The sequence below is a fragment of the Jaculus jaculus genome, chromosome 18 (genome assembly GCF_020740685.1).
Source record: "Jaculus jaculus isolate mJacJac1 chromosome 18, mJacJac1.mat.Y.cur, whole genome shotgun sequence".
NCBI classification, from domain to species: Eukaryota; Metazoa; Chordata; class Mammalia; order Rodentia; family Dipodidae; genus Jaculus; species Jaculus jaculus.
This window is the reverse complement of record NC_059119.1, coordinates 15,961,725-16,032,462: the sequence shown is the minus strand read 5'-3', so window position 1 is coordinate 16,032,462 and position 70,738 is coordinate 15,961,725. Positions and strand designations below refer to the sequence as shown.

General features: G+C 47.3%; 2 protein-coding genes, 2 non-coding genes and 1 pseudogene across 7 annotated transcripts in view; 2 read left to right on the top strand and 3 right to left on the bottom strand.

Moving 5' to 3' along the window:
* Positions 1 to 17,922: 17,922 nt before the first annotated feature.
* Dusp29 (dual specificity phosphatase 29) lies at positions 17,923 to 52,678 on the top strand. The gene is made up of 4 exons (XM_004657957.2): positions 17,923 to 18,107; positions 25,127 to 25,360; positions 39,153 to 39,373; positions 52,449 to 52,678. The coding sequence occupies exons 2-4, from the start codon at positions 25,161 to 25,163 to the stop codon at positions 52,676 to 52,678; spliced, it is 651 nt and encodes a 216-aa protein (XP_004658014.2). The 5' UTR covers positions 17,923 to 18,107; positions 25,127 to 25,160.
* LOC123455923 lies at positions 28,986 to 29,092 on the bottom strand. The gene has a single exon (XR_006634220.1). It is a non-coding gene; the product is annotated as a U6 spliceosomal RNA (small nuclear RNA).
* LOC123455881 lies at positions 37,856 to 37,957 on the bottom strand. Its single transcript, XR_006634188.1, has one exon. It is a non-coding gene; the product is annotated as a U6 spliceosomal RNA (small nuclear RNA).
* Positions 52,679 to 55,583: 2,905 nt separating the features above from the next.
* Positions 55,584 to 56,076, top strand: LOC101608501 (annotated as a pseudogene).
* Positions 56,077 to 59,730: 3,654 nt separating this feature from the next.
* Positions 59,731 to 70,738, bottom strand: part of Kat6b (lysine acetyltransferase 6B) — a 214,720-nt gene continuing 203,712 nt past the window's right edge. For all 4 annotated transcript variants that reach the window (XM_045137158.1, XM_045137157.1, XM_045137159.1 and 1 more), the window contains exons 16-17: positions 66,888 to 67,179; positions 59,731 to 63,893 (exon numbers count right to left, since the gene is read on the bottom strand). In XM_045137158.1, the coding sequence (XP_044993093.1) occupies positions 61,345 to 63,893; positions 66,888 to 67,179 (2,841 nt within the window). In that variant the 3' untranslated portion in view covers positions 59,731 to 61,344. The remainder of the gene's footprint in view (positions 63,894 to 66,887; positions 67,180 to 70,738) is intronic.

Here is a 70,738-nt window from a genome sequence, read left to right as displayed (position 1 = left end):
ATCAAAGTCAAGAGTGACAGCTCCACAACAGATGAGAGCTGGCTGGCTGCCTGCAAACTCCCCGGCAGGCCACAGAACCTTCCAGAGGCATCAGACCAGGGGCTTCGGGATCTGCGGACCACAGGGGCTGAGGGAAAAGGGAAGGGCTGTGATCATGTGAGAAGTGTCCTGCTGGAAGAGGGGGACCTGGCCGGAGCAGGAGGGTGAAAGGAAGCCCTCCACCCACGGTCCCATCAGCTCAGTCACGTGTCCTGCTCTCGGGATCTAGACCTGAGCTATAGGGAGAGCAGCAGTGGTGTGGGGTGGGGAGGGCTGTTCTAAATTGAGATGGGCTGCAAATTTAAAATGCAAACTTCAAAGACAGGACAGAAACAACAGTGATGCCAAGTATTACACTAATAATTTTTCACATCGATTACATGTTGAAACGATAAGATTTGGAATGCATTCAGTTAAATAAAAGGGATTGTTCAAATTAACTTCACCTGTTTCTTTTTACGCTTTTCAAATGTGGCTGCTAAAAAGTTAAAAATTACAGATATGGCTTACATTATATTTCTGTTGGACAGTACAGGTCTAAGGGATCAAAAATAAAATGGGGGGCTGGAGAGATGGCTTAGCAGTTAAGGTACTTGCCTGCGAAGCTAAGGACCCAAGTTTGATTCCCTAGTACTCATGTAAGCCAGATGTACATGGTGATGCACACATCTTCAGTTTGTTTACAGGGTGGCTAGAGGCCCTGCCATGCCCATTCTCTCTCCCTGATAAATAGATAGCTAAATAGATAGATATAGAGAGAGATAGAAAATATTTTTAAAAATAAAATGAAAATTAAATTAAAGAATACATAGTCATTGGAAATTGAAGTTAATCCAAATGATGTAAATGAACCTGAAAATCTTAACTTTCTTTTTGGAAAATTTTATCAAATCTTATAAAATACTGTTACAAAAACAAAATGATGTACAAGTCTAGTGGCCAATGTAAAGAAAGGGCATTATGGGCTGGAGGGATGGCTTCGTGGTTAAGGTGTTTGCCTGCAAAGCCAAAGGACCTAGGTTTGATTCCTCAGGACTCACGTTAGCCAGATGCACAAGGGGGCACATGCGTCTGAAATTTGTTTGCAGTGGCTGGAGGCCTTGGAGTGCCCTCTCTCTCTCTCTCTCTGTCAAATAAATAAATAAAAATTAAAAATATTTTTTAAAAAGGGCATTACGAGTAATTCTATATCTACTATATATGCAGTAAAGAATATGAAGCTTGGGCTTCATGTTGGCATTTGGCAAAGCCAAAGAACCCAGATTCAATTCCCCAGGACCCACATAAGCACAGGGTGGCGCATGCACCCTGGAGTTTGTTTGCAGTGGCTGGAGGCCCTGGCACACCCATTCTTTCTCTTTCTCTCTCTCTTAAAATAAGTAAATAAAAATTAAAAAAAAAAAAAAAAGAATGAGACTGGCATCAGGTATGGTAGCACATGCCTTTGATTCCAGCCCTTGGGAGGCCATGAGTTTGAGGCCACCCTGAGATTATATAGTGAATTTCACATCAAATCAAAACATCAACAAAAAAGAATACTATTAAGCCAGGCATTGTGGTGCATACCTATGGGATGTTGAGGCAGGAGGATCACATGTTCAAGGTCAGACTGAACTACATAGTGAAACTCTATTTGAAAAACAAACAACCAAGCAAGCAAGCAGTGGGGTTGAGGAGACTTGGTTCCAAAGCCTGCTCGCCCACTGTCAATTCCTCAGACACCCATGTAAAGCTGGAGGGCAGCAGCAAAAGACACTGTTGCATGTATGCATGGACACACACATGCAAATAAAGACAGGCTGGAGAGATGGCTCAGCAGTTAAGGCACTTGCCTGCAATGCCTAACATCCCGAGTTTGATTCCCCAGTAACCACATAAGGCCAGATGCACTAAATGGCGCACGTGTCTGCAGTCCATTTGCAGCAACCGGAGGCCCTGGTGTGCCTATTCTCCCTGTCTCTCTTCCCTCTCTCTCTCTCTCTTTGCTTGCAAATAAATTTAAAAAAAAAAATTTAAGCTAGGTGTGGGCTGGAGAGATGGCTTAGCAGTTAAGCACTTGCCTATGAAGCCTAAGGACCTCGGTTCGAGGCTCAATTCCCCAGGACCCACATTAGCCAGATGCACAAGGAGGCGCATGTGTCTGGAGTTCATTTGCAGTGGCTGGAAGCCCTGGCGCTCCCATTCTGTCTTTCTCTCTATGTGTCTTTTTCTCTCTCTCTCTGACTATTGCTTTCAAATAAATAAAAACAAACAAACAAAAATTTTAAAGAAGACTGTAATACATGCACACACACACATACACACGTATATGTTATAAATTGTTGATTATACCAGAACATTCCACAGCTGTTGTGGGAAGTGTGGGAATTTCAGGCTCATTCTAGAATTAGTTGTGAGGCACCTCCACAGTTCAAATTATTCCAAGGACACTGGACACTGCCCATCCACCTTCCTGGAATTTACACTGTCACCTTTTGTTCTGGGGACACTGAACAAGAGAAGGGCAAAAGCTTTTGTGTCCTGCACGGTGTTTACCACAGAAGTGGGTAGAGTTACAGGCTGTGCCTGGCCAGTGCCGACGGCCACGTCCCAAGAGAACAAGGCGCCCACTCATGCTGCTTCCGTGTACACTGACAGCCGCAAATGTGCACCCTCATGATGTGCAGGGGTTTTTGGGTTTTGTTTATTTTTATTTTTATTTATTTATTTTTGTTGTTTATTTTTATTTATTTGAGAGTGACAGACAGGGAGAGAAAGAGGGAGAGAGAGAGAGAGAGAGAGAATGGGCGCGCCAGGGCCTCCAGCCACTGCAAACGAACTCCAGACATGTGCATCCCCTTGTGGATCTGGCTAACACAGGTCCTGGGGAATCGAGCCTCGAACCGGGGTCCTTAGGCTTCACAGGCAAGCACTTAACTGCTAAGCCATCTCTCCAGCCCTATTTTTATTTTTATTTTTTTGAGACAAGGTTTCATGTAGCCCAGGATGACCTCAAACTACATAGCTGAGGATGATCTTGAACTTCTGACCCCTTTGCTTCTACTGGGATGACCAGTGTGTGCCACCACACCCAGGTTTTTTGTTGTTGTTGTTTATTTTTATTTATTTATTTGAGAGCGACAGAGAAAGAAAGAGGCGGAGGTGGGGGAGAGAATGGGTACACCAGGGCTTCCAGCAAATGAACTCCCGACGCATACACCCCCTTGTGCTCATGGTTAATGTGGGTCCTGGGGCATCGAGCCTCAAACCGGGGTCCTTAGGCTTCACACGCAAGCGCTTAACCGCTAAGCCATCTCTCCAGCCCCACACCCAGGTTTTTTTGGAGGGTGGTGGTGGTAGGACCTCACTCTAGCCCAGGCTGACCTCAAATTCACTATGCAGTCTCAAGCTAGCCTTGAACTCATAGTGATCTCCTACCTTGGTCTCCTAAATGCTGGGATTAAAAGCATGCACCACCATGCCCAGCCATACCTAGCTCTACGAAGTGCTGAGGCTTCATGCATAGTAGGGAAACACTAAACTATAGCTCAGCTCTTGATGGACAGTTTTATTAACAAATGCATAGAGTTGTGTAACCACCACCACAGATAAGGCACAAAACAGTCTAGCACCTCCTGGAACTCTTCTTCTTCTTCTTATTTTTAAGAAATATTTATTAGTTAGGCTGGAAAGATGGCTTAGCAGTTAAGGTGCTTGACTGCAAAGCCTAAAGACCCAGGTTCGATTCCCCAGGACCCACGTAAGCCAGATGCACAAGGTGGCACATGCTTCTGAAGTTTGTTTGCAGTGGCTGGAGGCCCTGGTGCACCCATTCTCTCTCTCTCTTTCTCCATCTCTCTGCATCTTTCTCATCTCTCTCAAATAAATGAATAAAAATAAAATATTTTTTAAAATATTTATTACTTATTTGAGAGAGAGAGAGACAGAATGAGTGCATCAGGGTCTCCAGCCACTGCAAACAAAATCCAAGAGCATGTGCCACCTTGTGCATCTGGCTTACGTGGGTCCTGAGGAATCGAACCTAGGTTTTTCAGCTTCTCAGGAAAGTGCCTTAACCACTAAGCAATCTCTCCAGCCCCTTCTGGAATTCTTACTAGCACTCCAGTATTGTCAGTTTCTTTTTATAATTTTGGTTTCAATCTTTCTATAATGTGTGCAAACTGTGTGTGTGTATCCGTGCGTGCGTGTGTGTGTGTGTGCGTGTGTGTGTGTGTGTGTGTGTGTGTGTGTGTGTGATATGCGTGGATTGCCGTAACTATGAAAGCAAGGCTAGGGAGATGGCTCAGGGGTCAGAGGTGCTTGCTTGCAGAGCCTGCCAGCCAGCTTCTACTCGTCAGTGCTAGTGTGGCGCTGGCAGTGCGTGCATCTAGAGTTCATTTGGGGTGGCAGGAGACCCTGGTGTGCCCATGTTCATTCCTTCTCTTTCTGCCTGTTCAGAAATAAGTTTAAAAACGAGGGCTGGAGAGATGGCTTAGTGGTTAAGCGCTTGCCTGTGAAGCCTAAGGACCCCGGTTCGAGGCTCGGTTCCCCAGGTCCCACGTTAGCCAGATGCACAAGGGGGCGCACGCATCTGGAGTTCGTTTGCAGAGGCTGGAAGCCCTGGCGCGCCCATTCTCTCTCTCTCCCTCTATCTGTCTTTCTCTCTGTGTCTGTCGCTCTCAAATACATAAATAAATAAAAAATATTAAAAAAAAAAAGAATGCAAACTTATGAAAAGGCTTTCTGGTTCCAGATTCTACAGACAATCTTGTGTAGGAAGGTTAAAAACAACAACAACAAAAACCTCCCCTCTTGGATATATTACTAATAAAATGGCTTGTTGACTTTTTTTTTTTAATGAGAACGAGAAGGTTCTAGGATTAGGCTGCCTGGATAATTGAGAGCAAGGAGGAGAGGTGCGGCTCTGCACAGTATCAAGGGAAGATGAAGGGCGGAGAGGCTCCTGAGGTATAGATGGTAGAGGGAGATTACAAAGAGAATAGAAAAGGGCTGTGACGACCGTACAAGGTGAGAAAAACCACGAATATGGAAGGTACAGGGGACGCGTCCAAACAGAAAAATTCCCTGGTGATGGGTCTTGGACAATAATTTTCAGAGAATGGGGAAGCTATACAGTGAATGTGGGTTTAACTCCTGCTCTGCGCTGTTGTCCCCTTTGAGCCACCCACGGCTGGTGGCGGCAGAGGGTGGTGTCATTAACTTGATGTGAGGGCTCAGGAGCGGGACTGGAGAGGGTGTCATCAAGGACGAAGAGGCCCAAAGTCACAGTGGGACTCAGTTGTCGTGACACACATTCTCTCAGAGGCTGGGGAGACCCTGGACAGCCTGTAGAACAAGGGTCTCGTTTTAATTATTTTTTGTTTGTTTGTTTTTTGTTCTTTCTTGAGGTAGGGTCTCACTCTAGCCCAGGCTGACCTGAAATTCACTATGGAGTCTCAGGCTAACCTTGAACTCACAGCCATCCTCCTACCTCTGCCTCCCGAGTGCTGGGATTAAAGGCGTGCACCACCACGCTGGCTTTATTATTATTTTTCTCTCCCATCCCAGCAATATTACAGACAAATGATACCTCTAGGAGAGTAGAGCCCATCCAGCAATTGAGCTCCAGCTGTGTAGGCAGGGAGCCCTTTGCACCCAGGTCAGGCGACACTGGGCCTCTACACACATTCAGTTGTCACGGGACCCTAAAGCCTCTGGATCTTCTGGGCCTGGAAAAGTCTGGGGCCAGATGGCAAACCTTAAGTGACATATGGTCACAAACTTAAGTGGTCAAAAACACCTAACCCAAATTGATGTTACAGCCCTGTAGGCTAGAAGTCTGACATGGGTCTCACTGGGTACTATAGCTTTTTTATATATTAAAAGTATTTATTTCAAGCCAGTTGTGGTGGCACACACCTTTAACCCCAGTACTTGGGAGGCAGAGGTAGGAGGATCACCGTGAGTTCGAGGCCACCCTGAGACTCCATAGTGAATTCCAGGTCAGCCTGGACTGAAGTGAAACCCTACCTCCAAAAACCAAAATAAATAAATAAATAAAATATATATATTTATTTATTTGAGAGAGACAGAGATTTGGGCATACCAGGGCCACCAGCCACAGCAAACAAACTCCAAACACATGCACCACCTTATGCATCTGGCTTACATGGGTCCTGAGGAATTGAGCCTGGGTCTTTAGAGTGCACAGGCAAGTGCCTTAGCTGTTAAGCTATCTCCCCAGCCCTCCTGTTCCACTTTTAAGAACCTTTGTGATAATAGTGGATCCACATGGAAAAGCAGTAGCCTTAACTCCACCTGGAAATTTAATTCCTTTTGCCATGTCACGCAATATACTCACAGGTATCAGAGGCTGAGTGAGATTCATTGAAGGCAGAGCCTTATCCTGCCTCTTACATCTTGCTATTGAGCCTAAATGGAACTCTAATTCAGAAAAGTTGCTGGAAACAACTATGTCTTCCAGTCTCTGAGATCAGAGAACAAGTGGGATGAAAAAGAGGATCCGCGGGTAAAGAGTTTGCTAACAACAGTTAGTGGGTGGGAGAAGAAGTGGTGGTATTCATCTTAAAAACTGTATCAGGGGCTGGAGACATGGCTTAGCAGTTAAGGCATTTGCCTGTGAAGCCCAAGGATCCAGGTTCCACTTTCTAGAATCTACATAAAAGCCACATGCATATGGTGGCAAATGTCTGGAGTTTGTTTGCAGTGGCTAGAGGCCCTGGCACTCCCATTCTCTCTCTCTCATAAATAAATAAAAATAAACTGTATCAGTTAAGGTCCCATGGAGCTATGTGAAAGGAAGGGCCGTTACAGAACTCACTGTGGCACACAACCCTGGGGGTGTCTTGTCAAAACTTGAGATGAACTGGATACCTGCAGGCTTGGCTGATGGGTTTCATGGCTTGCTCTCATCCTCACAGGTTGGAGTTTTTTTAATCCACATCAGCAGCTCCAGAGGGATCTACCTATGGCTCTAGTTCCGCCTTTAGAGTTACGCAGAAAACAGCCCTGGGTCTTACAAGCTGGCCCTTCCACTAGTAGAAGATGGACCAGGTGTCCCCGGCCAACACCCCCACTCTTCCGATCCACTGTCCCCAGGGTTTCCTAGAGCCCCTCACTGTATATGGTGTGGATTTTCATGCTTCTCTAACCTTGTTCTGTTTGGAGCATATTTTATGTTTAATATTTTATTTTTAGTTATTTATCAGAGACAGAGGGGGGAGAGAGAGAGAGAGAGAGAGAATGGGCACGCCAGGGCCTCCAGCCACTGCAAACGGACTCCAGATACGTGCACCACCATGTGCATCTGGCTTACCTAGGACCTGGAGAATCAAACCGGGGTTCTCAGGCTTTGCAGGCATGAGCCTTAACTGCTAAGCCGTCTCTCCCGTCCTGGAGCATCTTTTAGCGTATGAAGGACTGGACAGCGGGGGGAGGAGTTCACCATTCCTCTTGTCAATATCATGTACGGTCTATTCTAAACAGAGGTGAAAACTTACGAACCCTTTGCATGAGCACTTTTCTCATCATTGTGTTCAAATACCTGACAAGAAGTGACTTTGGGGGAGGGGGGAGTGACTCTGGCTTACAGTTTGAGGGGCTACGGTCCATCGAGGCAGGGGAGGCATGGCAGTAGGAGGGTCCACGGCGGATTTGGAAGCAGACAGCGCCACCTCAGAAAGCCCTGGCTATAATCCTCAAGACCTGTCCCCCAACAACCCAGGTCCTCCAGTGAGTCCCACCTCTTAAAAAGATTACACAGTTTCTCAAAAAAATGCCAGCAGCTAGGGATCAAGAGTTCAAATATGGGCTGTAGGGATGGCTTAGCAGTTAAGATGATAGCCTGCAAAGCCAAAGAACTCAGGTTCAATTCCCCAGGACCCACCTAAGCCAGATGCACAAGATGGCATATGCTTCTGGAAGTTCGTTTGCTGTGGCTAGAGGCCCTTAAGCAGGCCTTCCTTCCTTTCTCCTTTCTTTCTTTCCTTCCTTCTTTCCTGCTTGCTCCCTCTCTCTCTCCTTCCTCTCTTTCTCTAAAATAAATAAATATAAATAAACAATATACAAACCCTCTCCCTGGCACCTTCTCTCTTTCCAGCTCTCCTGCTTCTGAGGTACATGCAACCCCAGCTTTCTTTCCCATCTACCCCTTCTCTTTAAAGACAAAAAAAAAAAAAAAAAAGTGTTAAACACATGAGCCTGTCAGGGTCATTTTACATTCAAATCAGAATAATCCTCTTAAATTCTCTTGGCTTTCTTGACTTGAATTCCTCTTCAATGGAAATGATTATTTCTTTTCTTTTTGGTTTTTTGAGGTAGGGTAGGGTCTCACTCTGGCCCAGGCTGACCTGGAATTCACTATGGAGTCTCAGGGTGGCCTCGAACTCACGGCAATCCTCCTACCTTGGCTTCCCGAGTGCTGGGATTAAAGACGTGCACCACCATGCCGGACAGGACTATTTCTTTTATCTATCTACTTACCTATCATCTAGTTAGCTCTCATGTCTTTAGGTATTTGCTTGATAGATAAAACTGATTGTTTTGAGAAAGGGTCCTAATCACCATGTAGGCCAGGTTGACCTTGAATTTATGGCAATCCTCTTGTGTCATAAGTGCTGAGATGACAGATGTGTGCCACCACATCTGGTTTAGACACTTGATTTTCTCACCCACTGCTGACCTCACATCTTCAGAGGCCTCTCTTGACTTCTCCACCCTTGGCTAAGGCTGGGACTACTACTTTGCCCTCAAGGCTCTATTCAAAGAAGAGATCTTTGGGGCTGGAGAGATGGCTTAGCGGTTAAGAGCTTGCCTGTGAAGCCTAAAGAACCAGGTTTGATTCCTCAGGACCCACGTAAATCAGATCCACGTAGTAGTGCATGTGTCTGGAGTTCGTTTGCAGTGGCTGGAGGCCCTGGAGTACCCATTCTCTCTCTATCTATCTGCCTCTCTCTCTGTGCCTGTCACTTTCAAATAAATAAATATATAAACAAAAAATTAAAAAGAAAAAGAAAAACCAAAGAAGAAATCTTTATCTATACTCTGTCAAGTCTCTGATTTGGTTGTTTCTCGGGGTGGTTGCACCAAGGCCCTTTAACCCGTTATATGGATTCTAACACTGGTTAGTAGGAACATTCGGCCCTGACTGTGAACTGAGATTCTGTCTTCATTCTACCAAGAAGTCAGTAGATGCCAAGTTGGTTCAGAAGCTTCACAACGAATAGTACTTGTATAAATTATCTCTATAAACAATGTAGCAGTAACTGGGTAGGCTGTGGGAAGGTCATTGTTTGCAGAACAAAGTTGCAGAGGATGGTATCAGTACCCAACACAGGCTGACTACATGGACTGAAGGGTATGGCACCCCAGCGCCTGTTTCTCTGCCCCTTCACACACTGAAGTATGTCCCAAAGAGGGATGGCAAGGATGGGTAAGAATGAAAAGCCATGCCGTTCACTGTGACAAGCAAACCCTGATTCTATTAGAAAAGTAGAGGGTACTGAGTGTGGCCTTCCCTCGATGTTGAAGAAATGGGCTACCCTGGTGAAGCGGTGGTGGTGGTGAGGAATCCTAAAGCAAAGAGAGACTGGAGCAGGAAGTTGAGAAAGGGAGAGAGGCAAGAAGAGAAAAAAACTTGGTAATGCTGGATTGAATTTTTTAAAATTTAAATAAATTAATTTATTTGCAAGCAGAGAGAGAGAGAGAGAGAGAGAGAGAGAGAGAGAGAGAGAGAGGCGGAGGGAGGGAGGGAGAGAGGGAGGGAGGGAGATTGGGCATGCCAGGGTCTCCAGCCACTGCAAATGAACTCCAGATGCATGCGCACCTTGTGCATCTGGCTTAGGTGGGTACTGGAGAATCGAACCTGGGTCCTTTGGCTTTGCAGGCAAATGTCTTAAATGCTAAGCCATCTCTCCAGCCCTGGAATTTTTTAAAATTAAATTTATTTATTTACTTATTTTGAGAGAAAGAAAGAGGCAGAGAGAGAGAGAGAGAAAATGGGTATTTCAGGGCCTCTGGCCACTGCAAATGAACTCTAGACGCATGCATCACCTTGTGCATCTGGCTCATGTAGGTTTTGAGGAATTGAACCTGGGTCCTTAGGCCTTGCAGGCAAGCACCTTAACTGCTAAGCCTTCTCTCCAGCCCATGAGTTGGGAATATTTTTGGTATACTAACAGCATCTAGAATGTTTTCAGCATTACCACGAGCCAGGCACTGCACTGAGTCCTTTCCGTACTTGATTTCGCCCTATTCTCATAATAAGGAAAGGATCGTGACCATTTTCCTTGCTGAAGCCCTGAAAGTTTGGGAACTTAGTGGGGATCTCAGGAAGAAGCATCACACACTGTTTTCCCAGGCTTAGAGCCCTTCTGAGTTTCATTTCTGTCTTGGCATGACATGACATCCATTCCTTCCACCCCATCCCCAGGTAACTCCACAAGACTAAAAGAGATCTCTGAGCTCGGTGCCTCCGTGTCAGTAGACAATCCTCTGTCCCAGCCATTGTGAGACAGAGCCCAGGGCAGGGCCCACAGACACCTGGCCTCTCCCATCCCAAGGAAACAAAGCTGGGATAGTCCAGTCTGTCGCCACCCTGGCGGCCACAAGTCCTGCATCTGTGGCTGGCCCAAGGACAAGCATGTGGGCTCCAGGTACAGGACTTCCTAAGTCAAGGGTTTCAGGTCACACTGGTGAATCATTCTGCAAACAAATGCCACAGGTCTCCTCTCAGACTGGACCGTATGCAAGGTCAGCGTCAGCAGATCTGACCCTAAAAATAGGTCCTCTGAGCCATTCGGGGAGCTGGGTGTGCGGCTGCCACAAGCCCCACGGACCTGCGCCTCTTGACCCAGCCAAGCCCCCAGCACACTCAGGTAAGGCCCTTGGGTGGAAAGGCTGGTATCTCTTGGGTTCAGCCAAGTGTTCTGTGGGGGACATAGGCGTGGTGAATGGAAGCCTCTTTTTCACCATATGCGGAGCTGTGAACAGCCCCACGTCCTCCTAATGTGAAAGGCTTTCTGCTTCTGAGCATTTTCTTTACTGTCTTCCCTCTAAATTGCATGGCCTAAACTCAACGACCATTTCTGTGGAAAACAGGATGGGTTAAAGCGAGGCTTTGGATATGCGGTTGGGGACTTTGTACTCCAACAAGATTCCTGTGTCATCTGTCCGGCTGAGGGGGAACAATTTCAGTTGGGCAGCAGGAGAAATCAAGGCATTGGAGTGCCACAGCTCACAAATAGGGCAACACAAATTACAAATCGTTATTTAAGCCCACAGGGATGAGACACCCCCCCCCCCGTCCCCGTGCGAAACAGGGACTCTGAAGTTTCTCTAAGTCTCATGGGGACCATGGGGTTGAGGATAACGCTGCCGTGACAGAGATGGAGAGACAGAGCCACGAACCTTGTCAATCAAGACGCACCATGTGAGGTAGAAAGGTGGAGGTGGATCACATCTCAAACCAGGCTTTCCCAGTAAACCCCAGTGGAAAAGCTAGAACATTCCCAGGGTTAGGGAAACCCCAAAGTTTATGAGGAAAAGGGGGCATGATTGAAAAGGCCACTAGCCCATGAGGGTCCCTGATATTGATGCTTTCTCTGTTGCCTTGACATCTGTCCCCGTGGCCCCTCCTTGACCTATCAACAAACTGCAGGACTCTGACGTTCACAAGCAACACTTGACAGGCTTCTGAGCAAAGGCTTGGGTCCGCACCCAAGGTGAGAAGTGGGAGGTCCAAGGAGAGTTAGGGGAAGGCCCTGAACGCTCCTTAGGATGAGATGTGGGCATGGATAAGTCAGAAGCCCTGACCTGAGGACATTTCAGTCCTGGAGTGACACCTAGGTTGGAAGGGAATATGGGTTCTGTGTGATAGTGGAATTCCTGTGGCTTTTGTCAATCCCATGGCAGATAAGGTGCAGAGGGGAGGTAGTGACCATTATCAGGAACATTATCTGTTCATACGGTTGGAATATCAGGTTTCTGGCTTGGGTCCCCATCATAGTTCACTGGCTAGCTTGGTGTCATTTTTTTTTTTTTCAAGGTAGGGGTCTCACTGTAGCCCAGTCTGACCTGCAATTCATTATGTAGTCTCAGGGTGGCCTTGAACTCATAACAATCTGCTTCCCCACTGCTGGGATTAAAGGTTTACGCCACCACGCCTGGCCTGGTGTCTTTCTTAATCTCTCCGACTCTCAGTTTTCACTAGTAACATGGGAACAGTTATTCCTCACCTAGGAGGTTTACAGGGTAGATATTTACAGGGCACACATTAAAAGGAACCATATGTATTTTCATTTTCTGGGTCAGGCCAGAGCCATGATTTCTCTGAGAACGTTTGTGGCAGGTTTACAAGGTGGTAGCCTCATCCCCAAGCCTTGCCAAGGCCCAGGGCCTGCCCAGTGTGGAATGTGAGGGACAAGGCTGAGTGGGGAATCAGGGTCTGGATGGGAAGTGGATGGGCCCACAGAGAGGGCTGCACTCTTACAGTCTGAGACCTCCTTCACTCCTCTTTAAACAAGGAAGGATTGTTCTGAGGTGACACTCTGTGGGAAATGATTCTTGAGTTATCCTCCTGGGAAACTGCCTGAAGCATTTCCTCACTGTCTTCAGAGGAGGCTCAGGCCCAGCTGCTGGGCGTCAAGGTCCTTGTCTCTCTTGCCAGAACTCCCTCTCCGTGGAGGGGGATGTCCATCCTGCCTGGCTCACTGGGCTGAGAAGAAAGGCTAATGCAGGCCTACAGTCTCCTCACATTTCTTAGGGGCCCACCTCTGCCAAACCAAGATTGGGAAAATCAATTAGGAGCTCATAAATTACCACCCTGAAGCACTCTGAACCATTTGAAGTTAATCAAACAAGTTCATGACACCAACACCATCGGAGAAATAATATTAAATTTCCTTTTAAATGAAGGCCTTTTTGTTTTTGTAATAAAAAGGATTTTATATTAATTCATATAATTGCCTCCTGTTAACATACTTGCCAGAACCCAAAAGAAAAAAAATCTGTTAAACTTGGATTATATCTGATACATTAAGAATTAAATTATAGCAGCAAAACAAATTCCCATGTTTTCATGTCCAAGTTTTAGTTTTTTTTTAAAGTTCTACAACCTTTCTTTTCTGGTTAGGATCATGTTGGTAAATTTAAAATGCATAAATATAAGCAATGGCTTGTAGCAAATTAAAAATATGTATATATTTATATGCAAACACTGCTGCCAAATTCCACCCCAGCACCACACCCAGCAGTAGGTGTTATTTTACTAATAGGGTCCTTTCCCCAACCACAGTAGGGTTCTTACTCTCCCCCTTCTCTCAAAGCACCTTCCAGGTCCAACTTGGGTGGCAATGAAAGGAAGAAATGTGGTATACATGCATGTAAACGCAGACTTTCCCAACAGTCCCAGTGAGTTAGGAACATAAATGGGCACAGATACAATTCTGTACTTTTGAAGGAAGGGCAGGAAATAAAAAAAGAAGATACGGGCATGGTGGGGCATGCCTTTAATTCCAGCACTCGGGAGGCAGAGGTAGGAGGATCGCCGTGAGTTTGAGGCCACCCTGAGACTCCATAGTGAATTTCAGGTCAGCCTGGGCTAGAGTGAGACTCTACCTCGAAAAACCAAAAAAAAAAAAAAAAAAAAAAAAAAAAAAGAAGAAGAAGAAGAGGAAGAAGCCAGGTATGGTGGTGCATGCCTTTAACCCCAGCACTGGAGAGCTGGAGAGGCAGAGGTAAGAGGATGGTCGTGAGTTCAAGGTCACCCTGAGACTACATAGTGAATTCCAAGTCAACTTGGGCTAGAGCAAGACCCTAACTCAAAGAAACAAAACAAAACAAAGAAAGATTCGATTATAAACTTTTCTGCTAGATCCAAAACTTCGGGAGGGCAGAGACCTCTGTGGTCCAGTATGTCTGACTTCTGCCCAGTGCCCTGTCATGCTGGCCCGGCCCGGCCCTACAGTGTTGGACACGGGGACCCTTGAGTGAAGCTTTGGGAACAGGGCCCCAACTTGTGAGGTTGAGGCAAGGAGGAAATAATACTGCTTCTCATCCCCAAGGGTGACTCCAGAGTGGCACTGCTGCCGGCTGACTTAGGCTAAACCAAGACCAGGCAGAGGAGAAGTCAAGGTCTCTGGCTGTTACTGAGGCTAGGGGAAGGAGAGAGCTACTTCTGTACTTGGAGGGGGCAAGAGTTTCCCCCAAGGGTATGTTTACCCTGAAACCTCAGAACCCGGTGCTGACACACAACCTCTTTGGAGGCCCTGTACTTAGTAGGCTTTCTTTTTCCTAAAGAAACTGTGTATGCTTAGGGCCCATACAGGCTGCTTGCCCAAAAAGAACAGGAGTTTCCTGACATAAACAAGGCCTGGCTGCTACCCTAAAAGGCCTACAGGACACAAAGCTGCCTTTGGCACCCCTTAACAGGGAGGTAGTCAGAGCTTCGAGAGAGAAATGAAGACCACAGGCCTCACCTGAGGGCCACCTTTCTGGCCTTGGCCCATAGGTTTAGGGTTGGTATCTTCTGCACGCAGAAATGTTTGGAAACAGAAACAGAATGTTCACAGAATCTTGGATTATTTTACCCTTGATATGCTCAAGTAATGTATACGTATCACAGACACTCTATAAAAGGTGGTTATAAAGAAGAAAAAGAGGGCTGGAGAGATGGTGTAGCAGTTAAGGCGTTTGCCTGTGAACCTAAGGACCCAGCTTCAACTCCTGAGGACTCACATAAGCCAGATGCACAGGGTGGTGCATGCGTCTGGAATTCATTTGCAATGGCTAGAGGCCCTGGAGTGTCCATTCTCTATCTGCCTCTTTCTCTCTCTCTCTCTCTCAAATAACTAACTACACAAATAAATATTTTTTTTTAAATTTTTTTTATTTGAGAGTGACAGACATAGAGAGAAATACAGATAGAGGGAGAGAGACAGAATGGGCGCGCCAGGGCTTCCAGCCTCTGCAAACGAACTGCAGACGTGTGCGCCCCTTGTGCATCTGGCTAACGTGGGACCTGGGAAACCGAGCCTCGAACCAGGGTCCTTAGGCTTCACAGGCAAGCGCTTAACCGCTAAGCCATCTCTCCAGCCCAAATAAATATTTTTAAAAGGGGGGGGCTGGAGATATGGCTCAGCAGTTAAGGCTTGCCTGCAAAGCCTAATGACCCACGTTTGATTCTCCAGTACCCAAACAAAACCAGATGCACAAAGTAGTGCACGTGTCTGGAGTTCGTTTGCAGTGGTTGGAAGGCCTGGGATACCCATTATCTTCCTCTCTCTCCTTGAAAATAAATAAATGAACATAATTTTTTTTATGTCCTAATATATGGTCTATTTTTTTCAAATATTTTTTGTTTATTTTTATTTATTTGACAGTGACAAAGAGAGAAAGAGGCAGATAGGGAGAGAAGAGAGAGAATGGGCGTGCCAGGGCCTCCAGCCACTGTAAACAAACTCCAGATGCATGTGCCCCCTTGTGCATCTGGCTAATGTGGGACCTGGGGAATCGAGCCTCGAACCGGGATCTTTAGGCTTCACAGGCAAGCGCTTAACTGCTAAGCCATCTCTCCAGCCCATATGGTCTATTTTAGAGAATGTTCCATGTGCTGCTGAAAAGAATGTATATTCTGCAGCCTTTGGATGAAATGTCCTATATATATCTGTTAAGTCCATTCCTTCTATGACCTCATTTAGTCCAGTTGCCTCTCTATTTTTTCCCGGGATGACCTGTCAATTGATGAGAGTGGGGTGTTAAAGTCACCCACCACTACTGTGTTTGGTGTTATCTGTGACCTTAGTTCTAATAGTGTTTGTTTGACGAATTTGGGAGCCCCCATGTTAGGTGCATATATGTTTAGGATTGTAATGTCCTCCTGTTGGAGTGTGCCCTTAATCATTATAAAGTGACCTTCCTTATCTTTCTTGACTAACGTTGGACTAAAGTCTACCCTGTCTGATATTAGGATAGCAACCCCTGCTTGTTTTCTAGGCCCATTTGCTTGAGTCACTGTCTTCCAACCTTTCACCCTAAGATAATGTCTATCCTTTGTAGAAAGGTGAGTTTGTTGGAGACAACAAATTGTATGATCCTGCTTTTTAACCCAGTCTGCAAACCTATGTCATAATTTTTTTTTTAAAGAGCAGACATAGCTTTATCACCCTACAACAAGCATATAGCCAGTGCTATTTGGAGTCATGTACAAGAATGGGATCCTACCACGCCTGCTCCATCACAACTTCCTGGCCTCTCCTCTCCACTGGCGCAGGCATCTCTTCTTTGATTTCCAACAGCCATCACAAATGTGGTAGCCGTGTCTAACAGATTAGCCATAAGTTTAAGGGAACAGTTAGAGGCTAACCCAGCTGTAAGACACTGCCAAGCTGACATGAGTAACCCCCGTTCTCTAACCCATGGCTGCTTTTCTCCTGGAAGCCCCTTACTTGGTAGTCTTTGGCCCCAAGCCCTTCCATCCACTACCCACCAAGAGCCCTCTCATGTCGCTTCTGGAATATTTTGGGAAACTCAACACTAATTCTCTCTCTCCCTCTTCTCAGTTTAGCTTTGAGGCAGGGTCTCACATAGCCTAGGCTGACACAGAACTCACTCTATAGCCTGTACTAGGATTTAGGTGAGAGCCACGACTCCTGGACACTTTGTTTTAATACACTGAGTACTTTGCTTCTCTTTGACTTATTCCATTATTATCTGAGGGATGCTGAGGAGTTATCAAAAGGACCCCTGGGCTGGACAGATAGCTTAGCATTTAAGGCGCTTGCCTGAAAAGTCAAAGAACCCAGGTTCGATTCCCCAGGACCCGCGTAAGCCAGATGTACAAGGTGGCGCATGTGTCTGGAGTCCATAGCGGCCCAAGGCTCTGGTGTGCCCACTCTATCTCACTCTATCTGCCTCTTTCTCTCTCCTCACTCTCTCTCTCTCTCTCTGGAATAAATAAAATAAAATACTGGGCTGGAGAGATAGCTTAGCAGTTTAAGCACTTGCCTGTGAACCTAAAAGGACCCAGGTTCGATTTCCCAGTACTCACATCAGCCAGCTGCACAAGGTGGTACATGCATCTAGAGTTTGTGTGCAGTGGCCACAGGCCCTGGTGTACCCATTCTCTCTCTCTCTAATAAATAAATAAAAATAAAATAAAATTTAAAGTGTTTTAAAAGGATTCTTAATGAGGCTGGAGAGATGGCTTAGTGGTTAAGATGCTTGCCTGTGAAGCCTAACGACCCAGATTTTACTCTATACACACACACACACACACACACACACACACACACACACACACGCAAAGAGAAGAAAAAACTGGCCCATTTAGAGTAACAGACATAATGGTGCATTGCTTATAATCCTAACACCAGAAGCAACAGGGTTGCTAAAAGTTCAAGCCAGTCTGGTCTACATAGCGAATTCCAAGCTAACCAGGACTACATAGCAAGACTGCCTTAAAAACAAAACAAAACCTTGCTTACAAAAAGCAAAAACCTGGCATGCTATTTAGCTTCTCGTAAAAAATAGCAGAAAATCTGGACTTGCCCTTCTGCATGGAGCAGCAAGCTGCTCCCTCCTCCCCGCCCCCATCTCGGGGGCGTATATGCTCCTCAGGGCTCAGGATTCCGACAGCAGCCCAATAGCCAAGCAATTGTTTGCTCCTCAGCACCCAACGGCCCAGCCCCTCTGGGAAAGAGCCTGCGTTGGCTCAGTGCCTTTGAGGAGGAGGCTCACCCAGACCAAGAGGCCTTCAGAGCTGGCATTTGATTTCCCAGGTCCCGAGTATGCAGGCATGAAGCTGTAACAGGAACCTGGAAGCTTGGCTTGACAGCTTGCCCAGCTCTCATTATGACATTTAGCCTGTGATGGATATTGTATGTGTCATGGAGACCTTGGCAGTTAATCTCTGGGTCGAATCTATGGAAACCAAACAGAACAGACTCGTCTTCCCCTTCTCTTCTGGCTGGGATCTGGAAAACGGACTCTCCTGGCCTCTCAGAGAATGAGGGATTTGGGAGCCATGCAGAGAGGGATGCACAAGCCGCCGTCGGGATTTGGAAAGATGTCAGGTCTGTGGTTTCTGGGCAGCTCCGTGCTTTGTTCTCTCCCCCCAGCCCACCCCCACCAAATGTGCACGCTGGAGGATAATACAACCCAGAGCCCCCTCTGCGTGCCAAGCTGCTCTGGGTAGACCACACCACTTCCTTTTCTGTCTGGAAATGCAGGCGAGGCTTTCAGCACAGAGGTGGGGCTGGGATGGTCCCCTCCACGGCCTAATGAGGGGGGAAGTGCTGCACCAAGGGTGAGATCGGCTCCGGTAATCAAAGGAGTCAGACAGAGGTTCCTCCATGGGACCGTCCCCAGCGTCTCCCTAAAATCACCTGCTCCCGAGTCTCCTTCAGTGACAAGCAGGGCTCACAAGAACATAAACACAGTGTACAGCTTCTATTCACTTTGAAACATGAAAACCGAATGCCATGATGGGCCAAGCTTCGAGTTCTTTGGAATTAAGGCTGCTGTGGGCAAGGAAAGTTGAAACTATGCGCTTAGGAGACTGGCGGTGGTGGTGTGTCTGCGCTGGTTCCTGTGAGGAGCTTTAGCCATCCTTTGAAATACCTGCCCTCCCCATCCATACCTGGAAACCCCAGCAGGCAGATCCCAGGTCAAGTTCAGGCCAGACCAAACACCCTGTATTCTGCACTTGCCTCCCCCGCACCCAGTCTCAGATCACCCAGAGCCTCACGCTTGTTTCCATAGCTCTGTCTGAATCCCTAACAGAGCCTCACAGGCCTTATTCATTCATTCCTCCATAGCCGTTTATTCACTGACGCCCCTGAGCCTATCCATTCACTAAGCCATTCCCTCATTCAACAAATACTGCTTGAGAACCTCCAAGGCTCCAGACATACCATATAGATATACAGGACACCAAGGAGCTGGCCAGGAAGCAGGGTGGCTCAGTACTCTCTCCTCTTAGGCCTGTACCTGCATCTGGGACCAGGGTCCTAGTATCACCTCAGTGAGAAGATGGGAGGCCCTCCGAGCCCCTCACTACCCTTCCCTTGACTCAGCAGCTCCCTCACTCTTTAGCCACATGCTGGCCAATTAGTATCATCTTTTATTTTTATTTATTTATTTATTTATTTTGTTTTTCGAGGTAGGGTCTCACTCTAGCCCAGGCTGACCTGGAATTCACTATGGAGTCTCAGGGTGGCCTCAAACTCACGGCGATCCTCCTACCTCTGCCTCCCAAGTGTTGGGATTAAAGGCGTGTGCCACCACACCCAGCTGTTAGTATCATCTTTTAGTGAGCAGATGACTCCGACTCCCAGGCCCCTGCCCAGTATGCAACCAGGACCCTGTACTTTTAGCCAGTTCAGATGACTCTAATGGAGGCGGTCTTTACACCATGCTTGGAGAGGTTCCAAAGAAGAGTTTCCTGTGCTCTGCACTGCCCCGTAGGAAACAGGATAGTATGAGGAAGAAGTCACAGAGCTTGGCTTCCCGTCATCCCCAGACATACACTGCTAGCTGGAGACCCTTTGACGTACCTGCTGTGGACTTAAGAGAATCAAATTTCCCAAAGCCATGGTTTCAGTCCTTTCTTTTTTTCTCTCCTCCCCCTCTCCTCTCTTCTCTCCTGTCCTGTCCTCTCCTCTCCTTTCCTTTCTTATTTTTTCCCTTTTTACTTTATATTTTAACTTTTATTTTATTTATTTATTTATTTGTAAGCAAAAAGAGAGATTGAGAGAGAGAGAGAGAGAGGGAGGAGACAGATATACAGAGAATGGGTGCACCAGGGCCTCTAGCCACTGCAAACGAACTCCAGATGCCTATGCCCCCTTGTGCATCTGGCTTATGTGGGTACTGGGGAATTGAACCTGGCAAGTGCCTTACCTGTTAAGACATCTCTCCAGCCCCCTTTTTATTTTATTTATTTATTTGAGAGAGAGCGAAAGAAGCAGAGAAAGAGAGAGAGAGAGAAATGGGCATGCCAGGGCCTTCAGCTGCTACAATCAAACTCTAGACACATGTGCTACCTTGTGCATCTGGCTTTCGTGGGTCCTGGGGAATTGCATCTAGGTCCTTTGGCTGTGCAGGCAAGAGCCTTAACTGCTAAGCCATCTCTCTAGCCCCTTATTTTCTTCATATATATATATATATATATATATGTATGTATGTATATATATATGTATGTATATATATATATACATACACACACACACACACACACATACACACACATATATTACTTATTTATTTATTTATTTGAGAGAAAGAGAGAGAAGAGGGCAAATAGAGAGAATGGGTGTACCAGGGCCTCCAGCTGCTGTAAACAAATTCCACACACATGTTCTACCTTGTGCATCTGGCTCAAGTGGAAACCGGGGTCATTTGGCTTTGCAGGCAAGTGCCTTAACAGCTAAGCCATCTCTCCAGTTCCTTTCTTTTTATTTTGAAGCAGGGTCTCATTAGCCCACGAAAACCTGGAACTCACCCTGCAGCCCAGGCTGGCCTTGAACTCATATTGACCTTCCTACCTTAGCCTCGCAAGTGCTGGGATTAAAGGTGTGCACCATGGGCTGGAGAGATGGCTTGGAGGTTAAGGCGCTTGCCTGAAAGGCCAAAGGACCCAGGTTCGATTCCCCAGGACCCACGTCAACCAGATGCACGAGGTGGTGCATGCATCTGGAGTTCACCTGCAGCAGCGGAAGGCCCTGCTGCGCCCATTCTATCTGCCTCTTTCTCACTCTCTCTCTCCCAAATAAATAAATTTTAAAAAATTTAAACCAACAAAGGTGTGCACTACTATGACTGACTCCTTTCCTTTCCTTTTTTTTTAAGTTTTTTTTGAGGTAGAGTCTCACTCTAGCTCAGACTGACCTGGATCTTGCTCTGGAGTTCCAGGTTGGCCTTGAACTCACAGTGCTCACCCTAACTCGGCCTCCTGAGTACTGAATTAAAGGCATGTACCACCATGCCCAGCTCCTTTCCTTTAAAAAAAATTAAATTTCATGTTTACTTTCTGTGTTAAGTTCAATTTCTCTCCTTTTTAAAAATTTTTATTTATTTATTTGTGTGAGAGAGAGGCAGACATACACAGAGAGATGGTTATGCTAGGGCCTCCAGTTGCTGCAAACGAACCTCAGACACATGTGCCATCTTGGGCATGTGGCTTACGTGGGTCCTGGGGAATCAAACATGGGTCCTTTGGCTTTGCAGGCAAGTGACTTAACTGCTAAGCCATCTTTTTATTAAAAAAAATATATTTTATTTTTACTTATTTAACAGAGGAAGAGGGAGAGAGAGAGAGAATGGGCACACCAGGGCCTCCAGCCACTGTAAACGAACTCCAGACATGTGCGCCCCCTTGTGCATCTGGCTAATGTGGGTCCTGGGGAAAAGAACCTGGGTCCTTTGAACCGCTAAGCCATCTTTCCAGTCCTCCTTTCAATTTCTCTTTTTCTTATTTTGCTTCTTACTCTGAACTCGTCCTAGTTGATTTAGTCTTCCAGAATACCTGGGAATACAGGTGGACACCACTATGCCCAGTGTTTAATTTTAAAATAGTATCACGGGGAATTTCAAACACATACACAGAGAAAGCAGTGGCTCCATAGCAGCAACATCCAGCCCCCCACCTTCAGCCAGTGCTGCCTCACACGCACCCCATCAATCAGTGCTCTGTCCCACCCTTCAACACTATATCGCTGCGTTTTCTTGACTCTATTGTTTTTGACACCATTCACATTTTTTTCAGTATTTATTTAATCATTTGCAAGGGGAGAGAGAGAATGGGCACACCAGGGCCTCTAGCTGTTATAAATGAACTCCAGATGCATGCGCCATCTTGTGCATCTGGCTTCATGTGGGTACTGGGGAACTGAACCTGAGTCCTTAGGCTTTGTAGGCAAGTGCCCTAACCACTGAACCATCTCTCGAGCCCACAATTCACATTTTATCTGTGACTATTTTAGTATGTGTTTATTTTAAATTTTTATTTATTTATTTAGTTGAGAGAGAGAGAGAAAGAGGCAGAGAGAAAGAGAAAGAATGGGCGCATCAGGGCCTTCAGCTGTTGCAAATGAACTCCAGATGCATGCACCACCTTGTGCATCTGGCTTATGTGGGTCCTGGGGACTTGAACCTGGGTCCTTTGGCCTTGCAGGCAAACACCTTATCTGCTAAGCCATCTCTGCAGCCTTAGTATGCATTTCTAAAAAGATAAAGTCCCAAAGGCATAATCTAATTGTCTGTAAACTCCCTATCAGATCTAGATTCTGAGGACTCTGCTGAGATCCAGGTTTTGTTTGGCTGAGGCCACTTTCATGGTGGCAGTGTGTTCTGTCAGAAGTCAGGGAACGTCCACCATCCCCTTTCATTCTGACATTGTCAGCAATCAATGCTCGGCGCCTTGAAGCCAACAGCTCATCAGCTGCTAGAACATGGTGCATGGTTTCTTGTATTATCACCTTAACTACCGTGTCAAAGAGGACGTTTCCCTCTGCTACCCAGAGCAACAGTAACTGAGCATGGCACATGCCTGTGACCCCAGCACTTGGGAGACTGCAGGATGATCACTGGGAGTTCAAAGCCGATCCGGGCTACATAACAAGACCAAGACCCTATCTCAAAAAGGGAAGGAGGGATGGAGGAATGGCTCAGTGGTTAAAGGTACTTGCTTGCAAAGCCTTATGGCCTGGGTTCAATTCCTCAGTACCCACATAGAGCCAAATGCATGAAATGGCACATGAGTCGAATTCATTTGCAGTGGCAAGAGGCCCTAGTATGTTCATTCTCTCTCTCCTTGCATATAGATTAAAAATTTTTTAAAGGAAAGGAAAAGCCAAGTGTCACTCTGAACTGCAGTGAGATCCTGCCTCAGAAACAAACAAAAAGAACCGAGCGTGGTGGCATACACCTTTAATCCAAGCACTTGGGAGGCAGAGACAGGAGGATCACCATGAGTTCTAGGCCACCCTGAGAATACAGAATGAGATCCAGGTCACCCTGAGCTAGAGTGAGACCCTACCTCAAAAAAAAAAAAAAAGAAGGAAGAAAGAAGGAAAAAAGAGAAAGGAAGAAAGAAGGAAATGGTAGATTGCTATATTCCCTTTATCTGTCTTCAAAAAACTGGAGTGACTCCCTAGATCCTTGTAACAGTGCATAACTGTTTTAAGTAACGTTACCATTCATGTGTTTCAATCTGCTGTTGTTTTTATTATGCATGTTTGAACTGCACTGTTTTTGATAAGTGCGAGTCTTTTCAAGCTGTACTGAGTGGCCTTTGATCCTCTGACGCTGCCAGCCTTTCTTACATTCTTCAGATCTCTGGCCTGTCCTTCATTACCCTGTATCCTCCATCACCCTCCTAAGGCCACGTGCTTCAAACACCTTCAACTTACAATTTGCCTCATCTGTAAAAGGGGGCTCATAACAGAGCCCACCTCGTAATGTTAAGATCAGACAAGTTCATAGCTGTAAAGAGATTGGAACAGTGCCTGACACAAAACAAATGCTATGTAAGTTCACTCCTCCCTCAGCATCCATGGTGGGTTGGTTCTAAGACCCCTGAAGTACCAAAGTCCCTAGATGCTCAAGTCCCGTCTGTGAAATGACAGTATTTGAATACAGGCTACACATGCCCTGCCATATGCTTTCAATCATCTCTAGATTACTTTTTTTGTGTGGGGGGGTTCGAGGTAGGGTCTCACTCTAGCCCAGGCTGACCTGGAATTCACTATGGAGTCTCAGGCTGGCCTTGAACTCACAGCGGTTCTCCTACCGCTGCCACCAGAGGGCTAGGACTAAAGGCATGTGCCACCATGCCCGGCTCCAGATTATGTTTAATATCTAATGCAATGTATACACTATGATATATTGTGTTGATTAGAAAATAATGTCAAAGAAGGAGGAATGTTGAGAAAAAACTTTTTTTTTTTTTTGTTTTGTTTTTTCGAGGTAGGGTCTCACTCTAGCCCAGGCTGACCTGGAATTCACTACGTAGTCTCAGGCTGGCTTCGAACTCACGGCGGTCCTCCTACCTCTGCCTCCAGAGTGCTGGGATTAAAGGAGTGTGCCACCACGCCTGGCTAAGACACTATTTTTTTTTTTAAGTATTGTAGATCATTGGTTGGTTGAATCTGTGGGTTTGAGTATTACTTGGAGAATCACTAACATTCCCTGTCCACCACACACTTCCATGCTTCTTGGTCCCTTCTAGCTTCCCCTTCCCTCCAGACTCAGAGCCCAGGTACAGACTCCTGTCCCAGGCTATCTGACGATAGGACGTATCATTTCCTTGCTCAGAGAACACATGCTGCCCAATTCCACGGTAAATGCATTTCCGTGGGGACAATGGGAACTCTTCTTCCACATTCCACTAGCAGAGCCTGGCCGACTCTCCTGATACGTTGTTCAGTCTGCAGACTCAGCTTTCTCGCTGAGACATCTCTTTGACTCCCCAGCAAGGGAATGTAGCAACAGCCAGCCTTCCAGAGTGAGCGTTGCAAACATGACTTCCACTGTCCCAACAAGTCTAGCTGACCTGTCACATGGTCAACCTTCCTTCCACCCCAAGGCTTCAGAGGCCTGGCTGTCCAGACCCGGCCAGAGCTGCTCAGCCACATGCCCTTTCTGCTGGTCAACTGCTCCCTGCGGATGGTGACAGCCAGAGGCCAGCAAATCCGGGAACTTCTGAGCATCCCTACACAGGTTCAAAGTAGCCCAAACTAGAAGTTTCGGTAAAATAAAGGAAAAAGTAGGCATCAAAGAAAGGGTAGAATAAAAAAGAAAGCTGGGGAGACACTGGCAGCCTTGGAGGATTTCTGAGTCTCAAAGCTGGTCTTGGGTCTACCACAGGTTTACCTCAATCCCCTGGCACTTCTGCTCTGGGAACATTGGAATGTTGGGAGATGTCATATAACTGCCATCCGGGCCTTCGTCACCTACCTGTGTGGCCTGGCATGGGCAAGGGGGACATAGCAGGCCAGGGACACACCAGCCATATTTCAGCTCGGCTTCCTCCTGCATTTTTTGTGTCACCCATTCCCTGCTAACCCCCATCCTGACCTTTTGTCATGACCAGCTGCAGAAACAAAAGAAAATCCCGCGTCTCCAAAATGACATCAGGAAACACAAAGACGAGCCTCAAGAGTGCCTACCCGTGTGCCAAGAGTCTGTCCTTCCAGGCGGCAGGGGAAGGGGAGGACGAGGACTACTGTACCCCTGGAGCCTTCGAGCTCGAGCGGCTCTTCTGGAAGGGCAGCCCCCAGTACACCCACGTCAACGAGGTCTGGCCCAGGCTCCACATCGGCGATGAGTGAGTGCCCTGCTCCCGGGTCCCCCTGCGCCCCAAGCTTTGCCCTTCATGTAGTTGTCCCTTGAGAGCTCCATGAGTTCGGGCTGAGCTCGTCTGCACTGTACAAAGAACTCAGGAAAGTGGCTTAATTAAGACAGAGGCCATTTTTTCTCTTGCATGTGAAGTCCAGAGGAAGGTGAGCTAGGCTGGCACGGTGACTGCAGAGCCATCAGAGACTCAGGGTCTGTGCCACTGTCCTCAGGGTCTGGCTTCCTTCCCAGGTTCCATTCCCCAGAACCCACGTCAGCCAGATGCACAAGGGGGCGCATGCTTCTGGAGTTCATTTGCAGTGGCTAGAGGCCCTGGCCTGCCTAATCTCTCTTTCTGTCTCTCTGTCTCTCTCTCTCTCCTTCTCTCACTCTCTCTCTCTCTCCCTCTATCTGCCTCTCTCTCTCAAATAAACAAATTAAAAAAAAAAAAAACTACAGACAGGGACTACAGAAATGGCTCAGTGATTAAGAGTGCTTGCTGCATAAGCATGAGGGCCTAAAGTGCCTGAGTTCGATTCTCCAGCACCACATAAACAGCTGGGCATGGCCACACATGTGTGTAACCCCCAATCCAGAGTGGGGCAGAGACTGGACAGTTGCTAGGGTTTGCTGATGGGGGAGAACAGAGACAACATACCAAAAAAAAAAAAAAAAAAAGTACCTGTAGGTTGAGTAAGAAACTCCAAATCAAGGGAGCACCTACTCAAGGGAGTAGACATGTGGAAAGAGGAGGGGTCTCCACACACATGAACACAATGTGTGCATACCCTACACACATCACATCATACACTGCACCACACACACCCAAGCATTAAACATCCTAGAGATAAGACTGAGGATGGGGCGGGCTGGAGAGATGGCTCAGCAGTTAAGGTGCCTTGCCTACATAAGCCTAGGTTTGATTCCCCAGTACCCATGTAAGCCAGATGCACAAGGTGGCTCATGCATCTGGAGTTTGTTTACAGTGGTTAGAGGCCTTGGTGTACCTATTCATTTTTTTTTTCTCTTTCTCTGTCTCTGTCTGCTTCTCTCCCTCCCTCTCAAATAAATAAAATATATATTTAAAAAACTGGAGCTAGAGAGATGGCTTAGCGGTTAAAGCATTTGCCTGCAAAGCCAAAGGATCCCAGTTCGATTCTTCAGGACCCACGTAAGCCACATGCATGTACTGGCACATGCATCTGCAGTTAATTTGCAATGTCTGGAGGCCCTGGGGCACCCATTCTCTCCCTCTCTCTGCCTCTTTCTTTCTCTCAAATAAGTAAATAAAATATATTTAAAAACAAAAAAAGCAAACAAAACTTAAAAAAAAAAAAAACTGTGACTGGGGGTGGTATCACATGCCTTTAATCCCAGCACTCGGGAGGCAGAGAGGCAGGAGGATCGCCATGAGTTCAAGGCCACCCTGAGACTGCATAGTAAATTCCACACCAGCCTGAGCTAGAGTGAGACCCTACCTCAAAAAAAAAAAAATAAAGACCATGGAGATGGCTCAGTGTGTAAAGTGCTTGTCATCCAAGCATGAGGACCTGAGTTTGGATGCCCAGAGCCCATGTAAAAACGGCAAGCAGGCTACTACACACCTGTAGTCCCAGCACTGGAGAAGCGGAGACAAGAAATCCTGGGGCTTTACTAGTCTGGCCGAACTGTAGCACTCTAGGTTCAGCGACAGACCCTGCTCAGTAAGGCAGAGGGTAATCAAGCAAGATACCTGACCGTGCTGGGCGTGGTGGCGCCCACCTTTAATCTCAGCACCTGGGAGGTGCTGTGAGTTCGAGGCCAGCCTGGAGCTGCAGAGTGATTTCCAGGTCAGCCTGGGCTACAATGAGACCCTGCCTTGAAAAAGCCCAAAAATGACTAAGTAAATAAAATATACTTGGGGGCTGGAGAGATGGCTTAGTAGTTAAGCGCTTGCCTGTGAAGCCTAAGGACCCTGGTTCGAGGCTCAATTCCCCAGGATCCACGTTAGCCAGATGCACAAGGGGCGCCTGCGTCTGGAGTTTGTTTGCAGTGGCTGGAGGCCCTGGCGCGCCCATTCTCTCTATTTGCCTCTTTCTTTTTCTGTCTGTCCCTCTCAAATAAATAAATAAAAATAAACTATATACATATATACATATACATGTATTTGGGCTGGAGGGATGGCAGCTTACTTTTCACTCATGTTACACAGTCCCCAGTGCTCTGGCTCTGACCATGCTCCACGGCCACTTGAATCCAGAACCCAGGCCGATGGGACAGTTTCCTCTCTCACAGTAGAAAGAGAACCTTGGTCAACCATAACTTGCCATAGATGTGATATACGCCATGTTCTGTTTCATTGCAACCGTGTCTTACTATATAGCTCAGGCTGGCCTCCACTCCTGACCCTTCCTACATCACCTCCCAAATGCTGGCATGTATGCCGCCGCAACTAGCTAGCGCGTACCATTTTTGCTCACTTAAAATTTTTAAAATAAGCCGGGTGTAGTGGCGCACGCCTTTAATCCCAACACTCAGGAGGCAGAGGTAGGAAGACCGCCATGAGTTCAAGGCCACCCTGAGACTACATAGTGAATTTCAGGTTGGCCTGAGCTAGAGTGAAACCCTAAAAAAATAAATTAATTAAATAAAATTAATATTTTTTTACTTATTTGCAAGTAGAGTAAGATAGAACAGAGACAGAGAGAGAGAAAGAATGGGTGCACAAGGGCCTGTACTACTGCAAACAAACTCCAGATGCATGCGCCCCTGGGTGTTTGGCTTTATGTGGCTACTGGGAAATCAAACACGGGTCAGTAGGCATTATAAGCAAGTCCCTTAATCTCTAAGCAATCTCTCCAGTCCTTAAAAATAATTTTATTGAGCCGGGTGTGGTGGCACACGCCTTTAGTCTCAGCACTCAGGAGGCAGAGGTAGGAGGATCGCCATGTGTTTGAGGCCACCCTGAGACTACAGAGTGAATTCCAGGTCAGCCTGGGCTAAAGTGAGACCCTACCTTGAAAACCCAAAAAATAAGATAATTTATTTATCTGCAAGCAGAAAAAGAGAGAAGAGAGACAGAATAGGTGCATCAGGGCCTCCAGTTACTACAAATGAACTCCAGATGTATGCCTCATTGTGCATCTGGCTCTATGTGGGCACTGGGGAATAGAACTCAGGTTGTTAGGCTTTGTAGGCAAGTGCCTTAACTGTTGGGCTGTCTCTTTAGCTCCCAAACAAATTTTATTAAAATTTTCATGTTTTTCGCTGGGTATGGTGGCACATGCCTTTAATCCCAGCACTTGGGAGGCAGATGTGGGAGGATCACCGTGAGTTCGAGGCCACCCTGAGACGACATAGTTAATTCCAGGTCAGCCTGGACCAGAGTGAGACTCTACCTCAAAAAAACAAAAACAAAACACTTGTTGTTTTTCGAGGTAGGGTCTCACTCTAGCTCAGGCTGACCTGGAATGCATGATGTACTCTCAGGGTGACTTTGAACTCAGTGATCCTCCTGCTTCTGCCTCCCAGGTGCTGGGTTTAAAGGTGTGCACCACCACCCCTGGCTAAAAAAACACTTTTTTATTGGTAGGATCTTGTTACAAAACTGAGGAATGTGAGGGACGGGGGCCTGCTCCAAAAATAAGGAATGCTTCACGAATTTGCATGTCATCCTTGCTCAGGGGCCATGCTAATCTTCTCTGTATCGTTCCAATTTTAGTATATGTGCTGCCAAAGCGAGCACTTCAGCAAGCCCAACAGACTGGCCTTTTTTGTTTTTTTAACGTGTGTGTGTGAGTGAGAGAGAGAGAATTGGTGCACCGGAGCCTCCAGCCACTGTGACTAGCTGCAGACGCCTCCACCACTTTGTGCGCATGTGCCACCTTGAACACTTGAGTCACATTGTGTGTCTGGCTTTTTTTTCAACCAAGAAAAGATTTATTTGTATTTATTTATTAGAGACAGAGAGAAGGGGGGAGAGAGAGAGAATGGGCACACCAGGATCTCTAGCCCCTGCAAACGAACTCCAGAGTCATGGGCCACCATGTGCATCTGGCTTACGTGGGACCTGGAGAATCGAACCTAGATCCCTGGCCTTTGCAGGCATGTGCCTTAACCGCTAAGCCATCTTTCCAGCCCTTTACCCACATTTTAATGGACCAACAACTCCATGTGATGATGTGGTTAGGGAAGTATAACATACTCCTTGAGAGGGACAGCAAATATTACAAGTGGCAAGACAACGTACCACAAGGTCACTCGGAAAGGTGTAAGTGGACGTGATCTTTTAGACTAGCTCTGGGAAGCATCTAAGAAATAAAGCATGCGGAAATGATAAAAGTAATAGACACGTGTAAATGTCATCACAATTGTTGCTACTTACGGGAAAACTCAGAAAGGTAGGTCAGGAAGTCACTGGGCAGGACTCTGAAGCATGAACATGCTCTGCTTAAGAGAGGGCCAAACAATGACAGAGTTTGCTACCTTGACCTTTGACCTTGCTTCTTTCAACCAAGAAAATGTCACTGCCCTTTCAGTTCAAACCAGCTCCGCCCAGACAAGCCCCAGAAACACACACACACACACACACACACACACACACACACACACACAGGAAAAGCTCCAAGGTCAAGTGTCTCTTAAGCCTAAGTCTCTCGCTTTTCCCTGATCTTGGCTTGGGACTCCCTCCTGTGACACCCACTTAACAAGGCACAAGAGGCTCGCAGAAGCTTGCAGAAAACGCTGCCGGTTCCACTGCCAGTTCACCTAGGAGGGGTTATTTATAACCTGGGCCACGAGCAGACAAGGCCACCTCGCCTGGGTTTCTTGGTCCCTTTGGTGGTGTGGCCCAAAGCAATGGAAAGCCCAGAGCTAGGTAACCAGGCACAAAGCATCAGTTTTAAGTTAATATTTGTGTTTAAGTTGCATTTTTCTTTTCCCACGAAGCGCCTGAGAGTTTTGAAAGCCACGCGCTGGGCTCTGGAAGTGAAGGCTGGTGGACCCAGAGGAAAGCGTGGGTGTCCTCGGCAACCCAGGTCACCATCTGTTCTGAGCCTGAGCCAGTGGCATGTGGGACCTGCTGGGGACCAGGCCTAGCTCCAAGTTGATGCTCATTCTCTCTCCTCCCTTTTCCTCACGGCCATAGGGAGACAGGTGGGATGGTCTGTACCAAAGACTAGCTTCGGCCAAGTCAACAAGCTCTCGGAGCAGCCATTTCTTCATCTAAGAAATTTAGGGTTTCATGATTCACACCTAACAGAGCTTAACACAGTGCCCGGCACACTCAAGTGTGAACTGCAAGATGAGGCGGGTTCTAGACATCACACTCATGGTGTGGGTGAAGAAGAAGCACTAGTTTTGTCACAGAGAGCCCTTGGGTCCTCAGGGCGGCTTGGATCAAGTTTCTCCCCCGCGGGCTGGGGAGACAGCGCCGTTGGTTAAGAACTTGCTGTGCAAGCATGAGCGTTCACATTCTCAGCACCCAAATAGAAGCTGGGCAGGCATGGGGGTGCACCTGTAATCCCAGCCCTTGAGTAGCAGAGACACGAGATTCCCCAGGGCAAGCTGACTAACTAGACTAGCCAAATTGGCAAGACCTTGGCTCAATGAAATAAGGTGGAGAAGGCCGGGCGTGGTGGCGCACGCCTTCAATCCCAGCATTCAGGAGGTAGAGGTCGAGGTCGAGGTCGGAGGATCACCCTGAGCTCAAGGCCAGCCTGAGATGACACAGTGAATTCCAGGTCAGCCTGGTTAGAGTAAGACCCTACCTCAAAAAGCCAAAAAAAAAAAAAGTAATAATAATGTGGAGACTGGTTAAGGATGGTACCCAAAGTCAACTTCTGGCCTTCACATACAGAGAAACACACAAACACACACACACACACACACACACACACACACACACATGTACCCATTGATATGCAAACACATACACACAGGGAATCACAACATATACAAATACGCATGCAAAAAAAACGAAATAAAATCTCCTATGAGGTCCTATCGGAAACCCAGCAATGTTGGAAGGAACACCTCTTGGCCTTCTAGGTGCCCCGGGGACAACCTTAAGGCCTAAGGAGGCAGGGCCATGTCGAAGCCCTAGGGGCCTTTGAGTTTCAGAATTTCTATAGCATTTTCTCCGTCCCAGGTTATCCCCACAGAATTCACCCAGAGGGGTATCCAGAAACCCCAAGGCCCCATTGTGCATCAACACAGATTAACTGAGAAGAAACCACAGACAGGAAGGTCTGCTGGGTCAGGAGAGGTGGTGGGACATGGTTAACAGGCCACCTATGTCCCTGTGGGGAAGTCTTCCTCTTTCTCTACCCGTTTCCCGTAACTTGTTGGAGGCTGAGCCTTCCCCAGTGGGAAGCACGGGCTCAAACCAGGGTACAGAGAAACTCTGAGGCAAGACCCTGGCACAGAGTTCAAGTTCCCACTGCGTGTGGCCTTTGGCAAAACAGTTTATTGTTCTGGGACTCAGTTTCTTTATTTGTTAAATAAAGGATGATTTCGAAGGTCCCATCCAGCTCTAAAATACAATTCTTTTAAAATGTCCTATTAAATAAAATTAGGCTTTATTAGATTCAAGCACATACTTGTTTTATTACTCTTAAGTCATTTAAATTAGATTCAAATTAGGTTAACCAAGTGTTGCCCTCCAGAGAGCCAGGGACTCAGAGATAAGAATAATTCACAGCCTCTTATCAATCAGCAGTCCCTAAATGGGTGCTTCAAAAAACGCTGGAGCATGCTTGAAAGCACTAAGTTTCTGCAATTTAAATATTCTCACTTTAATCTCCTTCAATCTTTCATTTGCTTAGCAAAATCTTTTTTCTTTTCATACAGTCAGCAGGAAGAGAAATATCCTAGCTACTGTCAAAGTGATTGCAAATTCCTAGGCAGGGAGACCTCCTGTGATAAGACCGGGCCTGAAACAGGGTAATTGAGAACCCTCCCTTCCTGCTCCAGCTCCACAGCGTGGTGTCCCTGTGAGCCACCACCAGGATGCTCTTAAGCTGTTCTGCTGTTTCAATGGCTGAGGCCAGAGGCAGCTCAGCAGCTTGGCTTTTATTAACACCATAGTTGCCTCCAAGACCTGGTGTCTGGGATCATCAACAACACCTTGGCCTCCCCAAAGAGCCCAATTCTTCCCAGGCCAAATGCCTGTGCCCAACTCCCCACCACCCACAGCCCAAGCTTGCTTTCCAGGTGTCTCTGCCTTGCCCATCCCCATTTTTCATGTTCTCATTTATTTAAGAGAGAGAGAGAGAGAGGCAGATCGAGAATGGGCGCGCCAGGGCCTCCAGCTACTGCAAACCAACTCCAGATGCATGCACCCCCAGCTTGTGCATCTGGCCCTTCATGGGTACTAAGGAATGGAACCTGAGTCCTTGGGCTTTGCAGGCAAGCGCCTTAATTTCTAAGCCATCTCACCAGCCTCCATTCCTACTTTCCACTTTGTTTTTTTTTAAAACATGTATACATGTGTATGGTATGCGTATGTGTGTACTGTGTTCATGTGTGGAGGCCAGAGGTTGATGTTGGGTAACTTCCTCAGTCATCTTCCACATTATTCCATTTGTCATTCATTCATTCATTCATTTTGAGATAAGGTCTCATGTGGCCCAGGTTAGCCTCCAGTTTCACACTGCTGAGGATGACCCTGAACTTCTGAGCCCTCTGCCTCTACTTCCACAGTGCTGGAATTACAGGCATGTGTCACCGCCTCCAGCTTACCTGGTGCCGGGGGTCAAACTCAGGGCTCTGTGGATGCTAAGCAGGCCCATATGCCCAGCTCTCCACCTTATTTTTGGAGACACAGTCTCTCACTGAACCCCGAGCTCACCCATTCAGCTAAACAAGCTAGTTTGTAAAGCCCTAGGGACTGTCCTCTCTCCATCTCCAGGTCTCTAGGATTTCAGGCACGAACCACCACACTCAGCTTTCTTGTGGGCCCTGGGGTTCTGAACCCAAGTCCTCATGCTTGCACAGTGGACCATCTGCCCAGCTCCCATTCAAATGTTTTGCCCCCAACCAGACAGCAGCCTCAAAAGCCAGAGGTTAGCTGGTTGTGGTGGCACACACCTTTAATCCCAGCCCTTTGGAGGCAGACGTAGAGGATCGCTGTGAGTTCGAGGCCACCCTGAGACTATATAGTGAATTCCAGGTCAGCCTGGGCTACAGTGAGACCCTACCTCAAAAAAAGAAGAAAAAAAAACAAAGCCAGAGATTACTTCCAGAGCCTGCAGCTGGGGACACTAGAAAGGAAAGATGAAGCCTTCCACTGGTGCCTCTGGAGAGCCGGGACCCCACGGCCCCAGGCGCAGCTCGCACTTGGCCTGTTTCTCCGGGCTGTGGCGCAGCCAGCTGAGGCGCAGCCGCACTGCAAGGCTACAGTGAGCATGGCGGGTGTTTCCCAGAAGACGCGGGAAGCCTGGACTCTGAACTTGCAACTACTGAAGCTGACTTAGGCACACCTGGGCACCCATTATGGGCAAGAGGCCAGGGAGAGGTGCCTGAGGCTCTTTTTTGGTTTTTCAAGGTAGAGTCTTGCTCTGGCTCAGGGCTGACCTGGAATTCACTCTAGTCTCTGAGTGGTCTTGAACTCACAGCCATCTTCCCACGTCTGCCTCCCAAGTGCTGGGATTAAAGGTGTGCGCCACCACACCTGGCTGGCTAGGCCTTCTCAAGCTAGACGAATCCCTCTCAGTGGAGGCCTCAAACAATGTGAAAGGGTTCTCTGCACGGCTAGCCACGTGCCAAGTCTAATCATTAAGACAGCATCACATCTCAGCAACAGCCCTGCTGGGGGGATGCTTTCTTCCCCTGGTCTCCACCCTCGAAAGCCTGGGGTTTTGGGGAGTAGAGCACAGCGGAAGAGGTTTTTGCTTATTCTGTTCTTTTGCGCCCAGGCTACCCTGGAATTTTCCTTCTTTCTGTCTTTCTCTCCCGAGTCCTCAGGAAGCACCTAGCAGGAAGAGATTTCTAACAGGAATTAAAAATCCTGAGGCCACCCCATGTCTTTGCAATAACCAGTCTCTCCTGGATACTAAGGAAATAATATCAATAAAATCACAGCGCACATTTCACATGGCAAATGGATATTATGACATACTCATTACTAAAATTTACAAAACACAGACCAAAAGAAAAAAATTAAGATTCCCTTAATCCCATTATCCAGAGATAAACACATTTTGATGTACATTTTCCTATTACATTTCCCCTTGAATGTCTTTAACCTGTCAAAGAAGCTTTAATATGACACCATTTGATTTCACAGACTCTCATAAAGAAAGCACCACCTTTGTAATTGGTTCTATTCAGCAAGCAAGTTAAACTGAGACTCCAGAGGGTTCCATTGTTTTAGTTCCTACAGCAGTTTAAGCTGTCATTCCCTAGAAATAGAAGGCCAGAGAGGGGGTTATGAGGACAACTTGTCCCCTTCCCAACTTAGGTAGCCAGAACCCTGAAAAAACCTGCAGTGGGCCTCAGATGGTCACCCCGTCTAAGGCTCTCCATGAGCCCTTTCCTCTTAGACGCAGCCAGCCACCTGGGTGTGGTGAGTGGAGGAGTCAGGCAATGAGCCTTCTGCCTATGTATCCTGAACCTGACCCCAAAAGCAACAAAGTGAAAATTGCTATTTATTCTAACTATCATTTGATTCTGTTGGGTCCCAGTTGCTGAGCTGAGAGAGAATGGTCTTTCTGGTGGGCAGGGCTTCCTGTCAAGGACAGTTAATTTTAATTTTTCCACTGAGCTCAACCTCAAAGTGAGGCTGATTGCTACTCAGCAAGACGGACTGCATTAGGGGAGACTTTAATTGAGTGCAGATCTGTGTCCTAAAAGCCTAACGTTTGTTGTATATATATTTTGGGACAAGAAGAAAAATGAAAAGCAGACTTTTTGGAGGACAAAAAACTGTAAGCAGAATGTGTTTCACAGACAGGCTGGCAGCAACAAGGGCAGCTGGGGAGCTCCTCAGAACCCCCAACTTGCCTCAGGGCAGTTGTTTTTTATTATTATTTTTAAATTTTATTTATTTATTTATTTACTTGAGAGTGACAGAGAGGCAGGGAGAGAGAGAGAGAGGGAGAGAGAGGGGGGGGAGAGAGAGAGAGAAAGAGGGAGGGAGAGAATGGGCATACCAGGGCCTCCAGCCACTGCAAACGAACTCCAGACGCATGTGCCCCCTTGTGCATCTGGCTAACGTGGGTCCTGGGGAACCAAGCCTCAGACTGGGGACCTTAGGCTTCACAGGCAAGCGCTTAACCACTAAGCCATCTCTCCAGCCCAGTTGTTTTGTTTTGTTTGTGACAGGGTCTGACACTAGCCCAGGCTGGCCTGGAACTTGTGGCGATCCTCCTGTCTCAGCCTCTTGAGCGTTGGGATTGCAGGGATGAGTGACCACACCCAGCTTCCCCACACAGCAGTCTGACAGGCTGTTTGAAAACCTTTCTAAGGGCCCAAAGCCTGTGCTCAGTTAACGTTCCCAAACACTAGGGTCTACTGCTGTTCCTGTCATGGCGGGGCTGGGGACTCTGGGGAAGTAGGGACATGTCATGCATTGACAGAAAACACAGTATGTGTTTCTTTGCAGGGTTCCTCCACGCCCAGGGTGCTGACCCCAGCAGGCATCCAGTATGGTTACTTCTATCCACACCCTTGACATGAGTCGGCTGTGGAAGCTTAATGTCACTTCTGCCCTCTGGCAGTTAAGGTTCAACACCCTCCTCTGAATGGTAGATTGGTTTTTGCGCCATTAAGAAACATCTTTTTTTCTCTCTCTCTTTTTAAAAGAAATTTTATTTATTTATTTGCAAGGGAAGAGAGAGAGAGGGAGAAGGAGAATGAGTGGGCCAGGGTCTCCAGCCAGTGCAAATGAGCTCCAGATGCATGTACCACTTGGTGCATCTGGATTTATGTGGATACTGCTGAGCCATCTTTCCAGGCCCCTGCCCCCTGTTTTTTTCTTTTTTTGTTGTTGTTCTTTTTCAAGGTAGAGTCTCACTCTAGCCCAGGCTGACCTGGAATTCACTATGTAGTCTCAGGCTGGCCTCAAACTCACAGTGATGATCCACTTAACTCTGCCTCCCGAGTGCTGGGATTAAAGGTGTGCGCCACCACACCTGGCTTTTTTATTTTTTTGCATGTGTGTGTGGTGTACATACAGGTATGCATGTATGTTCATATGTTTAGTGCTGTATGGGTGGATGCTTGTGCACATGTGTGCATATGGATGTCGGAGATAGATTTATTATTTGTTAGAGACAGAGAGATTTACTTATTAGAGACAAAGAGAGGGGTGGGAGGGCGAGAGAGAGAGAGAAAATGGGCATGCCAGGGCCTCTAGACACTGCAAACAAACTCCAGACACATGCACCACCATGTGTATCTGGCTTACAGGGGACCTGGAGAATCGAACCTGGGTCCTTAGGCTTCGCAGGCAAGCGCCATAACCGCTGAGCCATTTCTCCAGCCCTGGATGTCTTTCTCAATCACTTTCTACCTTATTTACTGAGACAGGGTTCCTCACAGAACCCAGAGCTCATCAATTCAGCTCATTCTCACTAGCCAGCTTGCCCTGGGAGATGGGGGGCGTCCCCTGTCTCTGCTTCCAAAGTGCCAGGATTACAGGTGGGCCACAATGCCCACCTGAACTCAAGTTTCCCCACACAAATCATTGTCCCAACCCCAAGAGACTTAGCTTCTTCTTTTTGTCTTATTTATTTATTTGAGAGAGGCCAGGGACGGGGGGCGGGGGGGGGGCAGAGAGAAAAAGAGAATGGGCATGCCAAGGCCTCTAGCCATGCAAACAAACTGCAGATGCATGCACCAGCTTTTGCATCTGGCTTTATATGGATACTGAGGAATCGAACCTGAGTCTTCTTAAAGCCAAATTCAACCAACCCTTCTCAAACACTGGCTAAAGTTCTCAACCACCAAATACAGATCGTGATATCCAAACACTTCCAAGATCAAAGCTTGTACTTCCTCCAAACAAATTTCCTCTCCTCCCTCATCCTCTGGTTTTATGCTCCGGTCAAGCCATCTCCCCCTTCTTGCCTCCACTGCAACAGCCTAAAGACTTCCCTCTCTGCTTTTATTCCGCCGCCCCCCCCCACACACACACACACAAGGTAGGGCTTCCCTCTAGCCTAGGCTGATCTGGAATTCACTATGTAACCTCAGGGTGTTCTCAAACTCACGAGGATCCTCCTACCTCTACCTCCCCAGAGCTGGGATTAAAGGCGTGTGCCATCATGCCCGGCTGCTTTTCTTTTCTTTTCTTTCTTTTTTTTCAATTAAAAAAAATATGGAGGGATGGCTTAGCGGTTAGTTTGCCTGCAAATCCAAAGAACCCAGATTTGATTCCCCAGGACCCATGTTAGCCAGATGCACAAGGGGGCACACATGTCTGGAGTTTGTTTGTAGTGGCTGGAGGCCCTGGCGCGGCCATTCTCTCTCTCTCCCTCTTTCTCTGTCAAATAAATAAATAATTTAAAAAAATATGGAACACTTCATGAATTTGTGTGTCACCCTTGGGCGGGGCCATGATAATCTCTAGATCATTCCAATTTTTTGTTTGGTTTGGTTTGTTTTTCAAGGTAGGGTCTCACTCGGGCCCAGGATGACTTGGAATTCACTATGTAGTCTCAGGGTGGCCTCGAACTCATGGCAATCCTCCTACCTCTGCCTCCCAAATGTTGTGTCATTCCAGTTTTAGTACGTGTGCTGCCAAAAGGAGCACTGCTTCTGCTTTTTGCCCCACTCCAGTCCATCGCCACATGCCAGCCAGCATCTTTAAAGAGTAAACAATGTTCACTTCTTTCCAAAAGTACTCACAAATATGGCTGTATCACCTGGAGCCAACAGCTCTCCACAGAACAACCTATTGCAAAGGACTCAACAAAGCAACTTATTCCTGTTCATATTAGCTCTATTAACCTTGTCAACATCAATTCAAGAATTTTTCCCAATCCCAATGAAATATTCATATTAAATTAAAAATATTCATATTAAAAATTTCTAGCTCCAGCCTCCAAACCCCATACATATTTATGGGGGAGAGACAAAGAGAGGGAGAGGGAAAAAGAGAGAGAGAACGGGCTCACTACGGCCTCTTGCTGCTACAGATGAACTCCAGATGCATGAGCCACTTTGTGCATGTGGCTTTACATGGGCACTGGGGAATGGAACCCAGGCTGACAGGCTTTTCAAAACAAGCCCCTTTAACCACTGAGCAATTTCCCCAGCCCAGAAGCCCACTATTTTTTTTTTAATTTATTTATTGGAGAGAGAGAGGCAGAGAGAGAGAGAGAAAATGGGCACGCCAGGGCCTCCGGCCACCACAAATGAACTCCAGATGCATGCACCACCTTGTGCATCTGGCTTACATGGGTCCTGGAGAACTGAGCCTGGGGCTCTTAGGCTTCGCAGGAAAGTACCTTAACCACTAAGTCATCTCTCCAGACTCCAGAAGCCCGTTTCCAAGGGTCTCTCCTGGTGTGTGTGTGGGAAGACTCTGTGAAGGAAGCCTGATAAATAGGTTTATCTTAGCGGCCTTTTTGAGGGGTCTGGCAGGCCCAGTTCTGCGCCCACCGTGCCACCCTGCAGGAATCGGTGAGCGATGAAACGTGAAAGGACGAGGATGACCACCCGGCACCCGGCCCACCCCAGCCCTGGACCCAAGGGGAAAGGGTAGGGAGGAGCGGTGCCCAGGGGGCTCCCGTCTGCAATCGCCTTATCCCGGGCCCCGGGCCCGCGGCCCACCCGTTCCCCCCTCTCTTCCTCGCGCCCAGGGCGACGGCGCTGGACCGCTACGGGCTGCAGAAGGCGGGCTTCACGCACGTGCTGAATGCCGCCCACGGCCGCTGGAACGTGGACACCGGGCCCGACTACTACCGCGACATGGCCATCGAGTACCACGGCGTCGAGGCCGACGACGTGCCCACCTTCGACCTCAGCGTCTTCTTCTACTCGGCCGCCTCGTTCATCGACTCGGCGCTCGGCGACGACCACAGTAAGAGCCACGCCCCCGGGCCCGGCCACGCCCCCTGCCCATGGCCACGCCCCCACCCGGAGGCCCCGCCCCCAGCCAGCCCGGAAGTGCTTCTCTAACCTGCCGCAGGAAGGTGGTGGCTGAGGCCTTGGCACGCCCAACTTGCTGTTGGTGGGGTTCTTGGCTTGTTGTCTGGTGTGGGGAATGGGAATGGAGCGTGTTAGAGGAAAGGGCAGCAAGGGTGCGGTGCTGGAGAAATGGTTCAGCAGTTAAAGGCCCTTGCTTGCGAGCCCTCACGGCCTGGGTTGGATTCCGCAGTAACCACGTACAGCCAGATGCAGGAAATGGTACATGCATGAAATGGCACACGCACCTGGACTTACCTTTGTAGTGTCAGGAGGTCCTGGTGTGCTCATACCCACTCTTGTGAGCTCGCTCTCGCGCTCTCTCTCTCTCTCTCTCTCTCTCTCTCTCTCTCTCTCGTAAACAAATAAAAATTTTTATTTTTAAGGGCAAGGGTGGATTAGGAGCCCTCAAAAATCTCAGTTTGGGGCCTGGAGGGGTGGCTCAGTGGTTAAGACGTTTGCCTGCAAAGCCAAAGAACCCTGGTTTGGTTCCCCCGACTAACGTTAGCCAGATACATAAAGGGGCACACACATCTGGAGTTTGTTTACAGTGGCTGGAGGCCCTGGCATGCCCATTCTCTCTCTCTCTCTCTTCCCCTTTCCCTGTCAAATAAATAAATAAAACATTTTTTAAAACCTAAGCACGCCTTTAATCCCAGCCCTTGGGAGGCAGAGGTAGGATGGCCATGAGTTCAAGGCCACCCTGAGACTACAGAGTGAATTCCAGGTCAGCCTGGACTAGAGTGAGACCTTTCCTCGAAAAACCAAAACAAACAAAAAAAAAAACTGAGTTTGATCAAAACACACGTTGTGTTGGAGGTCAAACTTATGGCCAAGGGCTTCAATTCTTTACTTCCCACATCAGTGATTCTAAAGCAAACCACCTTAACTAAATTATATTAGAGAATCTGGATTTTGCAGGCTCACTGTCCCAAGTTTCCCAATGTTCATTCCAGTCAAAGAAGTAGTCCTTGTGTTCAAAATGCAGTTATAGCCTGGCATGGTGGCGAAAGCCTTTAATCCCAGCACTTGGGAGGCAGAGGTAGGAGAACCATGAGTTCCAGGCTAGCCTGGGACTACATAGTGAATTCCAGGTTAGCCTGGGCTAGAATGAGACCCTACCTCGAATAAACCACAATAAAATGCAGTTGTAGTGGCCCCAGTTCAGGAAAGGCTACAAAGGAGGCTTTGCAGAGAAGGACACAGGTTACATATGCCTTAGGGGTAAGATAATATGCAGTGACTATGCAGATCTACTTCAGGGCATTCCCCAGAGGCCAAGGGGATGTCACCTCCCCAGTCTGTCCCCTGACTTCAGCCCCATGCGTCACAGCCCTTTGTGGTTCCTCACATCATTCAGGGTATCCAGTTACTGAAAGCCTCTCTGAAGGATTACTAGGCTCACTGACCAAGTGACCTGCTTCAGGAGCTTGTAACCTGGGGTAGGCCGAGGCCACATCTTCCAAACAGCAGATGTTGATGACTAGCTACGCCGTGGTGGTGCTGGCCCCACGGCCAGTCATTACGTTCCTTATGATCAGTCATCGTTATGGTTCAGAAAGCACTGGCAGGATGAAAAAGCTCCCACGGAGCCCAAGTGTTTGAATTAGAGGATGTATCATTTCTAAGTTGTCCTTTTATGATTCTATTTATGGACCAGCTTCGTTTCAAAAAATAAAAATAAAAAAGCAACTGGACTCTGATTCATCACCATGAGGTAAAATGCGTCTCATAGCATTTGAAGTTAACTGAAAACACATTGGACGTGAAAAAAAAAAAAACAAACCCAAAATCCATCACAATCCAGTCCTTCAGTTTCTGTTTCATGTGCCTGCCTGCCATTACTGTTATCTCAGAACCCCCTCTTCATGGACGGGGCCTGGCGGGTCTTGTAGGAGACAGGGCTGCGTTCCGCTTCCCATTGCAGAACTGACGAACCATGTGATTCCTCTGAGCCTTGGAGTCTCGTCCATCTGGTGATGAAAATATTTATCTTGAGCAGTTATGAGGAGCAGCAGTAACAGACATAAAGTGCTTGGCATAGAACCTGGCTCGCAGCAGGCTTTCGGATGCATTTGATAAAAAGAGGTCGTGCACTGTGAAGCATATAACTACACCAGCATGTGCACGTCATCATAATAAAGTTTCCAATCCTAACAGGAGAAAAAAGACATTCCAACTTTGATCTTGTATGATATACTCACATGAAAGTTTGCTTTACTTTGCTGGCACACCATTTAAGAGGCTACCCCCACTGCCAAATGAGGGAAGAATCAGGCTATGGAGTCAGATGCTTCAGTTGTGGGCTGGCTGCAGCATCGGTGAAGAAGTGTCAGGCTGGTGTTATCCAGGTAGGCAAAAGCACCTAGCAAAGAAAGGGGCAATAGGAAAGAGGCCAGAAAACAGAAATGGATGGGCGGAGTGTGAGACCAGCTGGCTGAGGTCAGGGAGCAAGTAACTGCACTGCCAGATGGGAGGCTTGGCTTGTTCTCAATGCCCTTTGCATTTTGCACATCTAAAGTCTTCTCAAGGGTTGGAGAGATGGCTCAGCGATTAAGGCGCTTGTCTGCAAAGCCAAAGGACCTGGGTTCGATTCTCCAAGACCCACGTAAACCATATGCACAAGGTGGTACATATGTTTGCAGTGGCTGAAGGCCCTGGTGTACCCATATTCTCTATCTGCCTCTCTCAATCTCTCGCAAATAAAAATAAATAATTTAAAAAACAGATTTCTGAAGGGGCTGGAGATGTAGCTCAGTTGGTAGAAGGCTTGCCTAGCATGGGCCAAATCCCAGATTAGATCTCCAGCATAGAAAAACCAGGGTGTGGTAGCATATACCTGCAATCCCAGAATTTAGGGAGGTGAAAACAGAAGGGTAAGAGAGACGTTAAAGGTTATTCTCAGGGACTTAGGAAATTGGAGGTTAGCCATAGATATGTGATATCCTATCTCAAAAATAAATGGGGGTTGGAGAGATGCTCAGTGGTTAAAGACACTTGCTTGCAAAGTTTGACCACCCAGGTCAATTCCTCAGTATCCACGTAAAGGTGATGCACAAAGTGACACATACATCCGGAATTCATTTGCAGTGGCAAAAGCCCCCAGCATGCCTGTTCCACCCCCCCCCCCATCCACCTCTCTCTCACACTCTGCTTATAAATAAATAAAATAATAATAAATAAGTAGGTAAACTGGGCGTGGTGGCAATTGTCTTTATTCCCAGTATTTGGGAGGCAAAGGCAGAAGTAGGAGGACTGCCATGAGTTCAAGGCCACCCTGAGATTACATAGTGAATTCCAAGCCTGTCGTGGTGGCGCACACCTTTAATCCCAGTACTTGGGAGGCAGAGGTAGTAGGATCACCTTGAGTTCGAGGCCACCCTGAGACTACATAGTGAATTCCAGGTCAGCCTGGGCTAGAGTGAGACTCTACCTCAAAAAAAAAAAAACATAGTGAATTCCATGTCAGTCTAGGCTAAAGTGTGACCCTACCTTAAAAAAATAAAATACATAGGCGGCGTGGTAGCGCATGCCTTTAATCCCAGCACTCGGAAGGCAGAGGTAGGAGGATCGCCATGAGTTTGAGGCCACCCTGAGACTACAGAGTTAATTCCAGGTCAGCCTGGACCAGAGTGAGACTCTACCTCGAAAAACAAAAACTAAATAAAAATAATAAATAAATAAATAAATGGGGCTGGAGAGATGGCTCAGTGGTTAAAGGTGCTTGTTTGTAAAACCTGACCGCTTGGGTTCGATTCTCCAGTACCCATGTAAAGCCAGGTGCACAAAGGAGTGGTACACGCGTCTGGAGTTTGTTCTCAGCAGCAGGAGGTCCTAGTGCACCCATCCTCTCTTTCCTTCTCTCTAAATAAATAAATAAATATTTACTTAAGAGGGAGAGAGGAAGAGGCAGATAGAGAGAATGGGCATGCCAGGGCCTCCAGACACATGTGCCACCTTGTGCATCTGGCTTATGTGAGTACTAGGGAAACAAACGTGGGCTGGAGAGATGGCTCAGTGATTAAAGGCACTTGCTTGTAATGTCTGAAGGTCTGGGTTCAGTTCCTCAGTAAAGCCAGGTGCACAAAGTGGCACATGTGTTTGGAGTTTGTTTGTAGCATCGAGAGTTCCTGATGTACCCATTCTTTCCCCCATCACAAGTAAATACATAAATATATTTATAAATAAATAAAAATAGAATTCATTTCTTCAAGCTATGGTTTCAAACACCTTCAGAAGAGAAGCACATGAGCAAATGGATCTGGCTTCCTGTGAAGCAGTGGGTTATGGGAACAGAGCGGGAACACAGTCCTTCCGGAGGGGGCAGCTGCTGCTCAGCTCCAGCCTGTGTTTCTTGGGAGAATCCGTGAAAATGTGGATTGTGTTGTAAACCCACTTACATTTTTTTCTTTTTTTTTATTTATTTTTAAAATGCTTTTTATGTATTTACTTGAGAGAGTGAACGAGGCAGAGGAAGAGACAGAAAGAATGGGCGCACCAGGGCCTCCAGCCACTGCAAACGAACTCCAGATGCATGTGTCACCTTGTGCATCTGGCTCGCATGGGTCCTGGGGAATCTGAGCTAGGTCCTTTGGCTTTGCAGGCAAGCGCCTTATCCACTAAGCAATCCTCTCCAGCCCTCCTTTTAAATTTATTTATTTATTTGAGAGAGAAAGAGGCAGAGAGAGAGAGAGAGAATGGGCACAGCAGGGCCTCCAGCCACTGCAAAGGAACTCCAGATGCATGCGCCCCCTTGTGCATATGGCTAACGTGGGTCCTGGAGAGTTGAACTGGGATTCTTTGGCTTTGCAGGCAAGCTCCTTAACTGCTAAGCCATCTCTCCAGCCCTTTAAAAATTTTTATTAATTAGAAGCTTTATTGTTTGGACAAATCACGTATTGGCCTTATTCCCCTCCTCCCTGCCCCATTCCTGACCCTTCTCAGTGGGGTTACTGGTATTCACCATGAGGTTACGGGTTATGAACTGTGAGAGCAGCAGTGAGAGCCACTTGTATTTGAAGTGCTGGCAGCAAAACCAAAATCTCCTTAAAATGCTACAGAGAGCAAACAAAAGCACTCGGCGATCATCAGTGTGTCATCTGTCTCCTGAGTGGGCAAAGTGACAAAAGAGAATGCTAGTTAGCCCAGCAACAGCCCCGCCGCAGACTGCGGGCGAGGTGAACAACAGGTGGCTGCCTGCCTGCCACATGCAGAGGGTGGCCTGATTGTGTCTCGTCATGCAGCGGAGAGCCAAGGGCCACCGTGGTGGCATTTCAGAGCCAGCCCCAGTCCGATGCTTTGTATTATACTCCTGATGTAAGAGGTGTGGATGGACAGTCCAGCTCAAGGGCAGGTCTCCTCATCCCTCCCCTCCCGTCCTTCCTGTCCTTCGGCCGCTACTTTCAGCCAGAGACCCCCTTTCTATCACCCTTCCCAACTACTCCTGTTCATTCTGCAGTGTATATGTACACACATATTTGCATATATATGTGTGTGTGTGTATATATATATATATACTTATTTTAGTTTAATTTTTAAAAATTTTTATTAGCATTTTCCATGATTATAAAAAAAAATCCCATGTTAATTCCCTCCCCCCCATTTTCCCTTTTGAAATTCCATTCTCCATCATATTACCTCCTTTAGTTTAATTTTTGTTTTTGTTCTTTTAAAAAAAAAATTTTGGCCAGGCGTGGTGGCGCACACCTTTAATCCCAGCACTCGGGAGGCAGAGGTAGGAGGATTGCCATGAGTTCAAGGCCACCCTGAGATGACAGAGTTAATTCCAGGTCAGCCTGGACCAGAGTGAGACCCTACCTCGAAAAACAAAAACAACAACAAAAATTTTTTTTTGTTTATTTTTATTTGTTTGAGAGCGACAGACAGAGAGAAAGAGGCAAGGTCCTTTGGCTTTGCAGGTAAGCGCCTTATCCACTATGCCATCCTCTCCAGCCCTCTTTTTTAATTAATTAATTTGAGAGAAAGAGAAAGAGGCAGAGAGAGAGAGAGAGACAGAGAGAGAGGGAGAGGGAGAGGGAGAGAGAGAGAATGGGCATGCCAGGGCCTCCAGCCACTGCAAACGAACCCCAGACACGTTGCACCCCCTTGTGCATCTGGCTAATGTGGGTCCTGGGGAAACAAGCCTCGAACTGGGGTCCTTAGGGTTCACAGGTGAGTGCTTAATCACTAAGCCACCTCTCCAGCCCTGTTTTTGTTCTTTTTGAGGCAGTGTCTCGCCATAGCGCAGCCTGTCATGGAACTCACACTGTAGTCCCAGACTGGCCACAAAGTCACAGCGATCCTCCTCCCTCCGTCTCCCAAGTGCTAGGATTAAAGGCACGCACCACCATGTCTGGTGGGGATAATAATTTAACCAATACCTCTGTATAGTTGTGATAACTGACTATGACAATATAAATAACGTGCCTGGATTCCTGGCGTGGTAGTGCATACTTGTGTGGCACACCAGTACTTGGAAGGCTGAGGCAGAAAGATTGAGAGTTCAAGGTCAGCCTTGGTTACATATCGAATCTCTGTCTCAAAAACACACAAATAGAGAACCCATAAAGGGCTCAGAAGAATTCACAGGCCTGTTGAGGGTACCTATGAGTCACTGGTGAATTGATCTAGAAAATACCAGGGCTGACAGCTCTTCCCTTCCCCCCAGGGCCCTGTTTGGGCTGGAGTCTAACTCACACAGCCTCCTGATTTCTCCATGTGTGAAGTCAGAGGTGAAAACAGGCCTTCTTAGAAAGCAGCATTCCTGCTCATTTCCCCAGTTGGTTCGGCTGGGACCCTGGTGAGTTGCGATGGGCTGATTCTCTGCTCAGGTTCTGTGTCCATCTGAAAAAGAACAGATTCTCCATTGGAGAGTGAAGTCAGCACCGGATAAAGGGGATAACCATTATTATTTTAGAGGGAATTTAATAGGTATAGGCCCTCTTTTTTTTTTTTTTTTTTTTTTTTTAAATTTTTTTTTTTTAAATTTATTTGAGAGCGACAGACACAGAGAGAAAGACAGATAGAGGGAGAGAGAGAGAATGGGCGCGCCAGGGCTTCCAGCCTCTGCAAACGAACTCCAGACGCGTGCGCCCCCTTGTGCATCTGGCTAACGTGGGACCTGGGGAACCGAGCCTCGAACCTGGGTCCTTAGGCTTCACAGGCAAGCGCTTAACCGCTAAGCCATCTCTCCAGCCCAGGTATAGGCCCTCTTATTGCCCAAGATTGGTGGGAGCTTGATATTGGAGAGCACACTCGTTTTTTGGATATGGTTCTGACTTGTCTCCCAGTTCCAGCCATGGGTTCCGTTCTACTGAGCGGATCTATTAGCCAATTCAAGAGCAGTTGGTTGCCCATTGTTACAGTCGGGTTCACATTGCTGGTAGAAATCACCCAACCAAGAGCAGCTTGTGGGAAAAAAGATGTTTTATTTTGGCTTACAGGCTTGAGGGGAGGCTCCTCAGTGGCAGAGGAAAATGATGGCATGAGCAGAGGGTGGACATTGCCTCCTGGCCAACATAAGGTGGACAATAGCAACAGGAGCGTGTGCCAAACACTGGCTTGGGGAAACTGGCTATAACACCCATCAGCCTGCCCCCAACAATATACCACCTCCAGGAGGCTTTAATTTCCAATTGCCATCAGCTGGGGAACCTAGCATCCAGAACACCTAAGTTTATGGAGGACACCTGAATCAAACCACCACACCCACCATGGCTGTGTGCCACTCTTGCACTTGGGTGAGCATCACGTCAGGTTGTTTGCTGCTGAGTAGCTTAGACTCCAAGTTTCTTGGAAAGATGTTAGCCATTTTCCCCAAGTCACTCATGTAGCACCCACCTTCTGGCACTAGACAAGCTAACTGTCTGGGGACTGACTGTCGTCCAGATTCCAGTCAGCTATGGTGTCTTTGGCAGTAGGGTCTTACCATTAACCTTTGGTGGGTCATCAAGTGCTCTGACAGAAATCTGTCTTCTTTTGGGAAACCTTATAGATCTCTCTGATCAACAGCTCACTGTGGATGTTAATCACATCCTGGTACTGGGAGTTACAAGCCAGTGCCAAGAGAAAAGAAGGAAGAAAAAGTTGGTAATATAAAAGAGAAAGGAGAGAGAGAGAGAGAGAAACAGGAGAAGATCAAGGGCAGTCTTCACCAGACCCTCTCCAGGGCCCTGTGATTCAGGTTTTCCCTCTAAGGACCTGATGAAGGTTCAACCTTTTAGTCTGTCTTTCAGGATATAGGATTTTATGGCACTGGTTTCATTTGGGTCCAGTTTTGTGTCCCCCCCACGTACCCTCTCCTCCTGCCCCACCATCCCTATTGTCTGGTCCTCGAGGTGCCTATTAGATATGTCAGCATCTTGACCAGATTCAGGTTAGGAGCCACAGATGAGTGAGACCATGCGACAGTTGTCTGTCTGTGATTGGGTGAGTTCACTGAGAATGATCTGTTCCAAGTTTGATCATGTTTCTTCAAATTTCATTGTGTCATTTTTCCTTAGTGCTGTGTAGAATTCCATCATGTAGATATACCACATCTTGGTTATCCATACGTCTAACGATGGACATCTGGATTGATTCCAGTTCTCAGCTATTATGAATTGAGCAGCTATAAACATGGTTGAGCAAATCTCTCTGATCTGAGGCATGGAGCTTTTAGGGTTAATGCCCAGTAAGGGTTTGCGAGTAACTCTATAGTTGACCTTTTTAGAAGTCTCCATATTGCTTTCCTTAGTGGTTGTACCATCTTACATTCCCACCAACAGTGAATGAGGGTTCCTATTCCTCCACATACTCACCAGCATTTGTTTTCATCTGATTTTTTCTTTTTTTAAAAAATTTTTTATTTTTATTTATTTGAAAGTGACAGACAGAGAGAGAGAGAAAGAGGCAGATAGAGAGAGACAGAATGGGCACACCAGGGCCTCCGGCCACTGCAAACGAACTCCAGATGCATGCGCCCCCTTGTGCGTCTGGCTAACGTGGGTCCTGGAGAATCGAGCCTCGAACCGGGATCCTTGGGCTTCACAGGCAAGCACTTAACCACTAAGCCATCTCTCCAGCCCTTCATCTGATTTTTTAATGTTTGCTATTCTTACTGGGGTAAGGTGGAGCAGTACAAGGGTGAAGGAGACAGACACAGAGAACACTCAACTCCTACCAAACCAGAAATGCAGAGACACAGAGGCTCCCAAGACCTCATCACTGAAGTAGACCTAAAATGAACCCAACATGGTTCAGGGAAATTCACAGAAAAGGGGGCAGAAAGATTATTATAGCCACAAGTTGAGACATTATGCACAGAGACATTGCCTCTTTCCCATAAGTGGCAGCTGCCCCCACAATGCATGACCCTCATTCCCCAAAGAGGAAGATCCCTGTAGGGGAGAAGGACAGGGAGGAGGCTAGCGATGGTACCAACATGGCTATTTATACACTGAGTATGTGCATAACTAATGAAGAAAAAAAAATACAGGCCTCCCTCACTGCCGTGGGAGGAGTTTCCTGCCTCTGACACCAGGCTCCAAATGGGATGCTTAGTAGGGACCAAGAGCCACGAGGGAAGTTCTGGGGACAGGACAGGAACTTGGTGAGGCCCATTCACACCTGAGGCCTCCAGGGAGCAGCGGGCTCTTAGGGAGGCTGGTTACACTCAGGGCTGACAGCATTAATGAAAACCACATTCAGCTCCAAGAACACTAGCCAGAACCGAGTGTCCACTTTTCTCTCCCACCTCTCCATCTCCCACCTCTGTCTTCTTCCCCTCTCCCTCCTCTCACTCAACAGACTTCAGGCTCCCCAAACACTTAATGAACTACAGCTTTCATCTGTTTCAAGTGTTTAGGCAGGACAGAAAGAATTACCTCTTATTGCCAGGAGAGGAAGAAACACTTCAGTTATCGGTGGAGCTGGCCAGAGGCCAGGCAGCCTCGGGAACAGCCTGGGGGAGCTAGAGGGTCCGTAGACAGACATTCATCAGGCTGCAAGCGTCCACACCCAGGGAGCAGCCGTCATGTTGGGTGAGAACGCAGGGCCAGCACCCCTCAAACCCTAAGCGGCAATAAAGAAGCAGGACCATTTCCTGCCCTCTTTGCTGGCCATGGTGAAGAAAGGCCCTGATTGAGATGGCATGGAGAGCATCCCTACGTGCCCCCGTGGAGGTGGCCCTGCTTCTGGTCAGGGAAAACCAGAGTGGGGTGGGAAGAGGGAATCCTGGGGGCTGCGTGTGCGGTGCTTCTGGATTTCTCGTGCTGACTTGGTCTCTCGGTCTCATGAGGCATGCTGAGTTGAACAGGACACAAGGCACAAGCTGTCGCCCTGTCTTGCTAGTTCTCCATCGGAGTCCGGGAGAGGCGAGCCCGAGATGCCACTCTAGCAAGACAGACCCCGGCAGAGCCACAGGAAGTAGCCACTGCCAGAGGGTGAGGGGAGGGATTGGGGTCCAGAGACTCAGAGAACCCAGCCTCTCTTATGTCCACCCAAGGCAAGGGTCCACGCGTAGTTGGCACATGGTAGGTCACATGTACACGCTGCATTGAGCTGTTTTTGGTGTGGTGTCAGTTTTGTGGATGGCTTCTGGTGAGATATTTTGCTTCCTGAATCTATTTCCCCATCTGCAAAGCAGGGACAATGATAACGAAGGTTAGGCGGGACAAACCCCACAACAGTATGTTTATTGCAATAGCGTTACCCCTAAGCATCTTCTAAAAATGCCGTGAGAACTCCCAGGGTCTTGAATTATACTTGGAGAACCCCTCGTCTGGGTGATAATGTAATTAATTTAAATTTCAATCTTGCTCATTCCTTGTTGTTCATTCCTTTCCTCTCTCTCTTTGGTCTGTTGAAGCGGGCTCTCGCTCGCACCCAAGCTAACCCGGAACTCACTCCATAGCCCAGGCTGGCCTTGAACTCTTGGCCATAGAAACTTTCTCTTTGCCATGGCCAACGAAGAGGGCAATATTCCTGTTTCTTTATCCTTTTAACGCTTCCCCAGTGCCCAGGGTGGGGACCATGAGCATGGAGCTAGAGATATAGCTTAGTGGTTAGGGTGCTTGCTTGTGAGCCTGATGGCCCAGGTTCAATTCCCCAATACCCAATATAAAGCCAGACGCACAAAGTGGCCCATGCATCTGGAGTTTGTCTGCAGTGGCAAGAGGCCCTGGCGCACCCATGCTCTCGTCTCTCCCTTTCTTGTCTTGCTTGCAAATAATAATAATATTTTAAAAGCATATGCCACCCCACCTGACCTGCCTGCCTTTTCTTTCCTTCCTCCTCTTTCTCTTTTTCTTTATTCCTTTCCTCCTTTCTTCCTTCCCTCCCTTCTTCCTTCCCTCCTTTCCTTCTTTCCTCCCTCTCTTCCTTCCTTCCTTCCTTCTTCCCTTTCTTTCCCTTTTCATTCTTTTTTGTTTCTTTGAGGCAGGATTTCACTCTAGCCCAGGTGTGCCTGAAATTCACTACGTAGTCTCAGGATGGGTCCTCTTACCTCTGTCTCCCAAGTGGTTGGGTTAAAGGCATGTGCCACCATGGCCAGCTCTTTTTTATTATTTATTTATTTTTTTATTGAGGCAGGGTCTCACTCTAGCTCAAGCTGATCTGGAATTCACTATGTAGTCTCACGGTGGCTTCGAACTCCCCATGATCTTCCTACCTCTGCCTCCCAAGTTCTGGGATTAAAGATGTGTATCACCACACCCAGTTTCATGCCCCCTTGTGCATCTGGCTAACGTGGGACCTGGGGAACTGAGCCTCGAACTGGGGTCCTTAGGTTTCACAGGCAAGCGCTTAACTGCTAAGCCATCTCTCCAGGAAAGTGTACATTTTGCAAATAACTTTTTGTTGGGGATGTAGCTGAGTGGTAGAGTGCTTGCTTAGCATGTGCAGGGCCCGGGGTTTATCCCCAGCATGAAGGAAGGGGACACCCAGCATTCCACCCTGGCCAATGCAGGCAAGTGACCCCTGCTGCAGGCGACCACATGGAGCACCACAAGACACATATGCTAATTCACACATGAGAGAGAGGGAGAGAGAGAGAAAATTCTTGGTGTGCTAATATATAGAGATCTCCAATGTATATTATTGAGTGGAAGACAGAAGACACAGAAAAGAGTGTAGTGGAGCTGAGTGGAGCTCAGTGCTTGTCTGGATGCATAAGGCCCTGGGTTTGATCTATAGCATGAGGGAGGTAGGGAAGGGAGGATGGGAAGAAGGAAGGGAAGGAAAGGAGGGATAGAAAGGGAAAAACATAAAACTTGCTACCTTAGGACCAAAGAGAGAAGAGGGAAGATACATGTTTGCTAGGTTCACACACAGATTAATCTCAGGAAAGAGAAATTGAAAACACCTGTTGCTCCTGGATTCAGATGAGCTGGTAGGGAGGGGTGTTTTCAATGAATCTCTCTCCCTCTCTCTCTATGGTTTTTCAAGGTAGGGTCTCACTCTAGTCCAGGTTGACCTGGAATTCACTCCGTAGTCTCGGGGTGGCCTCAAACTCCCAGTGTTCCTCTACCTTGGCCTCCCAAGCACTGGGATTAAAGGTGTGCACTCCCACGCCTGGCCTTTTCTTTGGGTCTCTTGGATCTGCTTTGACATTTGAACCCCGGTGATTCTGTTCAATATGAATAAATAAATATTAAAACACAGACACAAACTCATAAGGTCACCTCTGCAGCCCGTTGAGCTGGAGTTCCAACCCAGGTGCTTTGACAGACAAGGAAAACATTCGTGCTGATCGTGTCTCTTGTTAATGAGGTCACAGTCATAACATTCGCCAGTCACTGAGCCTTTAACACACACTACGCCGCATACAAAGTATCTTATATACAAACTACCTTCCCGATATCCCTGCGAAGGAGGCGGTGTGAGTGTCCCCATATGGGGAGCTCTGGCCCCAGCCAGACTGTGGGTGAGAGAGCCGAATCTGGGTTGATCACCTCCACCTTCAGGGCTTTTCCCTGTCTCTCCTCCACCTGCAGATAAGATCCTGGTCCACTGTGCCATGGGCCGCAGCCGGTCGGCGACCCTGGTCCTGGCCTACCTGATGATTCACAAGAACATGACCCTGGTCGATGCCATCCAACAAGTGGCCAAGAACCGTTGTGTCCTGCCCAACCGAGGCTTCCTGAAGCAGCTCCGAGAGCTGGACAAGGAACTGGTGCAGCAGAGGCGGCAGTCCCTGCGTCGGGACAGCGAGCTGGGCCTGTAGGGCCTCCTCAGCACCGAGCACAGATGCTGCGACAGAGAGGGGAAGGTGACCGCTGCCCAGAGACCAAAGCTTGACTTCTTCCAGACAATCCCAGTCAACGTCAGGCTGTGTGCTGAGAGCAGCGAAGACTCGGAGCCATCAGTCCAGGTTTCGCCATGGGCCAGGTCAGCCGCCTGCCCGAGCGGCTGTAGGTGACGTGTCATTCTACAGTGGCCTGATCTGTCTTCTCTCGCTTTTTTTTTTTTTTTTTTAAGATGGAAGTGGAGAGGGGTCTTAAAATGTGTGGATATTGTGTTGTGATTAAGCATTTGGCTCTATATTAAAAGAAAATTGCGGGCTGGAGAGATGGCTTAGCAGTTAAGTGCTTGCCTGTGAAGCCTAAGGATCCCGGTTCAAGGCTCGATTCTTCAGGACCCACGTTAGCCAGATACACAAGGGGGCACACGTGTCTGGAGTTCGTTTGCAGTGGCCAGAGACCCTGGCATGCCCATTCCGTCTCTCTCTCTCTATCTGCCTCTTTCTCTCTCTGTGTCTGTCACTTTCAAATAAACAAAAATTAACAAAAAAAATTAAAAAAAAAAGGAAAATTGCATTCTTTTTTATTTACTTATTTGAGAGAGAGATACAGAAATAGGTAGGTAGAGAGGCAGACAGAGAGAAAACAGGCACACCAGGGCCTCCAGCCATTGCAAATGAACTCCAGATGCATGTGCCCCTTATGCATCTGGCTTAGGAGAGTCCTGGGGAGTCGAACCTGGGTCCTTTGGCTTTGTAGGCAAGCACTTTAGCTGCTAAGCCATCTCTCCAGTCCTTTTTATTTTATTTTATTTTATTTTATTTTATTTTATTTTATTTTATTTTATTTTATTTTATTTTATTTTTTGAGGTAGGGTTTCACTCTAGCCCAGGCTGACCTGGAATTCACTATGTAGTCTCAGGGTGGCCTCGAACTCTAGGCAATCATCCTACCTCTGCCTCCCGAGTGCTGGGATTAAAGGCATGCACCACCATACCCAGCCCTTTTTTTAAAAAAAAAAAACTTAAAAATATACTTACTTGAGAGAGAGAGAGAGAGAGAATGTGTAAAAGAAAGAGTATGGGCGTGCCAGGATTTCTTGCCACTGCAAATGAACTTTAGATGCATGTGCTAGTTTATGAATCTGGTTTTACATAAGTACTAGGGAATCGAACCTGGGGTAGCAGGCTTTGCAAGCAAGCGCCTTTAACCACTGACCCATCTCCCCATCCTGAAAATCACTCTCTTACAAAAATTATTATTGTTTATGTTTATTGAGGTGGGGTCTCACTCTAGCTCAGGCTGACCTGGAATTCACTATGTTGTCTCACGGTGGCCTAGAACTCATGGAGATCCTCTTACCTCTGCCTCCCAAATCCTGGGATTAAAGGCTTGCACCGCTACGCCTGGTTCAAAAAATTATTTTTATGTTTATAGTATGTGTGGTGTGTAAGTACACACACATGTCAAGACCAGAAGAGGCCGTCAGATGTCTTGCTCTGTTGCTCTTCTGCCTTATTTCCTTGAGACAGCCTCTAATTACACTGTTTTCAGTCAGACTGGCCAGCCAGAGAGCCCCAGCTAACCTTCTGCCTCTGTCCTGAGCAGGGCTGGAGTCTCAGGTGAGCACTGCCAATGCCCGGCTACGTATGTGGGTGCTAGGGATTGAACGCATGCTCACACATCAAGTGCTTACCCTCTGAGCCATCTCCCAAGACCTGAAAACAAATTTAAAAATACAACTTGACTTTCGAACCACGGAAAAAGGCCTCGGCAGGTTGTGTTTTAGTACGGTCTTCACTGCTTATTAGGGTGCCCATGTTTCTACACCCAAGAACTCCTAGAGGTGTGTGGGGGGGGTCACCATTCATAGATGGTCCTTGTCTGGCAGGGGTGGAGATGAAGTCCTGAGCCCCTGCACAGAAGCCCCCTTTCTAAAGCATGGCAGCCCAAGCTGCCACCACCTAAAAGAATAGTGGGAACTGTTCTTAAGCAAGAGTGCGACTTTATAATTTGGGGGCGGGGGAAGAGGCAGGAGACAGGATTCAGGAAAGCGCCTTTCCACTCTCACCAGAGGGAAATGGCTGGCTTGCTCTCGGTCACCCCAGGAAGTATTTCTGAGGGTGGTGTTTGCTGTGGATGGGAGGAGGGGGCAGCCAGTGGAGCTCATAGGGGTGTTCGCCCCCCCCCCCCCGAGAGCTAAGGCAGCGGGCAGAACTGGGCTTTTCCACTTGAAAAAAACAGCAAGCAACGACTTCTGGTACTAGAATCCCTAAGAGAGAGGTCCTGGCAGAGACCCAGCAGCCAAGGACCAGACACGGAAGTGTACGGGAGAAAGCAGTGGGCTCAAATGGGGGACTCCAAAAAGGGAAGGGGCCCAGCTTTCCAGTTCGGACAGGAGACTCAAAGCAGTTGTTGCTGGAAGAAGGCACAGGGACTCAAGGCACAGGGACTCAGTGGGTAGGAAGCCACTGTGACTTTGGGGAGATGCCTTGCTTTCTTGCCAGAGGGAACCCTTGTGGCCTGGGACCCTGGGCTGAGACTCTCCTGGGAGTTATCATCTCTGATCGGGAGGAGTCGGGGGTCGTCATACTTACATGCACCTGGAAGGTCCCCAAGACACATTCGTGGTTAGAATATTGGTCTGTGGGGTTTGGACCATAGTTCAGGAGTTAAAGGCACTTGCTTGAAAGCCTGCCAGCCAGGGCTCAATTCCATAAAGCCTGATGAAAAGTGGCGTATGCATCTGTGATCCCAATAGACAGACTAGTGGGAGGTGGAGCCAGGGGGACCTGAAGCTGCCAGGCCAGCTAGTCTGCCATTTGATTGCAGTGGCAAGAGACCCTGCCTCAAAGAAGAGGGGTCTCTTTTCCTCAGCCTGCCGGGAAGATGGCAGACATTCAGATTGAGCGAGCTCACCAAAAGCAGCCTACCATCTTTCAAAACAAGAAGAGTGCTGTTGGGAGAAACTGGCAAGGAGAAGCTTCCCTGTTACTACAAGAACATCGGTCTAGGCTTCAAGACGCCCAAAGAGGCCATTGAAGGCACCTACATAGACAAGAAATGCCCCTTCACTGGTAATGTCTCCATCCGAGGGTGAATCCTGTCTGGTGTGGTCACCAAGATGAAGATGCAGAGGACCATTGTCATCCGCCGGGACTATCTCCATTACATCCGCAAGTACAACCGGTTCGAGAAGCGCCACAAGAACATGTCTGTGCATCTGTGCCCTTGCTTCAGGGATGTGCAGATTGGTGACATCGTGACAGTGGGTAAGTGCCGGCCCCTGAGCAAGACGTGCTAAAAGTCACCAAGGCTGCTGGCACCAAGAAGCAGTTCCAGACGTTCTGAGGCTGAACACTGGCTGACTCCCCAAACAAAACTAAAACTATTTTCCCATTCACACACACACAAAAAAGAAGGTAGAGGGCAGAATGCCTCAGAGTTTTCCTCTGACATCCACGTGTACGCTCTGCAGCACATTGAGCTGGGAATTCTAACCCAGATGAAATTAAGAAAGGAATATTGGTCTAGTAATAAATTTTAAAAAGTGAAGTAGTGGGGCTGGAGAGATGGTTTAGTGGTTATGGCACTTGCCTGCGAAGCCAAAGGACCCAGGTTCGATTCCCCAGTGTCCACCTCAGCCAGATTGTGTGGTGGAACATGCACACATCTGGAGTTTGTTTGCAGTGGCTAGAGGCCCTATCATGCTCTTTCTCTAATAAGTAAAATAAATAAATAAATCATAAAAAAAATTTTTTTTGTTATCTTTATTTATTTATTTGAGAGCGACAGACAAAGAGGCAGAGAGAGAGACAAAGAGAGAATGGGCGCGCCAGGGCTTCCAGCCTCTGCAAACTAACTCCAGACGCGTGCGCCCCCTTGTGCATCTGGCTAAACGTGGGTCCTGGGGAGTGGAGCCTTGAACCAGGGTCCTTTGGCTTCACAGGCAAGCGCTTAACCGCTAAGCCATCTCTCCAGCCCTAAATCATTTTTTTTTTTAATGTAGTGACATTAAAAAAAAAACTGAAATATTGCAAGAGAGTTGCCAACAGGCAAAGTTGAAGTGCAAATGTAATCTGGCCTATTAGGTGAGAAAAGGGAAAGAGGGTGTGTTCCCTTTGAAATCGTGACAGCAGCGCTCAACCGGCCACCAGGCTGGGTCAGCCACAATTCTCACGGGCTGTGAGGGAGCGGACACTGTAGGGACATAGTGACCAAGGGTGATGCAACTGCTTGACAACAGATTTGGGTATGTGGGAGCCAGGTACGGGCTTTTGGGAAAGGGACCTGGAAGTCAAGTTAGCCCCAGTTTTGGCTTTCCAGTCACAGCATTTATTGCCTAAGGCTAGAACTATTTTACAAATGCAGTTGGTAATAAAGAGCCATAGGGAGCCGGGCGTGGCAGTGCACGCCTTTAATCCCAGCAGAGGAGGGAGGATTGTCATGAGTCCCAGGCTACCCTGAGACTACAGAGTGAATTCCAGGTCAGCCTGAGCTAGAGTAAAACCCTACCTCGAGGGGAAAAAAAACCAAAACCAAACCCAAAAAAAACCACCCAAGGATTTTCAGCAGAGAAGCTTTTTTTCTTCTTTCCTCCTTTGGTTTTCTGATGAAGGGTCTCACTCTTGCCCAGGCTGACCTGGAATTCACTATATGAGCTGTTTTAGGATCGCTCTGGAACTTGACCAGGAATCTAGAGTTTGGAGTTCCTGTTTGGAGATGTGGAGCCTGAAGAAGAGATAAGATGGAAGCAGGCCTTGGTGGAGGAGGGATCAGATGAAGGAACTCTGCTCCTTGTATGACAGCCCTTGGACTTTCCTACCTGAGACTCGTGGAAAGGCTTGCTTGCAGTGAACAAGGAGCCTGTGTTTACACAGCACTTAACAGATTTTATGGCACTACGGTCTCATTAGCTTGGCCTTTAAATCAGAGGTGACAGGTTCTGACCTTGCATACACTACAATGTTTTAAGAAAAAGGGCTATGAAATATTGCACAGATTTTTAACCATCAGAGTCTGTTTATAAAAGAAAATTTTTTTTCACCAGGCGTGGGGCGCACGCCTTGAATTCCAGCACTTGTAAGGCAGATGTAGGAGGATCACAGAGAGTTTGAGGCCACCCTGAGACTATTGAGTGAATTCCAGGTCAGCCTGGACTAGAGTGAGACCCCACCTCAGGGAAAAAAAAAATACCCAAAACTTTCCCACTAGTCCAGATTGACCTGGATGGAATCATTCTATAACCTCAAGCTGGCCTTGAACTCATGGCAATCTTACCTCAGCCTACCTTCAGCTTACACATTTTATCTGGTTGAGTTGGGGGCAATTAGCTTCTTTGGGTGCCCTTCTATCTGTAAGTTGGAAATGGGACCATCATTTCCCCCACAGAAAGCGGGGTGGTGAGGGCTGAAGGAGCAGTGCTGTCTGAAATGATGTCGAGTCACTTCTTCCAAGAGCCTGCTGACGTGCAAGGTGGCTGTCTGTATACCTGGGCAGGCACGACCTGAGCTTCTCAGGTGAGGCTGGCACCCAACACTCTAAATAATCAATGTCCATATACATTACTGGATTCTAAAGATGTACAGTGTGGGCGGGCGTCTGCATTTGGTTCTGATGAGTGTAAATCCGTAGTTGGCATGGCACTCACAGCTGCACTAGACTTTTCTTAATGAGCGGGGGATGAGGAGGCCGCAGGGTACTGGGCAGTTCATTTCCAATACCAAGCCTTTCTGCTCCCTCAAGGAACTCTTGGTCCCAAGACAAGGTTCCAGACCTGGTCATGCTACTCTCTCTCCTAAGCCGTAATAAGCAGTCAGATTCTGTTTTGGCAGGTGCAGGTTAGTGACTGTGAGGTAATCAGGGGTCAGGGACATTGGAGATCTGACATCTCACAACCCAACGGTGTGATTATCAGGCCACTGCCCAAGACGGTTTCAGCCTCAACACGAGAGGAAAGACGTTAAATAAATACAGGACAGTTTCAAGTTGGGGCCTAAGGGAGCTGTGTTTGTGTGGGCCCTATCTGGTCAAGACTTGGGCGGTCCACTGGACTTCCGAGCCCTTGGTCACATCTGAACATGCTACAGCAACTGATTTGTGCAAACCAGCACCTGTCGCTCAGAAGACGGATGGACCTCAGGTCTCCATCCCCCTCCCAGCGGGGAATTCTGCTCTTCCTTTCCCTGATGGCCCGTGCAAAAGCATCTTCCCAGAAGCCCTCCTCCACTCACCCGCCCTGTAGGTGTGAAGGGGACATCAATGTGGACACTAAACTCATTGCGTCTGAAACAAAACAAGAATGAGAGGACAAGGCCAGACCCCACTGTGCATCTCCCCCAGCTGGGGCCTTTTGTTCTGGTGTGTGGACCGTCCTGTCTTTTTGAGGCCAGTTTAAGGTTTGTGTCTATTATCTGCACAGCACCTGATGATTTTGTGTTGAAACAACAGAGACTTCTTTTTTTTTTTTTTTTTTTTGGTTTTTCGAGGTAGGGTCTCACTCTGGCCCAGGCTGACCTGGAATTCACTATGTAGTCTCAGGGTGGCCTCGAACTCTCGGCGATCCTCCTACCTCTGCCTCCCGAGTGCTGGGATTAAAGGCGTGCGCCACCACGCCCGGATGAGACTTCTTAACAGAGACAGGTGAGAACCCGGATTTAGATGTGCTGAGAGTGTAGCAAGCCTGTCCTATATGGGTGTCTAGCTAAGCATTCATTTCTACAACTGTTGTTGAATAAATCAAGGATTTTAACTCCCAGGCAAGTTTCTTTGAATGTCACAAAATGTTTGCAAACATTCTCTTTTTTCTTCTTCTTCAAAACTTAAGACATACAATCATTCACCAACACAGCAAACCTTTCACACGTGACTTAATATATTTTCATACATGCTATCCTCTACTGTGTGCTTTGTGGTATTAATCTGCATGAAAAAAAGAAGTTTGCTACCGTGGAACTAGGCTCTGAGGGGCGTTTTATACAGACTGTATAAACTGGGTATCTGTGTGGGACCTCTTTGCAAATGAAGATCAAAGTCAAAAAGAAAAAAACAAATTCACTTTATTTTAAAGACAATGATTGGCATACAGAAGGTATGCACTAGCATAAAATAAACTTTCATGAAAAGCATTAAAATCCATTATAAATTAATTTATTAAATAGGTATTTGGTATATGTGATGGTTTTATTAGATATTACTCTTATTTATTGCCAATCCCTCCCCCAAAGTCAAAACAAATCAGAAAATCTCATAACTCCAATTTACACTAAATAATTTATTTTCCCAAAATGTGTGTTGTGTTCTGAGATGTGACACACGACACAGTTCGGTGGGTCATCCTCCCTCGATCATAATATGACAGGACACAAGAGGCTAAAAATGGCTCATCATAATTTATTTTATGTTAAAATGTACAGCTTTTTTTGTTTTTGTTTTTTTTTTTGTTTTGTTTTTGTCTTTTTTTTTTGAAGTAACTGACTAAAAAGAGAACAGATAAATACAAGAGTGTTGCTGGCTCCTATTTTATACAAGGACTACGCCTCTCCTGCTTGGCCCTCACTGTCACCCTGTACAGGTACAAAGGCTACAAAAAAGGAAGCAATATAAACAGACACAAATAACTTTTTTGCTTTTTTTTTTTTTACATGCGGTTTGTAAGCTTAGGTTGAGCTATTCACAAGCTACTTCTCTATTTTTCCTTAAAAAATAACTCCAATATTTTATAAAGATAGAAAAATCTACAGATGGAATGAAAATGTAAAGTTAGAGGCATTTCCATAAAATAGCAACTTTACACCAAATTCACTATTTTTTTAAATCCTGCCAAGTATTTGGACATATATGAAATGTTTCAAAACCTGACAGATAAACACTGAGATATGCTTCATTCAATAAACAGAAGTCTGCATTTATAAAACAGAAAGCTGCCTTTTTCCCCAAAGAAATCTGTCACCAAAAATGGAAAAGGGTCTCAACTTTACACCAAACATTTAGCAATAAAACCCTTTTGACTAACCAAAATGGGAATAGCTCTTATAGCTCTTTACAGTTTTATAATTAACAAAAATATAGTTTTTTTTTAAACCCTCAAATTAGGGTACCCTAATCAAGGCAAAAAAACTTAAGAAATGGCTTACTGTCAGCACAACACGTGTACAGTACTACAAAATGCACTGTCACTAACAAAGACATTAGCGGCATGCTCAAGGGTCACCTTAAACAAAATATACAAGAACGGAAATGCTAAAGGCATTTACATGGAGTGGACCAGGAAGGAAAAGAAAGCTCTAGGTTCAGTATTAAAACAGATAGTTTGGGGGAGGCTGATATCCACATTTGTTTAACGGAAGCAGGCACCACAAGTGGCTGCCTCCAAACTGTAGTCCAAAGAGAGGCCTTCCTTTGCAGAGAATTGTATATAAAAGGAACAGAAAATAAGGTACCAAAAAAGGAAAAGGAAAAAAAGAAAAACAACTTGTATAAGGCTTTCTGCTGCATACAGCTTTTTTTTTTTTTTTTTTAAATAAATGGTGCCAACAAATGTTTTTGCATTCACACCAATTGCTGGTTTTGAAATCGTACTCTTCAAAGGTATTTGTGCAGATTAATCCAATGGAGACGCCCGGTGGGTTCAGTGGACTGCCCAGGTTGTCTACCTTCTCATGTAGGACCCATTGAGAGACTGTTTAGACATGCCTGTGTTCATGTAGCCGTGGTGGCCGGGGGCTGTGTACATCATGTTGCTGTGGGGCGGGGTCTGCATTGGCTGCTGGGCGTATGGCTGGGTTCCCATCATGCCCATCTGCATCTGCATAGGGTATTGGGGTGTTTGATTCATGTAGCCATGGTTGCTGTGGTAGCCACTGTTCATCATTGGCTGGGACATGCTGTACCCATTCATGGCATTAAGAGTGTTCATGTTCATGTTCACAGAATTGACGTTGTAGGCTGGCGCTGGCATCAGGTTCACGCTCATGTTCATGCCTCTTTGCATCGTCAGAGTCCGTGCAGGACCCTGCATGGCGACGGTCTGGGAGCGCCCATAGATCTGAGACTGGTGGGTAGCGGCGGCTGGTGACAGAGATGCCGACTTGGTTCTCATGGAGACGTGGCCCTTGCTGGCAATCTGGGTTTGCAGTCTTTGGCTATGGGAGATGCCAATATTTGACGCAGCCATGTTCCGCTGCAAAAGAGGCGGTGGTAGATTCATAGGAGGAGGAGTCAGGTTAGGGGGTGGGGTCATGGTAGCTTGTGCTTGGGGTCCCCCGGGGACAGAGTGTGGAGACTGAGAAAGCTGAACAAGCCCTGTGTTACTTAATGGTGTGGACAAAGAGGCACTGTTTGCATAGGAAGTCACAGCAGCGGAATGGCTGTAAGGCAATGAATGATCAATAAGGGTATTAGTTAACTGCTGCAGTTTGGCAAGGCTGAAAGTGGCGGATGGCTGTGGGTAGTGTCCAGCCCCAAAGTCACTCTGACCCATTCGCTCATAGAAGCCAATGTTGGCGTTGCCTGTCTCGGGGATGTCAGCCACCTGCATGGGTGGAGTGAAGTTGGCAGCCATGCTGCACTGGGCCAGCTGCTGGCTGCTGCTGGGCGGCCTCTCCACCACACAGCCCTGGGGAGACTTGACGCTGCAGGTCGGCGGGGAGCTGATGCTGGTCTGCTGCAGCATGCTGCAGCTCCCGCTGATGTTGGACATCTGCTGGGTGACCGCGCAGCTGCTCTGGGTCAGACTGCTGGAGGTGAGGCTGCTGTACGAGCAGCTGTTCTGGGAAGAGCTGTTTCCACACAGGCTGCCACCCATGGTGGAATCATAGCTGCTGGGGTTCTCGTAGTTCTCCGTTGTGCTCTCGATACTGCCCAGGTCGCTAAAGCCGCTGTCCACTACTTGCTGAGAGTGATCTGAAACGGATGGGACATCCATCATCGGACTGGTCTCCATGTTCTGCAGAGATGGCACTGATATGGCGCTCTGATCGGGGCTGATTTGGGCATAGCTGTTCTCCAGGGCAGGGACGCTAGGGCTGTTGACAGAACGGACCGACTGGCTCGGGTGGGAATGGACAGATGAAACGGGACTACTGTGGTCTGACTGTTGGCAGTCGTCCAGCGTGGCAGCAATTTGAGGACTTTGGTCTGCGTGGGTGTAGTTCTGGAGGCTTCTACAGGCCTCTTGAGTCTCAGCACAATCCTGAAAGGTGTCATCCTGTTCCCTGGTCTCCTGGGTCAGGGACTGAACTGCCTGCACGGTCTCTGAGTCGATCTCCATGGTGGCTGGGCTTCCCTCTTTGAGCTCGGTGACGACGTCGTCACTGCTCCTTGGGTCCTGCTTCTGTGCGTCTTCCTCTGGGGGATCCTCGTCGGACTCGGGTGCAGCCTCAGGGTCCCCAGCAAGTTCCTTCGGCTCACTGTTGCATGAAGCTGCAAGGCCAACACCACAGTCCATCAAGTCCTCAGGGTGAGAGTGACCGGGCTGAACACTAAGGTCTAAAAAAGCCTCCTGGTTGTCTAGCACGTCTCTGAAGGCTTCTCTTGGGAGCTCCTCCTTCTCCACCTCCGCAGACTCCATGTGACTGTCGTCCTCGTCATCGGCATCGTGGTCCTCGTTGTGAGATGGCTCCTCCTCTTCCTCCTCTTCCTCCTGATCGTCCAAACGCACCGGGTCTTCTTTGTCCGTGGGGATCTCTGGCTCCTCTTTTGCCTGACTTTTTGCACCATCCTGGTCTTTTTCTACAGTTCTTTCTTCTTCCTCTTCTTCCTCCACCTCCTCCTCCTCTTCTTCTGGCTCTTCCTCCTCTTCTTCTTCCTCCTCTTCCTCTTCTTCCTCCTCGGGTTTGATGAGATCCTCATCCACCTTCTCACCCAGTGATTTACTTGGACTCGTGGGTTCACACGTTTCTTCCCTTCGGCCTTCATCCACAGTCCCCTCCTCCTCCTGCTCTGGGCCTGTGGGAGACGGGCTGCTTCTGACTCCCGAGACTTCCTTCTGCTCCTCCGCTGCCGCCTGGTCGTCAGGCTCCATGGGGGTCTCTGGGGGAGTGTATAAGTTCAGCTTAAATCCGGTCTTCCTCTCTTTGCTCTGTCTCCACTTAGAGAGACCACGCTTCGCTCCTTTTGGCCACACTTGTTTGCACTTGAGAGCTTCGGGATTGTCTTGGCCGCCTTCTTTCAAGTTCTTTGCATTGTCGTCCGTAGTGTCTGGGGGAAGCGGCAGAAAGGAGAGAGGAGAGCAAAGCTTTAGAAAGCAGAACCACAGGCAGCTTAACATTGCATTCATTAGACACTGCTACCAATTTAGTACTTGAAGAGAGAATGATAAAGATAATTAAGGGGCTGGAAGGATGCCTCAGCAGTTAAGATGCTTGCCTGCAAAGCCAAAGGACCCAGGTTCGATTCCCCAGTACTCACATAAACCAGATGCACAAGGTGGCGCATGCACCTGGAGTTCATGTGCAGTGGCTAGAGGCCCTGGATGTGCCCATTCTATCTGCCTCATTCTCTCAAATGAATAAATAAAAATAATAATAAAAAAATAATAAATAAATAATAAAAAAAAGAAATCTTGGGCTGGAGAGGTGGCTTAGTGGCAAAGATGTTTGCCTGTAAAGCCAAAAGGACCCAGGTTCGATTCCCAGGACCCACGTTAGCCAGATGCACGGGGGGCACATGCGTCTGGAGTTCGTTTGCAGTGGCTGGAGGCCCTGGCATGTCCATTCTCTCTCTCTCTTTCTCTGTCAAATAAATAAATAAATAACTAAGTATTTTTTTTTTTTTTTTTTTTAAATCTTAAAAACCCAGGCTGGCTTGGAACTTACTCTGTAGCCTAGGCTGGCCTTGAACTCATGGCAATCCTGCTACCTCAGTCTCCTGGGATTAAAGGCATGTGTCACCATGCGTGGTTTGAGCAGGAGTCTTACTAATCCTGGCCCTTGCTATTTCTTTTGAGAGCCCCAGCAATTCTATGGTCTCTGCTCTCCACAGGAGTGGGGTTACTGATGTGTGTGGCCATGCCAGGTTGCTCTTGTGGGTCCTGGAGATTGATGCGGTGGTCTGTCTCTCTGGCTTCTTTAGGCCCTCCTACTTGTACAGGAAATGCTCTTAACCACTGAGTCATTTCTCTAGCCCAATTATCAGCATTTTTAGGATAGCCATTTTGATATGACACAACCTATAATAAAACTACAATGAGGCCAGGCATGGTGGCGCACGCACGCCTTTAATCCCAGCACTTGGGAGGCACAGGTAGGAGGATTGCCGTGAGTTTGAGGCCACCCTGAGACTCCATAGTGAATTCCAGGTCAGCTTGGGCTAGAGCAAGACCCTACCTCAAAAAACCAAAAAAAAAAAAAAAAAAAAAAAAACCTACAATGAAGTCACTTAACACTTAAAGTATAGGTGTTCCTTTTACCAGTAATTTTGTCCACATTGTATGTTGGTTTGGTTTGGCATAAAGACAATTTGAAGCAAACCACAATTGTAACGTTCATTTCAATTTCAACAATTGCACACAAACTTACAAGCCTTATGCTCACACTGACTAGCTGAGAACGTGCATGTTACAAGGAAGGAGCCTGCCAAGTACTGGGTGTGAGTTAAGTCATCTGAGGATGTTCATGCTGTCTCAACAGCTGGCAACAGCCAAGCCAATGGCCCCAGATCCCAGGTGATCCTAGCTTTTGTAGGAATATATCTCCCTAAGTCAGTAGTGAGTTTTTTTGATCACTAGTCTCCTGAAAAAGCAGCCGGGAAGTAGCAATCAGCTCAGTTTCCACACACAGAAAGTGGCCTGTCACTGCAGCTTGCTGTTTGGGTGTGTGCTGGTTTAAAGGGACTGAAGGACAGCCTGGTTTTCTCCAGGATGAGGCTACAATGTCAGTCAGCAGATACTTAATGTAACTTCATCCTATCCATTAAGGAAGTAAAAAGATGCTGGTTTATGTTCTTAAAACTGGCTTTTCCTGGGCTGGAGAGATGGCTTAGCAGTTAAGCACTTGCCTGTGAAGCCTAAGGACCGTGGTTCCAGGCTCATTTCCCCAGAACCCACGTTAGCCAGATGCACAAGGAGGTGCACGCGGTTCCTTTGCAGTGGCTGGAGGCCCTGGCGCACCCATTCTCTCTGTGTCTCTTTCTCTGCCTCTTTCTCGCTCTGTCTGTCGCTCTCAAATAAATAAATAAGAATAAACAAACAAGAAAATTTAAAAAAAGGAACTCTTGGTGCCCATTCTCTGTCTCTATCTGCCTCTTTCTCTCTGTCACTTTCAAATAAATAGATAAAATAATTTAAAAAAAAACTGGCTTTTCCTGGTGCATAAGGTGGCGCATGTATCTGGACTTTGTTTGCAGTGGCTGGATGCCCTGGTGTGCCCATTCTTGCTCTCTCCTCCTCTCTTGCCTCTTTGTCCCTCTCAAATAGATAAATAAATAAATAAAACACTTGAGAAAAAAAATATATATTTTAAACCTGGCTTTTCTAATACTACCGTGACTCCTGTGGTTCACAGGGAATGAGATGGCTTTTTCCCAGGCTGGAGTAAGGTTTAGATAGTCATGTTAGCTATGGAGTAGAGAGAAACTACCCATAAACCTTTATCCTTCAGCTGGGAGCGCTTGTATGCAAGCCAACAGGCAAGGGATGAGCACTTCTGGAAAGGATGTCAAGGACATGGTGTTGTGTTTGGTGTTTTTAGGAGATGGGGATAAGGTATCTGTCTCTGTCAACACCCTGTCATCACAGCTAATCCTGACAGTCTGGTAAGTTCAGAAGGTACTTGATCACAGTGCTTCCTCGAACAATGGACGTCCGGACGCATCACTGACTCACTAATATTTGTTTTCCTGGAAAACAGGAACCAGCACACCAATTCACTGCTCACACACACCCTGGATTCCAAAATTCTAAATATAAAGAAAATTATATAGCAGAGCTAAGGAAACACAGTATGTTTCTTATTGAAAGACTTCAAAGTATTTGACAATTTCTATAAAGTAAGATGCTAGAGAACATGCTGGTCTGTTGTTTAACATAAGGCCTCGTTCCAGGAATAAAGGACAGATCTTTTGCAATGACAAAGGACAGACAAGCATGCGTTTCAGGTACGCTGGTGCAACCTCTCTGACGCTGTTGGGTTGAACTCCCAGAGCAAGCCTCGTGGACAGCAACGGCGTAAGACGTGTGTGTAGTGCTCTACTTACTTCTACAAGGGTCAGTGTTCTTGAAGAAATGATTGTCTTTCCCTTCCTTGTCCTCGGTTTGCCTTTTCTTCCCAGGCTGATGCTGGAAAGCTCTCCTCAGAACTGGCCTCCTGCCACCTTCCTCCACTTCAATCTCGCAGGTAGGCTCCAGTTGTGGCATGGGCCTCTCTTCATCGGAGTTGTCAAAGGGCTCATTCAATACTTCTGTCGTCTCAGAAATGGTCTCCGTTGTCACGCTGCTGTTGATCCTCCTGCGTTTACGACCCCTTTTCTTCTTTAGTACAAAAGGCCTCTGAAATTAATTCCAAACATAATGCATAAGTGCTCATGAGAAATTAAATGGTTGAGTCGATACACAGCAAACATGTACTGAGAATCTTACATGGAAAGACTTCTGTAATGCCTTTGTACTTAACCTTCCATTTGATGTTTAACATGCCTCTCGGGCGCCAACAACACAGGCAAGTGTTTTCCAAATAAAACAGTTGTTTACTCAAGCAGATGCTTTGAGAGGGAACATCCTAGAAACTTGACTGCTGATTTTTAATAGCCAAGCACTGCTTTACAGCATGTATCATCCAAGTGTCACAGACATTTAAAGATCATCATGAACCTAGTATTTCTACAAATGCTAGTTAATTAGCCATCAAATTGCTCACTTAATATTTGATAACTAACTGTTCTAGAGATGCAAAGCACTGTGGTAAATACAAAAGATGAACCCGTTTGCACCACTTGGGAGGACTGCGGCAAACTGAGAAAGGGAGAAGGAAAGGGTACTTGAAGAAAACATTACTGCTTAAAAAAGTCAAGAGTTGGGCTGGAGAGATGGCTTAGTGGTTAAGGCATTTGTCTGCAAAGCCAAAGGATCCTGGTTCGATTCTCTAGGACCCATGTAAGACAGGTGCACAAGAGGGTGCATGTATCTGGAGTTGGTTTGCAATGGCTGGAGGCCCTAGCATGCCCATTCTCTCTCTCCCTTCCCTCTTTTTCTCTCTCAAATAAATTATATATATATTTAAAGTCAAGCGTTGGTATGGAGAGACGGCTTAGCAATTGTTAAGTGCTTGCCTGTGAAGCCTAAGGACCTCGGTTTGAGGCTCAATTCCCCAGGACCCATGTAAACCAGATGCACAAGGTGGCGCATGCATCTGGAGTTCATTTGCAGTGGCTGGAGGCCCTGATGCGCCTATTTTCTCTCTCTCTCTGCCTCTTTGTCTGTCTCTGTCGCTCCCAAAAAAAGTTACATACTGTTCAGTGGCTCCTGGGATGTGAGCAAGTGACTATTTTATCGAATTTTGTATAATATGGAATGTATTTTTATAAAAGTTAAAAACATGGAGTATGCCTTTAGGAGTCCCAGCACTTGGTAGCAGAGGCAGAGGCAGGCAGGTTATTGTGAGATCGAGGCTACCCTGAGACTACATAGTAAGTTCCAGGTCAGTGTGGGCTATAGTGATACCTTAGCTCAAAAAAACCCAAAATAAGCCCGAGTCAGTGAGCCGTTGTCAAGGACTCAGCTGCCTCCCTCTCGAGCCCCCTTGCTTCCCGACGCTCCGTCCCCCCGGCTGCCTTCTCCCACAGCTGCCTTCCGCAGCCCTTTTCCACGGAGGAAAAGGAATCCTATCGTATGTCCACTATCCACAGCCTCCACTCTTTCGACCCCTTTGCTGATGCAGCTAAGGGTGGTGACCCGCTTCCTGCCGGCACTGAGGATCACATCCACGTAAGAACTCAACAGAGGAACGGCAGGAAGACCCTGGCCACGGTCCAAGGGGTCGCTGATGATTGCGATGAAAAGAAACTAGTGCAGGCGTCCAGGGGGCAACGTGCCGGCGGCAGTGCCGTGACTGAGCGTCCAGGACACGGAGAAGTGCCTCAGCTACAGGGTGACCGGCGCGAGCACATGGGCCAGCTCCTCGTGGAGACTGGGCTGGCTAAGGACGACAAGTTGAAGGCTCGTGGGTTTGCAGTGCTTGCAGCTCTCTGAAGCATAAGTGGCGGTTTCCTTGCCATGAGTAGAATGTCCCTTCTGTCCCTTGCCACAACAGCCTGTATAATGTAACATTTGGGGTCCGTGTTTAACTTGGACTAGTGTAACTTCATGCAATAAACGGAAAAGAGCAAAAAAGAAAAAAAAAAAACCCAAAATAAGTAATAGATAAAAGTTAAAAGATATGACAAATAGATTTGTTTGCATGCATGCGTGCGTATGTGTGAATATATGTATGTACGTATGTGACTGTATGCATGGTTGTGCGTGTGCCATGCATGCCATGTGGAGGTCAGAGGACAACCTCGGGAAGTGTCTCCTCTCCTTCCACCTTCTTGAGTATCTCTTGCGAGCCTCTGCATTCTCTTGGCTCCATTTCCCATTGCCATAGGATTATAGACAAGTGTGCCACTTTGTGTCTAGCTTTACCTAGGCACTGAGGATTGAGACACTTGAAAGTAAGCACCTTTAACCACTGAGCGGTCTCCTGAGCCCTACACAAGCAGATGTATGCTAAAATATAATCCATAAGTAATGAACTATAAAAGTGATGGACCTAGCACTGGGCATGTTGGCGCCCACCTTTACTCCTAGTACTTGGGAGGCAGAGGTAGGAGGATCACTATGAGATCCAGGCCAGCCTGGGCTAGAGTGAGACCCTACCTCAAAAAATAAAAAATTAGCCGGGCGTGGTGGCGCACGCCTTTAATCCCAGCACTCGGGAGGCAGAGGTAGGAGGATCGCCGTGAGTTCGAGGCCACCCTGAGACTCCATAGTGAATTCCAGGTCAGCCTGGGCTAGAGTGAGACCTTACCTCGAAAAACCAAAAAAAAAAAAAAAAAAAAAAAAAAAAAAAAAAAAAAAAAAAAATTTAGGGCTGGAGAGATGGCTTAGTGCTTGTCTGCAAAACCTAAGGAGCCAGGTTCGATTCCCCAGCACCCATATAAGCTAGAAGTACATGGTGATGCATGTGTCTGGAGTTCTCTCCCTCTCTATCATAAATGAAAAATAGTATTTTTTTAAATGGGCTGGAGAGATGGCTTAGTGGTTAAGGTGCTTGCCTTTGAAACATAAGGAACCATGTTTTTTTCAAAAATATTTATGTATTTGCAGAGAGAGAGAGAGAGAAAGAGAGAAGAGAAGAGAGAGATAGACTCTAGCCACTGAAAATGCAGATGCATTTTCCAATTTTCCAATCCAGATGCATGCACCACCCTGTGCATCTGGATTTATGTGAGTACTGGGGAATCGAACCCAGGTCATTAGGCATTCCAGGCAAGCACCTTAACCACTGAACCATCTTTCGAGCTTGGGACCCAGGTTCAATTCCCCAGTACCCAACTAAGTCAGATGTGCAGGGTGGTACATGCCTCTAAAGTTTGTTTCTAGTAGCTAGAGGCCCTGGTGTGCCCATTCTCTACCTGCCTCTCCCTTCCTCCCTTCCTCAAATAAATAAATAAAATCGATAGACCTATATCAAATAAGAGTTTAACATATTTAGATAACAGCTACTACCCAGTGGCAGAATTTTCATTTAAAAAAAATTTAAGTATTTTATTTAAACCAGGTGTGGAGGCACACACATTTAATCCCAGCACTTGGAAGACAGAGGTATGGGTGTGTCAGAGTTTCTTGCCACTGCAAACAAATTCCAGAAGCATGTGTCATTTTGTGCATCTGGCTTTATATGGGTATTGGGAATTGAACCTGGGCTGGCAGGCTTTGCAAGTAACTGCCTTTAACCACTAAGCCATCTCTCTAGCTTATTTAAATTTGGGGGGAGGGTTCAAAGTAGGGTCTCACTCAAGCCCAGGCTGATCTGAGTTCACTATGTCCAGGCTGGCCTCCAACATAAATC

What these genes read in the sequence shown, in the direction of transcription:
- Dusp29 (XM_004657957.2), top strand. Translation starts at nt 25,161, where the DNA reads ATGACATCAGGAAACACAAAGACGAGCCTCAAGAGTGCCTACCCGTGT. An exon ending in AGGCTCCACATCGGCGATGA is followed by an intron (nt 25,361 to 39,152) that starts GTGAGTGCCCTG and finishes CCTCGCGCCCAG; the next exon opens with GGCGACGGCGCTGGACCGCT. An exon ending in GGCGCTCGGCGACGACCACA is followed by an intron (nt 39,374 to 52,448) that starts GTAAGAGCCACG and finishes CTCCACCTGCAG; the next exon opens with ATAAGATCCTGGTCCACTGT.